Here is a 72,089-nt window from a genome sequence, read left to right as displayed (position 1 = left end):
AAGCTCTAATCTGATGCACACAAAAAGACAAATTTAGGATATTGCGTGCACATTAACGTATTCCCCATAGAAGTCAATGGAGCAAAAAAGTGAAAAAAAAAAAAAAAAACAAACAAAAACCTAACACCTTAATGCAAACCCAATTGTATATTCTCAAGTGCGCTAACCCGACATGAAAATATGAATATTTCCATTCCAATATTCTGCACATAGCAGTATATGTTCTATTTATTCATAAATACATATTTCTACATATATCATACACATTATAACACTTTATTAAATATGAATATTGCATAAATATGCAATGCACTTATATAAATGTCTATATATGCATACATATGTATGAATGTGTTTATGTGTGTGTATATATGTCTGTAAACTAAAACATATATATATGTATATATATATATATATATATATATATATATATATACAGTATCTCACAAAAGTGAGTACACACCTCACATTTTTGTAAATATTTTATTATATCTTTTTTCATGTGACAATACTGAGGAAATGACACTTTGCTACAATGAAAAGTAGTGAGTGTACAACCTGTACAACAGTGTAAATTTGCTGTCCCCTCAAAATAACTCAACACACAGCCAATAATGTCTAAACCGTTAGCAACAAAAGTGAGTACACCCCTAAGTGGAAATGTCCAAATTGGGCCCAATTAGCCATTTTCTGTCCCTGTGTCGTGTAACTCGTTAGTGTTACAAGGTCTCAGGTGTGAATGGGGAGCAGGTGTGTTAAATTTGGTGTTATGCCTCTCACACTCTCTCATACTGGTCACTGGAAGTTCAATATGGCACCTCATTGCAAATAACTCTCTGAGGATCTGACCTGTGAAGCTCTGGTGAACTCCATGCCTTAAGAGGGTTAAGGTAGTGCTGGACAGGTTTTACAGGTAAAAGAGCTGATTTCTTTGGGGCAATGCCCCGCAAAAGGCCCTTTTAAGAGCTTTTGGCAGTTTAGTTTAGGCTAGTGTTTTTTTTATTTGGGGGGGTCTTTTTATTTTGATAGGGCTATTAGATTAGGTGTAATTAGTTTAAATATTTGATAATTTATTTTTTATTTTGTGTAATTTAGTGGATTTTTTTTGTAATTTAGTTAATTGTATTTAATTAATGTAAATTATTTAATTGTAGTGTAAGGTTAGGTGTTAGTGTAACTCAGGTTAGGTTTTACTTTACAGGTAAATTTGTATTTATTTTAGCTAGTTAGCTAGTAAATAGTTAATAACTATTTACTAACTAGTCTACCTAGTTAAAATAAATACAAACTTACCTGTGAAATAAAAATAAAACCTAAGATAGCTACAGTTGTCAGGGACAGAATAAGTGCACAAAAGTCCTCTATAAGATGAGAGCATACTGTTAGCCAGTTAAGGTTTCAGGTCATAGACCATATTCCTAAACCAAGGAGAGGAGGCAATAGAGAGTTGCTACTTAAAAAGAAAGAAGTATGGTGGATAAAAAATCTTAAAACTCTGTATCCGAATGGATTAAACAAGGATTATGATCTGCATTTGTTTTTATAATTGTTTTTAAATTCCTGTGTATAATAACTGTGGACATGTGTCTATTTGAAATACAATGTAAAAAACATATATGCCAAACCATACAAGTATACATTTAAGTGTTGAGAAATAAATGTTAAAATATAAAGTTGAAAAGTTTAGTTAGAACCTTACCGGTTGGGGATACCAACATGAGCTATGCTCAGGTAAAATCTTGCAATTAATTAAGCCATACCCTATACACAGGTGTATATAAGGGAGATGTTTGTTCTTAATCTATAGCATGAGGAAGGGTCTAAGAGGCTCGAAACGTCGCTATGTTTTTATCCTAATGTTGCTTAAATAAAGAAGAAGTGTTTTAAAGAAAAGTGCTGTTGCCATTGTCTACTTTTGGAATTATATATATATATATAAAATGAATAGAAAGAATAGCTGTTGCATCATACTCTATTACAAGTCATTAATGAATTTTTCAAAATCCAGCAAAACATGATGAAATGTATGACCTATTATATATTAATATCAAATAATAGAAAAATCTTAAATGGATACTAGATAACTTGACATTAATCCAGGATAATCTTGTAAGCAGCTATAGCATGTGCAAAATATGCTTTCATCTCCTCAGTGTCAATGAAAACTCCATTAAGTGCAGTAATGACACGCTGCAATAATATACCTCTAAAGGAAAACATAGATAATTATTAAATTGCATTTCACCACCATGATAGCACACAAATTATGTTATCAGGGGATAATTACAGTATGCTGACAAGGGAAATTAAACATTATAAACAATTAGAACCTTGATTTCCTTTTTCAGTTATATGAACTCAGCTATATTTTGCTTATAGGCTGCACATCAGTGTTTCTCTGTCTTTTAAGTACTCCTAGATTTATCTATCATTTATCTATCTAAATATCTATCTGTTTTTCTGTCTGTCTGTCTGTCTTTCTACTATCTATCTATCTATCTATCTATCTATCTATCATCTATCTATCTATCTATCAGTCTGTCTGTCTGTATGTATGTCTCTCGTTCTGTCTGTCTGCCTGTCTGCAATTCTAAGCACCCCAAAATTGAAATGTTAAATTTACATTTTACTACAACTGACTGACATTGCAACAATTCTTGCAAATAACAAAGAATAATGAAGTTATAAGATAAAACACAAACACATGCACATGCACACATGGGTTTGAGAGCCCCAAAATAAGAGTGTTAAGAGGAGGTTTAGGAAGGCATGACAGGAAAGAGTGGACCTAAAAGTATATAGTAGTGCTCACAAATTTGAGCCCTCTGTCTCACTTCTGCTCCTTTATCCCAAGAGGGATGCTTTGTAATTTAATTATAATTTTGTTTTAATCAACATATTTTAACTAGGTTTAATTATATACATTTATAAAAGTTGGGTTAAAAATTATTAAAGAGAATGGTAGTAGTAATTTTGTGTTAATGAAGGCTCTTTTGTATTTTGCATATTTTAGTGTTATGGTTGGTGTAAAGTATAGTGTTTTTTTTTTTTTTTTTTTTTGTAAGACTTGACCCCTGGGTAAGTGCCTAATTATAGACAGGGATTATTAAATTTTAACTGTAAGGAAGCTATCTGTGGGAGGTCTTACTTTAGAGGGAGTGTTTTTAAATGGGTTTTCTAATATGGGTGATGGGGGTGATTGAGGAAGTCAGGAGTACATTAGCATGGTTAGGGATAGTGGGTGTTGACAATGTAGTGTACCTAAGAATTTAAAGAATTTAAAATTAAATACCATTCTGGACATCTGGGAAGTTTACTGGTAAACCTGTATGTAATTAAAGTGATTACATCTCTCTTTTTTTGTTAAAATGGGCAGAGTGAGCAACATAGTTGATATTAAAAGGCTGCTTATTACATATAGTACAAGAAAACCCCCAGACTTTGCTAATCATACTGTAGAAGCTTAAAGGGCATGTGAGTTGTGACTATTGTATTTGAGAATCTGTCTTTCATAAAGCATATTTTTTAAGAATGATTTTATATTAAATGGACATAAACCCATTTTTTTCATAATTAAGATAGAGTATCTGATTTGAAACATCTTTCCAATTTATTATCTGAAGTGGTCTCATTCTTGACATTTGCAGAATTGACATTTTATTTATGATAATGTCTTAATTTGCGATCTTAAACAGACATTTAGAAAACATAGGCAAAAATGACTCACATTGGTATTTAATGCTGGTGTAAATTGTTCAAAGTCAATTCAAATAATAGATATGAGGAAAAAGCAGAAAGTCATGCAATCAGGGCTAGTGAACATCGGGAACCATGTGAGTATAAAACAGCAAAACAACTGAGTGGAAATGGATCAGCAGCAGTTAAATGGTTTAATAAATAATATATTATTTTAGTATAATACATGCATATCCTAGTTTCACTATTGTATTGTAACAAACGGTTGAATATTGATTTCCATATATAAATTGTACTGCCATTCGATACTCTCTAAAGAGATTACACCTTTGATGTAGATAGCAAAACTATTTTAACATAAGAACCCTTGCCTCCCACAGTGAAGTGTAGCAAAACACCTCTTGGTGACACTGCCTTCTAACAGTGATTTCTGCTCTTTATAACCATTTAATTGGCAAATCTCTATCAGGATTTGGATCCTTTAAACATTGCATTTTTATGGCGATGCTTACAACATCTGGCCTTTGGACTCTAACAAAAGCTAAAATTGTCCTTTCAAAAACAAACCATTTATTTTTTTATGTAGACATTAAAGACTGTACAATTAAACAATTTTTATTTTTTAAAATTGTATTTAATCAATAATCATGACATGTTCAAGTTACAATTTCACATCATTTTAGAAAATATTTAATAAATGTACACTTTGTTAAACATTAACGGCTAGATTTAGAGTTTTGTCGGTAACGACCCGCGTAGCTAACGCTGGCTTTTTTCTTCTTTTTCTTTAAAATAACTCTGGTATTGAGAGTCCACAGAATGGCTGCGTTAGGCTCCAAAAAAGGAGCGTAGAGCATATTTAACACAACTGCAACTCTCGATACCAGAGTTGCTTACGGACGCGGCCAGCCTCAAAAACGTGCTCGTGCACGATTCCCCCATAGGAAACAATGGGGCTGTTTGAGCTGAAAAAAAAACTAACACCTGCAAAAAAGCCGCGTTCAGCTGCTAACGCAGCCCCATTGTTTGCTATGGGGAAACACTTCCTACGTCTGCACCTAACACTCTAACATGTACCCCGAGTCTAAACACCCCTAACCTTACACTTATTAACCCCTAATCTGCCGCCCCCGCTATCGCTGACCCCTGCATATTATTATTAAATATTTTTTTATTTTTTGTAACTTAGTTCTTTTTTATTTTATGTACTTTAGTTAGTTTATTTCATTGTATTTATTTGTAGATATTGTATTTAATTAATGTATTGATAGTGTAGTGTTAGGTTTAATTGTAGGTAATTGTAGGTATTTTATTTAATTAATTTATTGATAGTGTAGTGTTAGGTTTAATTGTAACTTAGGTTAGGATTTATTTTACAGGTAATTTTGTAATTATTTTAACTATTTTAGCTATTAAATAGTTCTTAACTATTTAATAGCTATTGTACCTAGTTAAAATAAATACAAAGTTACCTGTAAAATAAATATAAATCCTAAAATAGCTATAATATAATTATAATTTATATTGAAGCTATATTAGGATTTATTTTACAGGTAAGTATTTAGCTTTAAATAGGAATAATTTATTTAATAAGAGTTAATTAATTTCGTTAGATTTAAATTATATTTAATTTACGGGGGTGTTAGTGTTAGGGTTAGACTTAGCTTTAGGGGTTAATACATTTATTAGAATAGCGGTGAGCTCCAGTCGGCAGATTAGGGGTTAATGTTTGAAGTTAGGTGTCGGCGATGTTAGGGAGGGCAGATTAGGGGTTAATACTATTTATTATAGGGTTAGTGAGGCGGATTAGGGGTTAATAACTTTATTATAGTAGCGGTGCGGTCCGCTCGGCAGATTAGGGGTTAATAAGTGTAGGCAGGTGGAGGGAACGTTGAGGGGGGCAGATTAGGGGTTAATAAATATAATATAGGGGTCGGCGGTGTTAGGGGCAGCAGATTAGGGGTACATAGCTATAATGTAGGTGGCGGCGGCATGCGGACAGCAGATTAGGGGTTAATTATTGTAGGTAACTGGAGGCGACGTTGTGGGGGGCAGGTTAGGGGTTAATAAATATAATATAGGGGTCGGCGGTATTAGGGGCAGCAGATTAGGGGTACATAAGTATAACGTAGGTGGCAGTCGGCAGATTTGGGGTTAAAAAAATTTAATTGAGTGGCGGCGATGTGGGGGGACCTCGGTTTAGGGGTACATAGGTAGTTTATGGGTGTTAGTGTACTTTAGAGCACAGTAGTTAAGAGCTTTATGAACCGGCGTTAGCCCAGAAAGCTCTTAACTACTGACTTTTCTCTGCAGCTGGAGTTTTGTCATTAGATTTCTAACGCTCACTTCAGCCACGACTCTAAATACCGGAGTTAGAAAGATCCCATTGAAAAGATAGGATACGCAAATGACGTAAGGGGATCTGCGGTATGGAAAAGTTGCGGCTGAAAAGTGAGCGTTAGACCCTTTTTTGACTGACTCCAAATCCCGGCGGTAGCCTAAAACCAGCGTTAGGAGCCTCTAACGCTGGTTTTCACGGCTACCGCCAAACTCCAAATCTAGGCCTAAGACACTTCATCACTATTATAATTATTAATTTTGATTACTCTTTTTATGTTGTTTATAAATTTCAGAAATTACCTTGTTTATTAACACGATAACTGAAGATAAGTAAAATCTGAACGGCCCATGGATGGTGGATTTTTAAGAGCTTAAGCCTATTGACATTTAAAAATTATTGTTAAAAAATGTTTCTTGATGAATTATGATAGATTTTTTGAATTGTCTCACTGCATGGCAATGATGGAGAAATAAGGTTTACTGCATTTAAATGGATAGTAAATTCAAATTAATTTTTCATGATATGGCAAGGTTCATGGGCAGCAAAGCACTACTAGGAGCAAGCTGGTTATTGGTGGCTGCACATATATGACTCTTGTCATTGTTCACCAGATGTGATCAGTTAGCTCCCAGCTAAGATACCAAGAGAATTGGAAATGTGTTTAGGTTTGTATGCTCTATCTTAAATTATGAAAGAAAAATGTGGGGTTTTATGTCCTTTTTAAGGTAAGAAAATCAATGTCTTCTCCATTCACTGTAGAAGCCAGTTCACCAATAAGAGAATACCAAAACAATATGATAAAATGATCTGGAAGAGAAAATATCATCGATAAACCATAGAAAACACAAGCAGAAAAATTATATTTGCTTTAGCACAAAATTCAGGTTTTTTGTTTGTTTTTTTGCAGAGTTGATTTGTCCTGTGTTTCGTAACTTGGTACACTGTAACAATACAGAAAACAATCAATGTTGTGACCAAGCCTGAAGCAATTCCTTTTTATTAGGGTTGCTCCAATACCAATACTAATATCGGTAACGGTGCCGATACCAAGTTTTTGCATGAGTACCTGTACTCGTGAAAATGCTCCGATACTTAAACCGATACCTCCACTTTTACCCATACACAATCTTGTGGCATTTTTTCAAATTGCATGTTCCCTTGTTTCATTTTAAGCTGCAGTATTGTGGAAAGTGAAAGACTGTTCAGCTTAGAGTCAAACCTCCTTACTGATAGCAGAAACATGCAGAGATGCTTCTGTTCCTTAAAAAGAATTTGCCAGTAACTTTGAAAAATTATTCTAATTACTAGATTGCCTGTAATACTGCTAGTTCTCATCTTGCAAAATGATGTTCTAAACATACTGTACTCTGAGGAACATTCTTAGCCAGGGCTGGGCTGGGAATAAAATGCAGCCCTGGAAAAATATGAAAACCGGCCCTATTTTCCGTTGAATCGATAGAATGTACATGCCCCTTTATCTCAAAGGGGATTACTGGGACACTCCCCCAATATTCAGAATTAAATTATATTTCATTTTAAGCTGAAGTGGAGACTTAATTAAAATTGTTTACTTCTGTTCTGCCAATACAAATTGCTGTTATTTGTAATATTGTAGGAGAGATCACTGTACCTTGTTCAGACAAACCCCTGAAGTACTGGGCAGTTAATAAACTGAGATTTCCAGCTCTGGCTAAAATGGCCCAAATATCTTTCTGCTCCATGCAGTAGTGTGGAAAGTGAAAGAATGTTCATCTTAGAGTCAAACGTCCTTACTGATAGCAGAAACAGACTTATAGCTGAACATGCAGAGATGCTTCTGTTCCTTAAAAAGAGCTTGCCACTAACTTTTGAAAAATTATTCTAATTACTAGATTGCCTGTAATACTGCTAGTTCTCATTTTGCACAATGATGTTCAAAACATTCTGTACTCTGAGGAACATCTTTAGCTTATCTAATTGCAAGAAGATTATTCATAGGAAAAATTAAGTTAATTCCTATGAACACTCATCCTACAATTATAGAACTAGATTATGTTTGATTGGTAAGCTTTACCAATGCTCTGTTCACATTTCCAACTCCATGGACTTTGATAGAGTTGGACATGTAATGCGAGCATTGGTAAAGCTTACCAGTCAAATGTAATCTATCCCATAGTGTTGTTCCCCATGATTAACCCCTTAAGGACCACAGCACTTTTTCCATTTTCTGACCGTTTGGGACCAAGGCTACGGTGTTTGTGTTTAGTTGTAATTTTTGTCTTACTCATGTACTGTACCCACACATATTATATACCATTTTTCTCGCTATTAAATGGAATTTCTAAAGATACCATTATTTTCATCATATCTTATAATTTACTATAATTTTGTTTATAAAATATGAGGAAAAAATGAAAAACAAACACACTTTTTCTAAATTTGAGCCCCCAAAATCTGTTACACATCTACAACCGCCAAAAAACATCCATGCTAAATAGTTTTTAAATTTTGTCCTGAGTTTAGAAATACACAATGTAAGTTATTTGCTTTTTTTGCAAGTTATAGGGCAATAAATACAAGTAGCACTTTGCTATTTCCAAACCACTTTTATTCAAAATTAGCGATGTTTACATTGGAACACTAATATCTGTCTGGAATCCCTGAATATCCCTTGACATGTATATATATATATATATATATATATATATATATATATATATATATATATATATATATATATATATATATATATATATATATATATATATATATATATATATAAGAGAAACACAACCCAAACTATTTATCTAGTCCCATTTTGGTATATTTCATGCCACCATTTCATGGCACAAATGGTTGTAAATGCTTCTCTGGGATCCCCTTTGTTCAGAAATACAGACTTATATGGCTTTGGCATTGCTTTTTGGTAATTGGAAGGCTGCTAAATGCCGCTGCACACCACACATTTATTATGCCCAGCAGTGAAGGGGTTATTTAGGGTTAATTTGGTAGCTTGTAGGGAGCTTGCAGAGTTATTTTTAGCTTTAGTGTAGAGATCAGCCTCCAACCTGAAACATCCCACCCCCTGATCGCTCCCAAACAGCTCTATTCCCTCCTCCACCTCACAATCGTTCCCGCCATCTTAAGTACTGGCGGAAAGTCTGCCAGTACTAAAATAAAAAGCATCTTTTAATTATTATTTTTTTAACATATTTACATATTCTGCTGTGTAGGATTCCCCCTTAGCCCCCAACCTCCCTGATCCCCCCAAACAGCTCTCTAACCCTCCACATCTACCTTATTGTGCGCCATCTTGGGTACTGGCAGCTGTCTGCCAGTACCCAGTTTTCCATAAAACTTTATTTTTTATATTTTTTTTATATATTTTTCTGTAGTGTAGCTTCCCCCCTTATTAAACAACCCCCCACCCCTCCCAGATACCTTAGAACAAAATTCCCTCCCTCCTCTCTCCCACTTTGTGCAAAAAAATGTGTCATAGTGTAGCGGTGCCCACATGCTCCCGCCCCCGTGCACGCGCCCGCCCCTGCCCTCCGTGCACGCATATGCGCCTATGCGCACCCCTGGCGTCCCCTTACATGATCCCGCCCCATCTTACGCTCAACCCAATATCAATGGCCACCCACCCGCCTCCTAAATCGGCTCCTACCCACCAACGATCGTGGTCATCGATGTCCGATGCAGGGAGGGCCACAGAGTGTCTCTCTCTGCATTGGATGACTAGAAAATGAAATGTTATTGCAGGATGCCTCCTGGATGGCAATGTATTCATACTTCTCCATCACCTGATACTAGAGTGATAGATTATTATTATTATTATCAGGTATTTGTAGAGCGCCAACAGGTTCTGCAGCGCTATGAACATAGGTGGTATATAAAAACGATTACAGGGATCAAATGGGGAGAGAGGGTACTGCAGAGAGTTGCACTGTTGTAGTCGGCTCTTATGAAGGTGAAATAGAAACAGCTGGGCTCATAGGCTTACATGCTATGGGGTTTTAGGGGATAGCAGTGGATAGTAAGGTTAGTGTAGGTTGTAAGCGTCCCTGAATAGTAGAGTCTTCCGGGAGCACTTGAAGCTTTTAAAACTAGGGGAGATTCTTGTGGAGTGAGGCAGAGAGTTCCATAAGATGGGAGCCAATTTGGAGAATGTGAGGAGGTAACAAGAGCGGAGGAGAGTAGGAGATCATGAACGGAGTGAAGGGGATGGGAGGGAGAGTATCTGGAGACAAGGTCTGAGATGTAGGGGGGAGCAGTGCAATTGAGGGCTTTGGGTTTAAGAGTGAGAATTTTGTGTTTAATCCTGGAGGCAAGAGGAAGTCAGTGAAGGGATTGGCAGAGAGGTGTGGCAGATGAAGAGCGACGTGCAAGGAAGATTAGCCTGGCAGAGGCATTCATTATGGATTATAAAGGATTATAAAGGAGCTAGACAGCAGCTAATGAGACCAGCGAGGATAGAGTTGCAGTAGTCAGGGCGGGAAAGGATGAGACAGTGGATTAAAATCTTTGTTGTGTCTTGTGTAAGGAAATGTCTAATTTTAGCGATGTTTTTAAGGCGGCAGGCTTTAGCCAAGGACTGAATGTGAGGAGTGAAAGAAAGATCTGAGTCCAGTGTGACCCCAAGACATCGGGCATGTGAGGTTGGGGTAATGATGGAGTTATAAACAGTTATAGAGACATAGGGGGTGGAGATTTTGGAAGAAGGTGGGAAAATAAGGGGCTCAGTTTTGGAGACATTTAGCTTAAGGTAGTGAGAGGACATCCAAGATGAGATATGAGAGAAATAGTTAGTGACACAGGTTAGCAAGGAAGGAGGTAGTTCTGGTGCAGAGAGGTAGATTTGAGTATTGTCGGCATACAAATGATAATGAAACCCGTGGGACTTTATTAAGGAACCTAGTGAGGACATGTAGATTGAGAAGAGAAGGGGACAGAGGACAGAGCCTTGGCATACCCCAACAGAAAGAGGTAACGAGGCAGAGGATGCCCCAGAGAAGGCTACACTAAAGGTAGACAGAAAGGAAGAGAACCAAGAGAGAGCTGTGTCACAGATGCCAAAGGATTGGAGGGTATTGAGCAAAAGAGGGTGGTCGACAGTATCAAAGTCTGCAGACAGATCAAGGAGGATAAGTAAAGAGAAGTGGCCTTTTGATTTTGCTGTAAGTAGGTTGTTGGTAACCTTAACAATTGCTGTCTCTGTTGAGTGAAGGGGGCGAAATCCAGATTGCAGTGGGTCAAGGAGGGAGTTTAGTGTAAGGAAATGGGATAGATGTGCATATACTAGCTTTTCAAGAAGCTTTGAGGCAAGAGGTAGTAGGGAAATAGGGCGGTAGTTGGATGGGGAGGTTGGATCGAGAGAAGGTTTTTTGAGGATATGTGTGACTAATGCATGCTTAAAGGGACAGTCTAGTCCAAAACAAACTTTCATGATTCAGATAGGGCATGTAATATTAAACAATTTTCCTATTTACTTTTATCACCAATTTTGCTTTGTTCTCTTGGTATTCTTAGTTGAAAGCTTAACCTAGGAGGTTCATATGCTAATTTCCTAGACCTTAAAGGCCACCTCTTAAGAATGCATTTTAACAGGTTTTTCACCACTAGAGGGTGTTAGTTCATGTTTTTCATCTAGATAACACTGTGCTCATGCACATGAAGTTACCTGGGAGCTATCACTGATTGGCTAAACTGCAAGTTTGTCAAAAGAACTGAAATAAAGGGGCATTTTGCAGAGGCTTAGATACAAGATAATCACAGAGGTAAAAAATATATAAATATAACTGTGTTGGTTATGCTAAACTGGGGAATGAGTAAAAAAGGAATTATCTATCTTTTAAAACAATAACAATTCTGGTGTAGACTGTCAAGGTATTTGAAATATTATTAAATAATATATACAAGTATATTTGTCTTTATTTAATAAGTCTGTGGATGTGCACATCAAATAATTCATTTAGAGATCTCCCACACTCAATATGCTAAATTATGCAATTGTATAACCACAAGGAACTGGAAATTAACACAGGTAAAATTCTAAATACACATCTCCAGGCTGAACCAAAGACAGCATTTTGATGCATAGATCAGTATACCTACTCATATATGGACTTCCTGCCAACAAAGGAGCTGATAATTAGCACAAGTTTGTTGAATGGCTCATACTGTGTGGCTGCTAACACTGAGATATACAAATGGACCCCATGTGGTGAGTAAAAGACGAAGAGTCTGGGAACTTAAGTTAGAAGAAAGAGCAGAAGAAAGTGTTTGGAATAATTCAAATAACCCATATATGTATATATATGGGACTGAGACATTTTATATTAAATGAATGATTGCTATGTTGAGTAATGACTACATCAAATACATATGAATGCTTGGATCGTTTCTAATAATTATTTCTATTTTTATTGCAGACAACCATTGGTCATGGGCATCAATCTATGCACTTAGAAAGAGGTGCACTAAATACCTCAGCCTCTGTGTTTTTAAGAATATGAATAGATATTTGTGAACCTAAAAAGAAATAATAAATGACACTTATTACTTTATTTCAGATGGAGTGCCCGCATGGGATGAAATAAGTCATATCATATGAATGTGCAATAAATGTTTATAAAGTTTTAAATACATCTCTTGGAATGTAGTGAGATGAATGTATGTTACTTTGATGTGAAATTACTATGAAATATAAACTTTCTGTTAGGCTAAATGAAATATAAATTATTTTAATATAATGTTAGATATATTTGATGTTTCATATCAAAATGATCAGAAAATTCATAAGATATAACTTATCCAAAACAAATGTTGTGAATAGTTGTTGCAGTAAATTATGATAAAATGAATAACCATTTCATAGAAATACTGAATTAAGTGTAAAATGTTTAGAAATAGTGCTGCATGTATTGCTGTGTTGTGATGTCTGCTGCCACCTAGTGTTATGATGCGATATTGCAGCCATGAGATGATTGGTTGTTGCGAGGATGCATTTCCGTGACAACACACTTACCAAATAAACCAATTCATGTTCAGTTGCAAAGAACCAATCCGAGAAAAGGTTTCCATTTGGGCGTTTCCAATTTCACCAGTGAGGAGAACCCATATAAAGTGATTGCAACATAGAGAGAGATTTTCTGCTACGCTAAACTTGTGACTGGTTCCTGTTGGGCGTGAAATACCATTTACTCAAAGCTAAGCTGATCTATTCTACTCATTGACTGCAAATTATACTTTTTGGTATTCTGAGGTGAAATTGGATCTGTTGAGAAACATTGGAAACTGGATATCGTCTGGTTTATTTGGTAAAGTATACAAAGTTATTGGTAACATAAGTTATATGCATAGTCACTACAGTTAAATTATAATAAGCAGATTTAAGGAAATAGTTTATATTTCAAGTTAGCATTTCATAGCCTATGTATTGTTAAACTAATCCCAATCTTAAATTGTTTATCTAGGCAAATATATAATAATAATTCAGAAGTGTATATTGTATTATTGTTTAAATTTGTATCTGGTAGACTAAGTGATTTATCTATGAAAGTTCTGGTTTTTTAAATCAATATTGTATTAGGATAAATTGCAGTTAAATAGCATAATATATATATATTATCCTATTGTTTATAAGCACTATTTAGAATTGTATTGCTTGGATGTTAAAAGCGAAAGATTTTAGTCTCATTGTAATATTTTAAATGCAGCTCTGAATGAAAGGTTGGTTTTACAGATACATTTTTCTGGGTTCTATAAGAAGGATAGCATATCTTAATAGTTGGTTTTAAACGTAGGAGAGGGAGACTGGTAGTATGTTGAGAGCTGATTTCATTTCTGATGGAGTCGATTTTGTTGTTGAAGTAGCTGGCAAAATCTTGGGCTGAGAGAAAAGTTGTGGTGGGAGGTGGGGGTGGGCGGAGAAGAGTATTGAATGTGGAGAACAGATGTTTTGGGTTTGAAGAAAGAGTAGAGATGAGAGTGGAGAAGTAATGTTGCTTACATACTGTACATTAAGGGCAGAATAGTAAGAGTTCAAGATGAACTTATAGTGAAGAAAGTCAGCAGAACTCCAAGATTTCCTCCAGTGTCACTCAGCAGTACCAGAACATCTGCATAGGTACCATGTCAGAGGAGTATGCCAGGGCTGAGGATGAGTGCATGTTTTCCGAGTTATGGTAGGTGGGGTCAGGTTATCAAGGACCAATGTAAGGGTGGAGTTACAGTGGCAGATGGATTCATCAGGACAGGAAAAGGAGGGGATGGAAGAGAGAAGAGGTTTGAGAGAGCTAGCTAGCTGTTGCTGATCTAATGACTTGATTCTTCTGTGAAGTTTAGTGTGAGGGGTAGAAGGAGGGAGAGTTTTAGGGAGGGAGTTGATGGTACAAGTGAGGAGGTGGTGGTCAGAAAGAGGAAATGGTGAGTTTGTGAAGTTTGAGATAGTGCATCGATAACTGAAAATTAGATCAAGGGAGGGATCATCTTTGTGAGTGGGAGAGTCAATCCAATGTGACAGGCTAAAAGAGGAAGTAATTGCAGAAGAGGCAGTGGGATTATCAACAGGGAGGTTGAAGTCACTGAGAATGAGGGCAGGGGTATCCGAGGAAAGTAATTAAGGTAGCCAGGTGGCAAAGTGATCTAGAAATAGAGTTGTGGAGCCAGGGGGGTGGTATATGACTGCATCGAGTATAGAGAGGGGACAGGATAAGTGAATCATATGTGTTTCGAATGAAGAAAATGTGAGGGAAGAGAAGGGCTGTATTTGTTGAAAGGTGCAACTAGAGGAAAGTAAAATACCAACACCACCTCCTTGTCTATTGTCAGACCTAGGAGTGTGATTGAAGTGGAGACCCCCATGTGACAGTGCAGCAGAGGAAGCAGTGTCTGAAGGAGAGAGCCAGGTTTCTGTGAGAGCCAGAAGATTGAGAGAGTGTGAGATAAAGAGGTTGAGGATAGAAATGAGTTTGTTGCAAACAGAGCGAGAGTTCCATAGTGCACAAGTGAAGGGGGTGGTGGCTCTAGATGCAAGAGGAATAAGGTTAAGGTTACCAGAGTTTTGTTTTGTCTATTGAAGGGCACACATGGGTGTGCAGGGCAAGGAAGTAAGTTGTGGGGGACCAAGATTGGGGGAGATGTCGCCAGCAGCTAGTATGAGCAAGAGAGAGAGTGACATGAGATGAGATGTGGATTTGCAGTAGTGAGACTGTTTTTGTGATGAGTTGCAAGGGGGAGAGAGTCTTTAGGAATGTGTGAAGTTCATGTATACAAAAGTAAGGTGAGGTTAAGCGAGATGGGCTAATGAGCAGTGCAGGTGGTGAGGGGTAAGGAGTAATTGAGCAAAGTTGTTTGTTAAACAGACAAAAGGTGGTAAAAAGGAATATGAAGATATTTAGCATTTTTACAAAAGAGTCAAACAGTGTATACAACTCAGTATAAAGACAGCACTTGCCTTATCCCTTTCCACTCCTTGTATAATTCTTTGTGCCTCACTTATAAATGTTCACTTAAGAGATGTGAACAGAAGATCTTACAATACTGCTATCTAAGCCTGCATTGCTAACCCTGCATAGCTTTCCCTTAGCAGTGTTAAATTTATAGGCCACAGCATTCAGCTGAATGAAATAAATTAGGTAAAGACCTGATCAAAGACAGTCAAAGGCCAATTGGGAAAATTTGATTCAGGGGGAGATAAGTTAAAAATAACAGACAATAGAATTTGGGGGAGGCTGTGGTTAAACCATTAGTGAAATTATAAATTTAGGAATTAAAACAAGTATTTGCAAGGTTTGAACATCACATAGATAAAGGGAAGATATCAGCAGGGTAAATACATAATTAATTAATTATACAGACAAATGCTAAAAGAGAGGCTTGAAATGCAGATGACACAAAAAACAGGGACAAAGGCAGGATTTGAATGCTGGGACCCAATTCACATACCAAAAGAGAGGCTTGCAATGCAGATGACACAAAAAAAAACAGGGAAAAAGGCAGGATTTGAATGCAGGGACCCAATTCACATACCAAAAGAGAGGCTTGAAAAGCAGATGACACAAATAAAGAGAAAGGGCAGGATTTGAATGCAGGGACCCAATTCACATACCAAAAAGAGAGGCTTGAAATGCAGATGAAAAAGGCAGGATTTGAATGCAGGGACCCAATTCACATAATTAAAGAGAGGCTTGAAATGCTATATTGCTGCTTCATACATTACAAAGTGTTGCCAGGAGGTCTTTCCCAAAGACTTTATCACAGAATAAATAGTCTTTTTCAGAGCTTTCAAGAAGAAGGAAAAAGAACAAACAGAAATAAGCTGCAAAACAAATACTTCAAAATATAATTCAACATTTCTTTTTGATAGCAACATTTGTATTTTTTGCAATGTGTGGACACACTTTTTGAAAAGGCTTTTAATTAGGTTCATCTGCATTTATTTTCTGTGGCTAATAATCAATCACTATGTAGAATATTGTAGGTTTAAGGTACAGAATGCTCCAGGACCCCTCCAAGTTATATGAAAGTAGCAAAGTATAGGAAAAGCATATAAAATAAATCATGATATTGAATTGTATGTTTTGCTACACTTAATTAAACCTTTCATTCAGTTTTTAATTTACATTCCCTTTAAATTCTTAACACTCAACAAAAATGACCTTTCTTTTGAATGCAGAGTTTAAAGGGTCAGTGCATTGTCAAATTGGTCTTAAAGTAATGTGTTTCCAATAGCTTGTTATACCAGCTGTAAACTAAACAAGGTATATGAAATTGCTCTTTATATTTATTTTTGTAAATTAAATAGTTATTTTTAGTAGTTGAAACCACAACCAATTTTAATGGGCTGAGCTTACAGCTTGAACAGGCCTTCTTATCATTCTCACTATACACAAAAACCTTCTTATTGTAGCTCTGTATACACAAAGCCCAATAATTAGAGAGCACTTAAAAAATTATATTTTAGTATCTCTCTCCAACCACTGAGAGTATTATAAAAGATGCTGCTTCTTGATAACACTGCTTTTCTGTAGCTAATACTGCAATATTGACATTTTCAATATAGGTGGCAGTTAAAACAGGCACAATCAACTTTTTTCCAAATGACAAAATAAAGGAGCTATTTGTAAACAATGTAATTGTCAGGGTGCCAGGAATCAGACTGAGATGAGAAGGAAGAAAAGTTTTTAATAAACTTTCTATAGTAATTGGCGAACTCCAAAACACGTTGAATAGACCGAAGACCTTGTCAGGATCCATGGAGAACCCTGCAACGGATATAACATAACCTAGGAAGGTTACTTGAGTCTGATGGAACTCACATTTCTCGAGTTTACAAAACAGGCCGTTCTCACATAGTCTCTGAAGAACCCGTGTAACATCAGAACGATGAGCCTCAAGTGTGGGTGAGTGTATGAGGATGTCGTCTAAGTACACCACAACACACTGTTGCAACATATCTCATAGGACATCAATAATAAATTCCTGGAAAACAGCAGGAGCATTACATAAGCCAAAGGGCATTACAAGATACTCATAATGCCCGCTTCTGGTGTTAAATGCTGTTTTCCATTCGTGGCCCTTCTTAATCCTAACAAGATTGTACGCTCCTCTCAAATCAATTTAGTAAAGACTGTAGCTCCCTTGAGGTGGTCAAAGAGTTCCGTAATAAGTGGCATAGGGTAAGCATTCTTAATGATAAGACGATTAAGACCCTTATAATCGATACATGGTCTTAACTCGCCACCCTTTATCTTCACAAAGAAGAAGCCAGCCCCTGCAGGAGAGCAGGATTTGCAGATGATCCCCCATGACAGAGCATCGGCAACATACTCCTCCATAGCACAATTCTCTGCAACCAACAGAGGGTACACCCGGCCCCGAGGAGGAATGGCTCCAGGTTGCAGGTCTATGGCACAATCATAAGACCGGTGAGGAGGCAACGTACCAGCACGCACTCAAACACGTCTAAGAACTCTCGGTACTCCTCTGGCAATTGAGATACCGAAGAAGTGCACAAGACTTTAACTGGTTTCCAAAGACAAGTGGAAATACATTGCGGGGACCACGACAAAATTTCGGACCTGTGCCAGTCGAGACTGGGATTGTGCTTTTGGAGCCAGGGATAACCCAGAACAACCGGAAAATGTGGAGAGTTTATCACCTGGAACTGGAGAGTTTCAAAATAGAGAGCCCCAACAGCCATGGACAACGGAGCAGTTTCGTGAGTAATAAGTGTGGGCTGAAGGTGCCTGCCATCAATGGCCTCAATAGCAAGCAGAACGGATCAAGGCAAAACAGGAATAGAGTGCTTTGATACAAAAACACTGTCAATGAAATATCCCAGTCCACCCAGGAAAGGACAACCATGACCAAAGGTTTCTCCTTAAGTGGTTCCGGGGACGAGGATAAACCACCCAAGGTCTGCCCCAGACAGGACCTTAGGTGTGAGCGTTTCCTGGCCATGTAGGACAAGACTTCAAAAGGTGGCCCTGTAACCCACAATAGAGGCAGAGCCCCTCCCTCCTCCTAAAGGCCCTCTCCGCCACGGAGAGATGGGTGAATCCCAGCTGCATCGGCTCACCAGTACCTGGTGACTCGGGACCAGGAGGCATGGGAGGAGAGGGAGGCATGGGTGGGAACGAACACGTAGGAGACAATGGAACAGGAGGCTTCTGCAAGCGCTTCTTCAAAGAGGGCCTCTCTCTGAGTCAGATGTCAATTAGGATCAAAAAAGACACCAATGCCTCGAGATCCACTGGTAAATCTCTGGCAGCAACTTCGTCTTTGATCACATCAGAGAGCCCATGAAAGAAGGCGGCAACAAGGGCTTCATTGTTCCAACCTACCTCTGAGGCAAGCTTACGGAACTCAATAGCATACTGAGCAACAGATCTTGTACCTTGCTGAATGGACATGAGTCGTTTAGCAGCAGAGGAGGAGCAAGCCGGAACATCAAATACCCTTCAAAAGGAGGCCACAAATTCAGGGTAATTTGATATCACAGGTTTATTAGTCTCCCTCAAGGGATTAGCCCAGACAAGAGCTGTGTCAGAGAGTAACGAGATGAGAAATCTCACCTTAGCTCTGTCAGAGGGAAACGCCTGAGGTAACTATTCAAAGTTAATGCCCACCTGGTTCAAAAACCCTCTGCACTGAATAGGATCGCCTCCATATCTCTGAGGTAGAGGTGCAGAACCGGACATGCTCCTGGTAGGCATAGGTGCAGCAGCGGAAACAGGAGCAGCCATAACTTGCGGGACACTTTGGTCCAAATGTGCAGTGCGAGTCAGCAGAGTTTGCAGGGCTAGTGCAAATTGATCCAAGTGGTGATCCTGTTCATCCATACTGGAAATGATGGCAGGTAAAGGTGGATTATTAGCACCATCAGGATTCATTGCCTTTGCGTAGTGTCAGAGTGCCAGGAATCAGACTGAGATGAGAAGTCCAAAAATAATCACACCTTTATTAATAGCAAAAAATAATAAAAAGTCCACAAGTCAAATAACAAGCCAGGAGTCAAAACAGAGCTGGTAGTCAGGCGAGCCGAGTCAGGAGCCAAAGCGAATAGTCAGACGAGCCGGAATCAAGAACAAGGAAAACAGCAGAGTCAGGAACAAGCCAGGGATCAGGAACCAGGAAGGACGTCAGGCAGCCAGGTAAAACACAGGAGCTCTCACAAACAGGTCTGAGACAACGCAAAGGCAAAGCATACTGAACAGAGGCCCTTTAAATAATAAGTGTTGACATCACAATTCTGAGACTGCATCCTGTCTCACATGGATGATGCACAATAGTCTGGCCATAAATGGAAGTGCAGGCAATGAGCAGCATCCCCCACAATGCACCAAGTCAGGAAGAGAGGTGAGTAAAATGGCTGCCAGAAGCACATGGCAAACATGGAAAAAACTCTGACAGAAATACACATAAGCAGGTAAAATAGTTAACTGTCAATCCAATAAAGCATCTGTTGGAGGAGCTTTAGCTTCCAGTCACTGGCTGTACCTCCCTTTCTCTGCCTGCACACTGTGAAGTTAGTGAACTGCTGACACTTGGAACAGTTGAGTCCATGTTTGTCATCAATTGACAGGGTAAAGACCCTGGAGATGTGTAATGACCCTTTAAGACATTCCACTTCCACCTTTTCACCTGCCTATAAAACCTCACTTCCTGAGATCTACTTTGCTTGATTATTTTGTTTGTTCTGATTGGAATACTTCACAGAAATCAAGTCACTCCTGCTATCATCTCAAACTGAGTGATATTGAACTTTTGCTTATTTGAATTTAACCCTCAAAAATGAACTTTCTAACTAATTGCTGCTTTCTACTAAAGACACTTAATCTGCACAGCCATCTGAATCCATTTCATAGATTGCCTGTCAGTCTCTCTTCTAAAGTGCAGCTCCACCACAGTATTACAGAGGATTTTCTCACATCTCCAGCTGCAGCTGATTCATTCACCTGCTTTGCTAGGACTTCAACTCACCTTCCTTCCGGAAGCTACAGAACAATCTCTCAGCCTGACCAGTACTGCAACTAGCCACTCAGCTCTCAGGAAGAACTCCGGTCTCACTCCGCCATTACAGCGTTCCATGCTGCAAGGGAAAGCCAAGCACAGGCTACCGCAAGTATAACTCTGCTAATCAGATTCTCTCAAGTTGTTTCTAGTTCATATTATCAACCGTACTTACTCAGTCTTTATATTAACAATTAATCTTATGCTAAAGAACTCTATTTTTGATCTAGCTATACATATTTGCCTCTGTGAATTTATCAGACTTGCACACTTGTTTGTCTGAATAGAATCATATTTGTCTAGCAGCATTTCCTGTGAGTTCACTCTTAGCAAAATGCTTGAAGCATATTGCCAGGTTATAATTTGTATCTCTTGGCAACACACTACAATTCTAAAAGATACAATTTATCTTACATAATAATCAAGCCTTAAATATAAATATGGACTCCCAAGCCATAAAAACAGAGTTTAAAACCTTAAACCAAAAAGTTGATTATTTGGCAAGAGCGCTCACAGACTTACAAGCTGAGAACACTGCTTTAAAAAATGTTTATAAGGAAATAATAACTCCTAGAAATCTAGACCCTCCTGAACCACATATTAACCCTCCTGCAGTCTTTTCAGGAAAGAGGTCAGATTTCAGAGACTTCAAAAATTCTTGTTTGCTGCTTTTTTCTATACAGAAAAAATAAAGGTGTGTACTGTTATTTCATACTTAACAGGGGAACCCAGGACCTGGGCTAACCGGGTTTTTGAATTCAGTGATGAGATTTTGAATTCACTTGATGCATTTTTTTCCTTAATGGCATCACTTTATGAAGATGCCAACACACAAATAAATGCAGAAACCAAACTTAGATCTCTCAGACAGGGAAAACGTCCTGTTGAGGATTATGTCACAGAATACCAGATGTGGGCCACAGATACATTGTGGAACGACATCACATTAAGAAATCAATTCAGGCTTGGGCTTAATGACAACTTAAAAGATGAAATCTCCAGAGTAGAGATACCTGAGACCCTAACAGGACTTATTAAGCTGGCAATCACCTTAGACCGCAGGTTAAGGGAACGCCGCACTGAGAGACTGACTTCTGACTCCTCATTTAAAAGACCAACTGCTACCTATATCGAGAAACACACCAGTTAGTGTCCCCATGGAGATTGGCATTATCAAGGCTCCCCTCATACCAGAGGAAAAAGCAAGGAGACGCACCTCTAACCTATGTCTTTATTGCGCTAGTAAAGATCATACAGTGGGTACTTGTCCCATTCTACAACGTACTAAGAAGGGTAAGCCATCCCATATCTATACTGTATCCCTGCAGAAACAGACTCATGCACTTACCATTTTTCTATCTTTGCAGTGGGATCAACATCAGTTCAAGACTGAAGCTGTTATTGACTCTGGCGCATATGGTTGTTTTATAGATGCTTCCTTTGTCAGAAAAAATAAAATACCTATAATTTCAAAGCAAAACCCTCTTTTTATTAAGGTAATAGATGGATCTTTAATCCAGAAAGGACCGGTAACACACCACACCATCCCACTATTGTTACAGACAGAAGAGGGTCATGTTGAATTTCAAAGCTTTGACATCATACCCACAGCCATTCACACAGTCATCTTAGGTTTACCCTGGTTGGTAAAACACAATCCTAGTATCAACTGGGGAAAATGTAACATACATTTCACTTCTGAGTTCTGTAAAAACACATGCTTCCCACAACAGACTATAGCTACACTACAGACTACCATACCTCCTGAGTACCAGGACTTATCTGATGTGTTCAATATCAAAGAGGCTGAGACCTTACCACCCCATAGGACTTTCGACTGTCCGATTGATTTAGTTCCAGGTTCAGCTGCCCCCTTTGGTAAAATATACCCACTATCACAACAAGAGCTACAATATCTCAGAGACTAAATAGATGAAAACCTTAGAAAAGGCTTTATAGTACCATCTGTATCTCCCGCAGCAGCAGGTATATTTTTTGTAATGAACAAAGATCAAACATTAAGGCCAATTATAGATTATAGAGCTCTGAATGCAGTAACCATTAAAAACCGGTATCCACTTCCACTCCTCCCTGAACTCCTTAAACACCTTAACGGTGCATCTATATTTACTAAATTAGACCTCAAGGGGGCGTATAATTTGATCAGGATTAAAGATGGGGATGAGTGGAAGACTGCGTTCAGAACCCGCTACGGGATATTTGAATACAGAGTCATGCCCTTTGGCCTGTGCAATGCCCCAGGTACTTTCCAATATTTCATAAATGAAATATTTAAAGATCTCATTGATATCTGCGTAATAATATACTTAGACGATATACTGATTTACTCCAGAACAACATCTGAACACATAAAACATGTTAGGTGGGTGTTGACACGTTTACGCGAACATAGATTGTTCGCTAAATTAGAGAAGTGTTTATTCCACGTGCATGAGATAAAGTTTCTTGGGTATATCATCACACCAGATAGGATTCAAATGGATCCAGAAAAATTATCTGCAATAAAAGATTGGCCACAACCTAAAACAGTGAGAGCTGTGCAACGTTTTTTGGGTTTTGCCAACTTTTATCGCAAATTTATATTCAACTTCTCAGCTATTGTGAAACCTCTGACCAATCTAACAAAAACTAATACAAAGTTCTTTTGGTCAACAGAAGCCAATGCATCTTTTAAACTCTTGAAAGAGAAATTTTCATCAGCACCCATCTTGTCAATCCCTGATCATACTTGTGAATTTATAGTAGAAACAGATGCATCAGACATTGGCATAGGAGCAATCCTTTCCCAAAGAACTAGTACAGATACTACGCTTCAACCAGTTTCCTACTATTCAAGAGTTTTGCAACCTGCAGAACTAAATTATACGATTGGCGACAAGGAACTGCTGGCCATTAAGACTGCTTTAGAAGTCTGGAGACATATCTTAGAAGGTACTAACAGACCATTCACAATATACACTGATCATAAAAATCTTCAATATTTACGTCAGAGTAGAACCCTCTCGTCACGACAGGTCCATTGGGCATTATTCCTTGACAGGTCTAACTTTGTAATAACATACAGACCAGGACCTTTAAATTCTAGAGCTGATGCTCTTTCACGTGTATATGAACAAAATCAAAAGACAGAACATAACATGTGTCTCATACCTCCAGACAAAATTATAGGTAACCTCACACCATTTGAAAACGATATCCTCAAAGCTCTTCAAACTGATGACATACCAGACATCCCACAACTACAAAAAGACAAAACAGGACTTTATACTTACCATGACAAGATCTATATACCTACACTACTTAGGACTTATATCTTTCAACAATTCCATGATAACCCCCTTTCTGGACACCAAGGTATATATAAGACTAAGGAAGCAATTCAGAGATATTTTTGGTGGCCTAAGATGGCAGATGCCATTCAACAGTACATAGTATCATGTACAGTCTGTGCTAGAAATAAAACTCAGAAACTAAAGCCCATTGGACTACTCACGCCTTTACCAATTCTGGAGATTCCTTGGACAATAATTTCAATGGATTTTATAGTGGAATTGCCAGTATCTCAAAACCATAACACCATTATGGTGGTGGTCGACCATCTCACGAAATTAGCACATTTTGTTCCCCTACCGTCTTTGCCATCTGCAGCTGACACCGCAGACGCATTCATAAAACATATAGTACGTCTCCATAGAATCCCTCAATCCATCATAACAGACCGAGGGACTCAGTTCACTTCACATTTTTGGAAAGCTTTATGTTCAGTTCTACAAATACGACCTAGATTAACAACTTCTTACCATCCTCAGGCTAATGGTTTAACCGAACGAATTAACGGGATTTTAGAACAGTATCTTCATTGCTATATAACACATTTGTAAGACAATTGGTACTCTCTTCTCCCTCTAGCTGAATATTCATACAACAACTCAATATCAGCCTCGACTAAAGTCAGTCCATTCTATGCTACCTATGGTTACCACCCACAAAGCATTCCACTTTCGCGTATAGGTTCTACTTCACCAGCAGCCACTTCATATCTCATCAATCTCCAGGACTCTCTTATCTTCCTAAAGGAACATCTACAGGTTGCCAAAGCCTCGCAGAAACATTACTACGATTTAAGACACAGAGATAGTCCGAATTACAAATTAGGTGATTTGGTATGGCTATCCACAAAATATCTGAAATTATCTGTTCCTTCAAGGTAGTTGGCTAACCAATACATTGGTCCCTTTCCTATAAAGAAGATACTCAATCCAACCTCTGTGACCCTACAACCTAGATACAAGGTGCATCCCACGTTTCATGTGTCTTTGCTGAAACCATATACATCCAGCACCTTTAGGGGCAGGCTGAAAGAACCACCTCCGCCCATTCACTTGGATGACCATGACGAATTTGAGTTGGATTCTATACTCGACTCCCGTATGTACCGTGGTCATTTGGAGTACCTCATCCGTTGGAAGGGCTACGGTCCTGAGGAGGATTCCTGGGTACCCAGGTCTCATGTTCATGCTACCCGTCTCTTGGATGCTTTCCATAGGCGTTATCCTGCTAAGCCTGCATCCTCGGAGCGGATGCTTTGAGGGGGGGGGATCTGTAATGTCCCTTTAAGACATTCCACTTCCACCTTTTCACCTGCCTATAAAACCTCACTTCCTGAGATCTACTTTGCTTGATTATTTTGTTTGTTCTGATTGGAATACTTCACAGAATTCAAGTCACTCCTGCTATCATCTCAAACTGAGTGATATTGAACTTTTGCTTATTTGAATTTAACCCTCAAAAAGGAACTTTCTAACTAATTGCTGCTTTCTACTAAAGACACTTAATCTGCACAGCCATCTGAATCCATTTCATAGATTGCCTGTCAGTCTCTCTCCTAAAGTGCCGCTCCACTTACCACCACAGTATTACAGAGGATTTTCTCACATCTCCAGCTGCAGCTGATTCATTCACCTGCTTCGCTAGGACTTCAACTCACCTTCCTTCCGGAAGCTACGGAACAATCTCTCAGCCTGACCAGTACTGCAACTAGCCACTCAGCTCTCAGGAAGAACTCCGGTCTCACTCCGCCATTACAGCATTCCATGCTGCAAGGGAAAGCCAAGCACAGGCTACCGCAAGTATAACTCTGCTAATCAGATTCTCTCAAGTTGTTTCTAGTTCATATTATCAACCGTACCTACTCAGTCTTTATATTAACAATTAATCTTATGCTAAAGAACTCTATTTTTGATCTAGCTATACATATTTGCTTCTGTGAATTTATCAGACTTGCACACTTGTTTGTCTGAATAGAATCATATTTGTCTAGCAGCATTTCCTGTGAGTTCACTCTTAGCAAAACGCTTGAAGCATATTGCCAGGTTATAATTTGTATCTCTTGGCGTTTGCAACTAGCAACACACTACAATTCTAAAAGATACAATTTATCTTACAAGATGGGAGGTTGGAGTGATTGAATGTGACCAGAGAAATAGGAACAGCATACAGCTAAGACTTCCATTGAGATACAGAGCCGCCAGATTTGCTACTACTATTCTATTAAACGGTTAAGGGGGATGGGTGCAGGCAGTGATCACTTTGAAGGGAAGTTACTTACACAGATACTTACTTTTATTGAATTACCGTCAAACTTTTAGGATTACCAGCCAATTTTTTTTCACCCATTTGGTCCCAGATTACAAGTGGTGCGCTAACAGTTAAGAGCAAACAAAAAAGGTATTTATCGTGGAAAGGGCTTTAACATTGAAATGCATACATATGTCTAAATATGTATATGTATGTATAAATATATATATATATATATATATATATATATATTTACACTGTATATATATATATATATATATATATATATATACATATTACTCAATGGGCTCCATGTACTAAGTTATCTGCAAGGTCTTCGTGACTATTTCCGTCTAAATTTCTGCATGTGGATCAATAGCCGTATGTACTATGCCCCGAATTCATTGAAAAAAATTACATTTACAAGTGTCGAGTGAACTTGTCCGCAACTCTTATATTCTAGTCTTTTTGTAGCTAGAAAATACTCGCTCAACCTAAATCTCGCACAAAATAGTAATTACTAAACTATCTATTTATACGCTTGTGACTTTGTCCGCACCTACCTCGTGAAAAATCCCTCGCCAGCTTATAGGTGATGAGCACCATAATAATCAATAGGGTCTATAAGATATACACCTACAACTGATATAAAAGAGGTAGAATACACTGGAATCTCTACTCACTGTTGATCCTGCTAGCCATGGAGACACTTCTTCAACTGTATATTTTTCGTCTAATGCAAATCAGGGGTAGAAGGCAAATTTGTGAACCTGATGCCTTAGAAAATGTGGTTAGAAGAAGGAGATTGCTGGAACAGCACATATTCCTTCCTCGGGTTCCTTTAGATGTCTTTTCCGATAGAGAGGTTATTCAAAGGTTCCGTCTGGATCGACATTCAATATTGACTTTATATGCTCAAATCGCACATTTTCTAGAGCCAGTGACGGCTCGTTCAATGGCCATTCCCGGACTCCTCAAGTTTATTGGTGCCTTGCACTTTTTTGCCACCGGATCATTTCAGGCAGTGTCCAGCATCATCATTGGTTTCAGTCAGTCTGCCTTTTCACATCATCTATCCAAAATTATTGATGCACTCATGCATGTTTGTCTACCATCTACCACAGAAGAGTAGTTTGTCTACCATCTACCACAGAAGAGTGGCAATCGATAAAGTCTCAATTCTATAGTGTGGCCGGAATGCCAAATGTCCTTGGGGCAATAGACTGTACCCATATTGCAGTTAGAACGCCCCGTTAACGGGAGGAGATTTATCGGAACCAAAAGTTATATAGTGAGGCAATAAGTTCCCGCAACAAATGTGATGTTTCTGACAACTACAGTCACGTGGGACAAACATGGCTGACAAGTTGTAAGAAAATAATAGTACATTCGCAACTAGTGAGGCGTCAGATCTATGAATCATTCGCCTGCGCTCAATGCGGATTAGACACAAGATTTTTTTATGCTGTTTTTTTAGTACATATGGCGAGCGGGCAGCATCTCGCTAGCTGCGAGTTCGAGCGAGTCGACCAGAAAATTGACGCTTTAGTACATGGAGCCCTATAAGCAAAATAGTTTCAATAATCACATATCTAAGAACAGGTATAATACCAATACATTTGATAAATCTATAAATATACTCTATAAGCAAACTAAAAAAAAATAGAAAAAAATAGAAATTGAAAGAGTTTTCCCATCTTACTGTGAATATGTGGGTGTTACAGAAAACTTATTTTTTATTAAATAATGAGAAGGTAATAGTTTTTCATTTAAAAACTCAATATAGATGGGGACCAATCATGGGTTGCTAGCAAGTGAATTGATGAAAACTCATTTTTTTATTTATTCATGTCATCATAAATTAGTCACTAATATGCTCTGCGGAATTCTTAAATCAATAATCAATCATATTGACATTCCTAATATTTTAGCTGGAAAAGTAATTTGTCATCCATTTTATTGTTTGAATTTAATTTCCAAGTTATATATACAGAGAAAGCCTTCATGTGTGAAGAGCATGACAAATCTACAAAGAAAATAAAGATTTATTGATGACCTCAAAGAAACCGACCTCTAAGTTATAACATATGCAAAATTGTACTTATATTTATATACATCAAACATGCCTGCAACACATAAATTAATTGCAACACAATGCAAGAATATATATATATATATATATATATATATATATATATATATTCTATAACATTTTGGTTCCAACAGGAATCTTTATCAAATGGAACAAAAAATGCATAAAGGACAAACCAACACCTTTTCATATACTGTATACTTACATTGATAAGAAATAACAACACACAGCTGTAAGTCCCATTCCGTGTGCATCGACCATGTGATCATCAGATCGGAAATTATATCATCAACCAGAGGATGTAACCATAGTGATTGACGTAAACAAAAGAAGCCAATCGCCGCCAAAGAGGTCAGTACAATGTGTAAGCAAACATGCAGTACACAACATAACCACCATAAAATAAAAATAAAATTCTTCAGGCAATACATCAATTTGGAATATCAATACTTCCAATAACCCCAATTCTCTAGAACACACAGTATGCCCAAAGAAAAAACTGGGCTAGATTACAAGTAGAGCTCTTTTTAACTCTTTCACCCGAACAAACACCACCAGAAGTTAGCGTGTTTATTACAAGTTGAAAGTAAATGGTTTGCAAGCAAGTAAAAATCCACCATGAGCTAACTTCAGGACTATGGATATTTAGATTGCGGTAACTGATATTTAGATTGCGGTAACTTCTTCACCTCTTAGACTTCAATGGAGTTCGTTGTTAAAAAAACCCCAAAAAACCCCACTTATTTTTCACAAACTAACCCGACACCACGTTTGACCAAGTGCACTCAACCCGACATTGAGTTATTCATATTTTACATTCCAATTTTCTTCAAATAGAAAAAAAAGTTTATTTCTTTATATATATACAGGGAGTGCAGAATTATTAGGCAAGTTGTATTTTTGAGGATTAATTTTATTATTGAACAACAACCATGTTCTCAATGAACCCAAAAAACTCATTAATATCAAAGCTGAATATTTTTGGAAGTATTTTTTAGTTTGTTTTTAGTTTTAGCTATTTTAGGGGGATATCTGTGTGTGCAGGTGACTATTACTGTGCATAATTATTAGGCAACTTAACAAAAAACAAATATATACCCATTTCAATTATTTATTTTTACCAGTGAAACCAATATAACATCTCAACATTCACAAATATACATTTCTGACATTCAAAAACAAAACAAAAACAAATCAGTGACCAATATAGCCACCTTTCTTTGCAAGGACACTCAAAAGCCTGCCATCCATGGATTCTGTCAGTGTTTTGATCTGTTCACCATCAACATTGCGTGCAGCAGCAACCACAGCCTCCCAGACACTGTTCAGAGAGGTGTACTGTTTTCCCTCCTTGTAAATCTCACATTTGATGATGGACCACAGGTTCTCAATGGGGTTCAGATCAGGTGAACAAGGAGGCCATGTCATTAGATATTCTTCTTTTATACCCTTTCTTGCCAGCCACGCTGTGGAGTACTTGGACGCATGTGATGGAGCATTGTCCTGCATGAAAATCATGTTTTTCTTGAAGGATGCAGACTTCTTCCTGTACCACCGCTTGAAGAAGGTGTCTTCCAGAAACTGGCAGTAGGACTGGGAGTTGAGCTTGACTCCATCCTCAACCCGAAAAGGCCCCACAAGCTCATCTTTGCTGATACAAGCCCAAACCAGTACTCCACCTCCACCTTGCTGGCATCTGAGTCGGACTGGAGCTCTCTGCCCTTTATCATTCCAGCCACGGGCCCCTCCATATGGCCCATCAAGACTCACTCTCATTTCATCAGTCCATAAAACCTTAGAAAAATCAGTCTTGAGATATTTCTTGGCCCAGTCTTGACGTTTCAGCTTGTGTGTCTTGTTCAGTGGTGGTCGTCTTTCAGCCTTTCTTACCTTGGCCATGTCTCTGAGTATTGCACATCCTTGTGCTTTTGGGCACTCCAGTGATGTTGCAGCTCTGAAATATGGCCAAACTGGTGGCAAGTGGCATCTTGGCAGCTGCACGCTTGACTTTTCTCAGTTCATGGGCAGTTATTTTGCGCCTTGGTTTTTCCACGCGCTTCTTGCGACCCTGTTAACTATTTTGAATGAAACGCTTGATTGTTCGATGATCACGCTTCAGAAGCTTTGCAATTTTAAGAGTGCTGCATCCCTCTGCAAGATATCTCACTATTTTTGACTTTTCTGAGCCTGTCAAGTCCTTCTTTTGACCCATTTTGCCAAAGGAAAGGAAGTTGCCTAATAATTATGCACACCTGATATAGGGTGTTGATGTCATTAGACCACACCCCTTCTCATTACAGAGATGCACATCACCTAATATGCTTAATTGGTAGTAGGCTTTCGAGCCTATACAGCTTGGAGTAAGACAACATGCATAAAGAGGATGATGTGGTCAAAATACTCATTTGCCTAATAATTCTGCACTCCCTGTATATATATATATATATATATATATATATATATATCAGACTGACTGAATTGAACTGTGTTCTTTTTTTATCATTAAAATTTACCACATTTTTTCCTAAGTGGCTCGCTGGATTTTGTTCTTTTTCTTCCTGGGTGTGATCTACAATCTGATATATATATATATATATATATATATATATATATATATATATATATATATATATATATATATATATCATTTAACAGTTACAGGTGAATCACAACTACAAATTCATGATCAATAATATACAATTCCAATTCCAAATCAAACATATGATATTCTCTTCTAACAAAAATACAATAGTTACCTAGATAAATGACAAACTAAACAAATGGAACCCGCATTAAAAGGGACTTCATTTTCTTTGTCTCATGGACATCTCCTAGCATTAATATATATAAAAGATAGTAAGGATGTTCTTTAATTGCAAAATAGTATCCACTCGTGGGAAACCTAGTAGGCTAGTTTCAAGTGAAGGGGTGAAAAATAGGGGTGAAAAAAAAAATAAGAAGGTTATTCAAGAAGTCATATTGCAATTTTAAATGTTATATATAGGTCCTTTTGGTCAAGTTACTAAATAGAATAGATTATGGTTTAAACTTTAAAGATAGCTATGGTTATGTGAAACTGACTCCTTAACTCTATACCTCCATACTGGATATGAGTGAGAAGAGGGATACAACACACAAATCCTAGTGCAGATGAGTGAGATATCAAATGATATCAAATAAATCACGCTTGATGGTATACTCACAAACACTGCAGCACTCAGATGTGCTGATTGGGGCAGACTGGAGTCTCACAGTGCTCCAGCTCGCTGATGTGGTTAATGACTCAATCCACTCGATACAGATGGTAAAGAATGATACAAAGTAATATGTAAAACAAATTGATACTTTAATTAAAAAACATTCGGCTAGATTACGAGTCTTGCGTTAGGGTTAAAAAGCAGCGTTGAGAGGTCCCAACGCTGCTTTTTAACGGCCGCTGGTATTTCGAGTCTTGCAGGTACAGGTGTACTGCTCACTTTTTTGGCGCAACTCTAAAATACCGCAAATCCACTTATGTAAATTGCGTATCCTATATTTTCAATGGGATTTTCCTAACGCCGGTATTATGAGTCTTCCTAAAAGTGAGCGGTAGACCCTCTCCTGTCAAGACTGATACCGCATTTAAAAGTCAGTAGTTAAGAGTTTTATGGGCTAACGCCGTAACATAAAACTCTTAACTAAAGTGCTAAAAAGTACACTAACACCCATAAACTACCTATTAACCTCTGAACCGAGGAGGCCCCCCCAACTTGCAAACACTATAATAAAATGTTTAACCCCTAATCTGCTGAACCGGAGAACACCACCACTATAATAAATGTATTAACCCCTAAACCGCCGTACTCCCGCCTCGCAAACACTAGTTAAATGTTATTAACCCATAATCTGCCATCCCTAACATCGCTGCACCTACCTACATTTATTAACCCCTAATCTGCCACCCTCAACGTCTCCGCCACTATATTAAATGTATTAACGCCTAAATCTAACTCTAACCCTAACACCCCCTAACTTAAAAATAATTTTAATAAATCTAAATAAAATTACTATAATTAACTAAATTATTCCTATTTAAAACTAAACACTTACCTATAAAATAAACCCTAAACTAGCTACAATATAACTTATAGTTACATTGTAGCTAGTTTAGGATTTAATTTTATTTTACAGACAACTTTGTATTTATTTTAACTAGGTACAATAGTTATTAAATAGTTATTAACTATTTAATAACTACCTAGCTAAAATAAATACAAATTTACCTGTAAAATAAATCCTAACCTAAGTTACAATTACCTCTAACACTACACTAAAATTAAATTAATTACCTAAACTAACTAGAATGAAATACAATTAAATACAATAATCTAAAGTACGAAAAAAACAAACACTAAATTACAGAAAATAATAAAATAATTACAAGATTTTTAGGATTTTTTCTACCTTAATTCTGATTGGCTGATAGAATTCTATCAGCCAATCGGAATTGAAGGCACGCCATCTTGGATGACGTCACTTAAAGGTACTGTCATTTAGTCGTCGGATGAAGACAGAAGAGGATGCTCTGCATCGGATGTCTTGAAGATGAACCCGCTCTGGATGGATGATAATAGAAGATGCCGTCTGGATGAAGACTTAGGCCCATCTGGAGGACCTCTTCTTCCCGGCTTGGATGAAGACTTCTGCCCATCTGGAGGATCACTTCTGCCTGGTTGGGTGAAGACATCTCAAGGTAGGGTGATCTTCAAGGGGTTAGTGTTAGGTTTTATTAAGGGGGATTGGGTGGGTTTTAGAGTAGGGTTGGGTGTGTGGGTGGTGGGTTTTAATGTTGGGGGGGTATTGTATTTTTTTTACTTGTAAAAGAGCTTACTTTGGGGCAATGCCCTGCAAAAAGCCCTTTTAAGGGCTATTTGTACTTTAGTATAGGGTAGGGATTTTTATTATCTTGGGGGGCTTTTTTATTTTATTGGGGGGATTAGATTAGGTGTAATTAGTTTTAAAAACTTGTAATTATTTTATTATTTTCTGTAATTTAGTGATTGTTTTTTTTGTACTTTAGTTTATTTTATTTTATTGTAATTAATTTAATTTAATGTAGGGAATCAATTTAATTATAGTGTAGTGTTAGGTGTAATTGTAACTTAGGTTAGGTTTTATTTTACAGGTACTTTTGTATTTATTTTAGCTAGGTAGTTAGTAAATAGTTAATAACTATTTAGTAACTATTGTACCTAGTTAAAATAAATACAAAGTTGCCTGTAAAATAAAAATAAATCCTAAGATAGCTACAATGTAACTATTAGTTATATTGTAGCTAGCTTAGGGTTTATTTTATAGGTAAGTATTTAGTTTTAAATAGGAACTATTTAGTTAATTGTAGTAATTTTATTTAGATTTATTTAAATTATATTTAAGTTAGGGGGTGTTAGGGTTAGGGTTAGTCAGGTTTAAAGGTTAATAACTTTATTATAGTGGCAGCGACGCTGGGGCGGCAGATTAGGGGTTAATAAGTGTAGTTAGGTTGCAGTGACATTGGGGGTGGCAGATTAGGGGTTAATAAATATAATGTAGGTTGCGGAAATGTTGGGGGCAGCAGATTAGGGGTTCATAAGTGTAATGTAGTGGCGGCGGTGTCCGGAGCGGCAGATTAGGGGTTAATAATATAATGTAGGTGTCAGCGATAGCAGGGGCAGCAGATTAGGGGTTAATAAGTGTAAGCTTAGGGGTGTTTAGACTCGGGGTTCATGTTAGGATGTTAGGTGTAAACGTAAATTTTCTTTCCCCATAGTAATCAATGGGGCTGCGTTAGGAGCTAAACACTGCTTTTTTGCAGGTGTTAGGTTTTTTTTTCAGCCGGCTCTGCCCCATTGATTCCTATGGGGAAATGGTGCACAAGCACGTTTTGCCAGCTCACCGCTAATGTAAGCAGCGCTGGTATTGAGGTGAGATGTGGAGCTAAATTTTGCTCTTCACTAACTTTTCTGTGGCTAACGCCGGGTTTATAAAAACCCGTATTACCAGCGTTGTCTATAGGTGAGCGGTGAGGGAAAACTGCTCATTACCGCATTACCGACAAAACTCGTAATCTAGGTGATTAAAAAGATTACATGTTTTTTAATATTTTTTAATTAAAATGTTTTTTAATTAAAGTGTCAATTTGTTTTACATATTACTTTGTATCGTTTTTTACCATCTGTATCGAGTAGATTGAGTCATTAGCCACATCAGGGAGCTGGAGCGCTGTGAGACTCCTGTCTGCCCCAATCAGCACATCTGAGTGCTGCAGTGTTTGTGAGTATACCATCAAGCGTGATTTATTTGATATCATTTGATATCTCACTGATCTGCACTAGGATTTGTGTGTTGTATCCCTCTTCTCACTTATATCCAGTATGGAGGTAAAGAGTTAAGGAAGGAGGAACCAGGATATCAACACGCTGTGTCTAAAACTCTGCTGGATCTGACAAGGTTAACATCAGTGAGCTGGAGCGCTGCCAAAACTTCAGCCTGCACCCAACAGCATGACGAGTGCTGCCGTGTATGTGAGTACAATAGGAGCAAGTGTTTGTTTCTACTTTTGTACTATAATTGATCTGCACAAGGAAGCGCCCCTTCATATAATCTGTTGGCCACAAGAGTATAGTAGACCATTGGATTACTGGATTTTCTGTTAGTGCCCCTGTATATTGGACTTTGTTCCTAATAATTGAGTATCTGTAAAGTTATGTGAAACTGAGTAGCTGATAAGATAGGTCTCTAACCTAAAAGTTAGGTAATAGTATTGAGCTACTGACATCAAAAGCTATAACTTGTGCCCACTGAACATGCTGGAAATGAAAGTTTGTCACACTAGCGGGCTTTATAACTAAGGATATTAAATTTAGGACAGTTGTGGTATAATCAAGATCAACCACATAAGCAGACCCCTCGATAAGAGAGGTACTTTAATTTTTGGGAGGGAGTAATTGGAAAACAAAAGGGCTTTAAATAATTTAAGCAGTTGGATATGCTATGAACAGTGAAAAAGGTAGCTGTGGGGGTAGTTGACAATTAATAAATTACAGTGGTTTATGGTAGAAGTAGAGGATACAGGTAACAATACATACAATGTATAAGTATTAAAACAGAAATTTGATGGCTCTCCCACCTGTCTTATAACATATGGAAACAAACATATATATTCTTTGTGCTTATCAATCAGCTTTTCCAAAAACATTGGTACAAGTAGTAAGAAGGGGTACTCACATTTGGCTGAAGCACCCTTATGTGCTTGTTGACACAAGCTGATCGATTTAGGTGCATCAGCTATCCTTTCCCCAGTAAACTGGAACACTTCACAGGTTATCCAAAGAACCAAAGCAAGCAATGCTGTACAGTATAAAGAACATATGCTTAAAGTAGAAAATGTGTTTTAATAAAAGCAAGTTAAAAACAAGCATAAGAGTGAAGGGGCATAACAGTGCTACCTTATTAATACAACTCTGCTTTTGTCAAATGGCCAATTCATCAGGCATGGCCTTGCATTAAGGGAGCACTGTTATGCCCCTTCACTCTTTATGCTTGTTTTTAACTTGTTTTTATTTTTGTAATTTTAGCTTAATTAAACTTAGTTTTCTTTCTTTTTAAAGTAATGTTTGTTTTTTTATTTTAATTGCAATTTAGGATTATTTTAATTTATGTAATGGGGTTAATTTAGGGGGTGTTAGGTTAGGGGGCAATCAGCTGGATTACGAGTTTGGCGTTATGAGTGAAAAAGCTGCGTTATGCTTCATAACGCTGCTTTTTCCCTAACGCCGCTAATACAAGTCTTGTAGGTATAGGTGTACCGCACACCTTTTGGCTGTCACGCAACGTCAGTACCACACTTTAAAAAAAGTCCTTTTTTCAATGGGACTTCCATAGCGCCGGTATTACGAGTTTGCCTGGGAGGCCAAAAAGTGAGCGGTACGCTCTATAACCACAAGATTCGTACCGCCATCTAAAGTTAGTAGTTATGAGTTTTACGTTACAAAGCTGTAGCATAAAATGCATAACTAAAGTGTTAAAAAGTACACTAACACCCATAAACTACCTATTAACCCCTAAACCGAGACCCTCCCACATCACAAATAATACAATTATTAACCTTTAATCTGCTGCTCCGGACATCGCCACCACTATTAAAATGTATTAACCCCTCTTTCGTCGCTCCCCAACAACGTTGCCACTATAATAAACCTATTAACCCCTAAACCGCTGCCCTCCCACATATCAAACAATACTTAAATATTATTAACCCTTAATCAGCCGTCTGCCCACACCGCCGCTATAATAAACCTATTAACCACTAAACCGCAAGCCCCCACAACGAAATATACTTAATTAAACTATAACCCCTAAACCTTTGGCCTCCCACATCACTACATAAATATATTAACCCCTAAACCTATCCCTAACCCTAACGTAGCCTTAAGCATAAGTCTAACCCTAACACCCCCTAACTTAAATATAATTAAAATAAATCTAAATAAACCTTACAATTATTACCTAAATAATTCCTATTTAAAAATAAATACATACTTACCTGTAAAAAAAAACTAAGGCCTAGATTTAGAGTTTGGCGGTAGCCGTGAAAACCAGCGTTAGAGGCTCCTAACGCTGGTTTTAGGCTACCGCCGTTATTTGAAGTCAGTCAGGAAAGGGTCTAACGCTCACTTTTCAGCCGCGACTTTTCCATACCGCAGATCCCCTTACGTCAATTGCGTATCCTATCTTTTCAATGGGATCTTTCTAACTCCGGTATTTAGAGTTGTGTCTGAAGTGAGCGTTAGAAATCTAACGACAAAACTCCATCCGCAGAAAAAAGTCAGTAGTTAAGAGCTTTCTGGGCTAACGCCGGTTCATAAAGCTCTTAACTACTGTGCTCTAAAGTACACTAACAGCTATAAACTACCTATGTACCCCTAAACCGAGGTCCCCCCACATCGCCGCCACTCGATTAAATATTTTTAACCCATAATCTGCCGACCGCCACCTACGTTATACTTATGTACCCCTAATCTGCTGCCCCTAACACCGCCGACCCCTATATTATATTTATTAACCCCTAACCTGCCCCCCACAACGTCGCCGCCAGCTACCTACAATAATTAACCCCTAATCTGCCGACCGCCACCTACGTTATGCTTATGTACCCCTAATCTGCTGCCCCTAACAACGCCGACCCCTATATTATATTTATTAACCCCTAATCTGCCCCCCTCAACGTCGCCTCCACCTGCCTACACTTATTAACCCCTAATCTGCCGAGCGGACCGCACCGCTACTATAATAAAGTTATTAACCCCTAATCCGCCTTACTCCCGCCTCAATAACCCTATAATAAATAGTATTAACCCCTAATCTGCCCTCCCTAACATCGCCGACACCTAACTTCAATTATTAACCCCTAATCTGCCGACCGAATCTCGCCGCTACTGTAATAAATGGATTAACCCCTAAAGCTAAGTCTAACCCTAACCCTAACACCCCCCTAAATTACATATAATTTAAATCTAACGAAATAAATTAACTCTTATTAAATAAATTATTCCTATTTAAAGCTAAATACTTACCTGTAAAATAAACCCTAAGATAGCTACAATATAAATTATAATTATATTATAGCTATTTTACGATTTATATTTATTTTACAGGTAACTTTGTATTTATTTTAACCAGGTACAATAGCTATTAAATAGTTAAGAACTATTTAATAGCTAAAATAGTTAAAATAATTTCAAATTTACCTGTAAAATAAATCCTAACCTAAGTTACAATTAAACCTAACACTACACTATCAATAAATAAATTAAATAAAATACCTACAATTACCTACAATTAAACCTAACACTACACTATCAATAAATGAATTAAATACAATATCTACAAATAAATACAATTAAATAAACTAACTAAAGTACAAAAAATAAAAAAGAACTAAGTTACAAAAAATAAAAAAATATTTACAAACATTAGAAAAATATTTCAACAATTTTAAACTAATTACACCTATTCTAAGCCCCCTAATAAAATAACAAAGCCCCCCAAAATAAAAAAATGCCCTACCCTATTCTAAATTACAAAAGTTCAAAGCTCTTTTACCTTACCAGCCCTGAACAGGGCCCTTTGCGGGGCATGCCCCAAAAAATTCAGCTCTTTTGCCTGTAAAAAAACACATACAATACCCCCCCCCCCCAACATTACAACCCACCACCCACATACCCCTAATCTAACCCAAACCCCCCTTAAATAAACCTAACACTAAGCCCCTGAAGATCTTCCTACCTTGTCTTCACCTCACCGTGTATCACACCGATCCGTCCTGGCTCCGATATCTTCATCCAACCCAAGCGGGGGCTAGACATTCATCATCCGACGGCTGAAGAAGTCCAGAAGAGGGTCCAAAGTCTTCATCCTATTCGGGAAGAATAGTAGATCCGGACCGGCAACCATCTTCTTCCAAGCGGCATCTTCTATCTTCATCCGATGAGGACCGGCTCCATCGTGAAGACCTCCAGCGCGGACCCATCTTCTTCCGGCGACGTCCAACTGAAGAATGACGGTTCCTTTAAAGGACGTCATCCAAGATGGTGTCCCTCGAATTCCGATTTGGCTGATAGGATTCTATCAGCCAATCGGAATTAAGGTAGGAAAATTCTGATTGGCTGATGGAATCAGCCAATCAGAATCAAGTTCAATCCGATTGGCTGATCCAATCAGCCAATCAGATTGAGCTCGCATTCTATTGGCTGTTCCGATCAGCCAATAGAATGCGAGCTCAATCTGATTGGCTGATTGGATCAGCCAATCGGATTGAACTTGATTCTGATTGGCTGATTCCATCAGCCAATCAGAATTTTCCTACCTTAATTCCGATTGGCTGATAGAATCCTATCAGCCAATCGGAATTCGAGGGACGCCATCTTGGATGACGTCCCTTAAAGGAACCGTCATTCTTCAGTTGGACGTCGCCGGAAGAAGATGGGTCCGCGCTGGAGGTCTTCACGATGGAGCCGGTCCTCATCGGATGAAGATAGAAGATGCCGCTTGGAAGAAGATGGTTGCCGGTCCGGATCTACTCTTCTTCCCGGATAGGATGAAGACTTTGGACCCTCTTCTGGACTTCTTCAGCCGTCGGATGATGGATGTTTAGCCCCCGCTTGGGCTTGGATGAAGATTTTGGAGCCAGGACGGATCGGTGTACCCGGTGAGGTGAAGATAAGGTAGGAACATCTTCAGGGGCTTAGTGTTAGGTTTATTTAAGGTGGGTTTGGGTTAGATTAGGGGTATGTGGGTGGTGGGTTGTAATGTTGGGGGGGGGTATTGTATGTGTTTTTTTTACAGGCAAAAGAGCTGAATTCTTTGGGGCATGCCCCGCAAAGGGCCCTGTTCAGGGCTGGTAAGGTAAAAGAGCTTTGAACTTTTGTAATTTAGAATAGGGTAGGGCATTTTTTTATTTTGGGGGGCTTTGTTATTTTATTAGGGGGCTTAGAGTAGGTGTAATTAGTTTAAAATTGTTGTAATATTTTTCTAATGTTTGTAAATATTTTTTTTATTTTTTGTAACTTAGTTCTTTTTTATTTTTTGTACTTTAGTTAGTTTATTTAATTGTATTTATTTGTAGATATTGTGTTTAATTCATTTATTGATAGTGTAGTGTTAGGTTTAATTGTAGGTAATTGTAGGTATTTTATTTAATTTATTTATTGATAGTGTAGTGTTAGGTTTAATTGTAACTTAGGTTAGGATTTATTTTACAGGTAAATTTGAAATTATTTTAACTATTTTAGCTATTAAATAGTTCTTAACTATGTAATAGCTATTGTACCTGGTTAAAATAAATACAAAGTTACCTGTAAAATAAATATAAATCCTAAAATAGCTATAATATAATTATAATTTATATTGTAGCTATATTAGGATTTATTTTACAGGTAAGTATTTAGCTTTAATTAGGAATAATTTATTTAATAAGAGTTAATTAATTTCGTTAGATTTAAATTATATTTAACTTAGGGGGGTGTTAGTGTTAGGGTTAGATTTAGCTTTAAGGGTTAATACATTTATTAGAATAGCGGTGAGCTCCAGTCGGCAGATTAGGGGTTAATGTTTGAAGTTAGGTGTCGGCGATGTTAGGGAGGGCAGATTAGGGGTTAATACTATTTATTATAGGGTTAGTGAGGCGGATTAGGGGTTAATAACTTTATTATAATAGCGGTGCGGTCTGCTCAGCAGATTAGGGGTTAATAAGTGTAGGCAGGTGGAGGTGACGTTGTGGGGGGCAGATTAGGGGTTAATAAATATAATATAGGGGTCGGCAGTGTTAGGGGCAGCAGATTAGGGGTACATAGGGATAATGTAAGTAGCGGCGGTTTACGGAGCGGTAGATTAGGGGTTAAAAATAATATGCAGGGGTAAGTGATAGCGGGGGCGGCAGAATAGGGGTTAATAAGTGTAAGGTTAGGGGTGTTTAGACTCGGGGTACATGTTAGAGTGTTAGGTAGGAAGTGTTTCCCCATAGCAAACAATGGGGCTGCGTTAGGAGTTGAACACGGCTTTTTTGCAGGTGTTAGTTTTTTTTTTAGCTCAAACAGCCACATTGTTTTCTATGGGGGAATCGTGCACGAGCACGTTTTTGAAGCTGGCCGCTTCCGTAAGCAACTCTGGTATCGAGAGTTGAAGTTGCGTTAAATATGCTCTACGCTCCTTTTTTGGAGCCTAACGCAGCCATTCTGTGAACTCTCAATACCAGAGTTATTTAAAAGGTGCGGCCAGAAAAAAGGCAGCGTTAGCTACGCGGGTCGTTACCGACAAAACTCTAAATCTAGCAGTAAACGAGCTACAAAATAACTAATAGTTATATTGTAGCTATCTTAGGTTTTATTTTTATTTCACAGGTAAGTTTGTATTTATTTTAACTAGGTAGACTAGTTAGTAAATAGTTATGAACTATTTACTAACTACCTAGTTAAAATAAATCCAAATTTACCTGTACCTTGACAAAGTAAGCCACTACATTATTAACACTTAAACCACCACATGCCTTAAATTGCGAAGGGGTGTGTGGCAGTTTAGGGGTTAATATACTAATTTAGTTGCGTTTAAGCAATCGCATTTACTTTCAACTTTTAATACGAGCAGACATTAAAGCTCAGCACTGGCCATAGAAAATATGGGGAGAGTAAATTACTGCGATTTTGTGCAAACTAATTTGTGGTATTTTAAACAGCATGCAACTTGTAATATGGTTTTCAGCATAAAAAAAACACCAGAATCTCGTGATCACTTTTACGCTCCTCTCGCTAACGATAGCACTCCACTCGTAATCCGGCTCTGCATTTTTAATTTTTAATGTTAACTACTCAGTTTAGTAAAGGTTTAGCTTTACTAACAAATGGCTAGATTACGAGTTTTGCGTTATGGGGGAAAAAGCCTCATAACGCTGCTTTTTCACTACCGCTGGTATTACGAGTCTTACAGGTATATCTGTACTGCACACTTTTTTGGCTGTAACACAACGTAACTACCGCAGCTTTCAAAAAGTCCTTTTTCAATGGGACCTCCAAAGCTCCGATATTACGAGTTTGCCTGTCCGGACAAAAAGTGAGCGGTACAGCCTATAACTACAAGATCCATAACATAAACTGGAAGTCAGTAGTTATGGCTTTTATGTTACAAAGCCGTAACATAAAATTCATAACTAAATTGCTTAAAAGTACACTAACACCCTTAAACTACCTATTAACCCCTAAACCGAGGCCTTCCCGCATCGCAAAAACTAAAATAAAATTATAAACCCCTAATCTGCTGCTCCCGACATCGCCGCCACTAGAATAAACACATTAACCCCTAAACCGCCGTACTCCCGCATCACAAACACTAGTTAAATATTATTAACCCCTAATCTGCTGTCCCTAATATTGCAACAACCTACATTACTGTTATTAACCCCTAATCTGCTGCCCCCAAAATCGCCGCCTTTATACTAAAGTTATTAACCCCTAAACCTAACCCTAAGTCTAACCCTAACACCCACTAACAGATGGCTAGATTTAGAGTTCTGCGGCCAAAGGGGTGCGTTAGCTACGCTGGCTTTTTTTCTCCCGCACCTTTTAAATACCGCTGGTATTTAGAGTTCACAGAAGGGCTGCGTTAGGCTCCAAAAAGGGAGCGTAGAGCATATTTACCGCCACTGCAACTCTCAATACCAGCGTTGCTTACGGACGCGGCCAGCTTCAAAAACGTGCTCGTGCACGTTTCCCCCATAGGAAACAATGGGGCTGTTTGAGCTGAAAAAAAACCTAACACCTGCAAAAAAGCAGCGTTCAGCTCCTAACGCAGCTACATTATTTCCTATGGGGAAACACTTCCTAAGTCTGCACCTAACACTCTAACATGTACCCGAGTCTAAACACCCCTAACCTTACACTTATTAACCCATAATCTGCCGCCCCCGCTATCGCTGACCCCTGCATATTATTATTAACCCCTAATCTGCCGCTCCGTACACTGCCGCAAACTAAATTATACCTATGTACCCCTAATCTGCTGCGCCTAACATCGCCGACCACTATGTTATATTTATTAACCCCTAATCTGCCACCCCCGCTATCGCTGACACCTGCATATTATTATTAACCCCTAATCTGCCGCTCCGTACACCGACGCAACCTACATTATCCCTATGTACCCCTAATCTGCTGCCCCTAACACCGCCGACCCCTATATTATATTTATTAACCCCTAATCTGCCGCCCCCAACGTCGCCTCCACCTACCTACAAATATTAACCCCTAATCTGCCGACCGTATCTCACCGCTACTATAATAAATGTATTAACCCCAAAAGCTAAGTCTAACCCTAACACTAACACCCCCCTAAGTTAAATATAATTATTAAATAAATTATTCCTATTTAAAGCTAAATACTTACCTGTAAAATAAACCCTAATATAGCTACAATATAAATTATAATTATATTGTAGCTATTTTAGGATTAATATTTATTTTACAGGAAACTTTGTAATTATATTAACCAGGTACAATAGCTATTAAATAGTTAATAACTATTTAATAGTTACCTAGTTAAAATAATTACAAAATTACCTGTAAAATAAATCCTAACCTAAGTTACAATTAAACCTAACACTACACTCTCAATAAATTAATTAAATACAATACCTACAATTATCTACAATTAAACCTAACACTACACTATCAATAAATTAATTAAATAAAATACCTACAATTATCTACAATTAAACCTAACACTACACCATCAATAAATTAATTAAATACAATACCTACAAGTAAATACAATAAAATAAACTAACTAAAGTACAAAAAATAAAAAAGAACTAAGTTACAAAAAATAAAAAAATATTTACAAACATTAGAAAAATATTACAACAATTTTAAACTAACTACACCTACTCTAAGCCCCCTAATAAAATAACAAAGCCCCCCAAAATAAAAAAAATGCCCTACCCTATTCTAAATTAAAAAAGTTCAAAGCTCTTTTACCTTACCAGCCCTGAAAAGGGCCCTTTGCGGGGCATACCCCAAAGAATTCAGCTCTTTTGCCTGTAAAAAAACACATACAATACCACCCCCAACATTACAACCCACCACCCACATACCCCTAATCTAACCCAAACCCTCCTTAAATAAACCAAACACTAAGCCCCTGAAGATCTTCCTAACTTATCTTCACCTCGCCGGGTATCACACCGATCCATCCTGGCTCCGATGTCTTGATCCAAGCCCAAGCGGAGGGCTGAAGATGTCCATAATCCGGCTGAAGTCTTCATCCAAGCGGGAGCTGAAGAGGTCCATGATCCGACTGAAGTCTTCTATCAACGGCATCTTCAATCTTCTTTCTTCCGGATCTATGTTCATCCCGCCGACGCGGAACATCCATCTTCACCGACGACTTCCCGACGAATAACGGTTCCTTTAAGGGACGTCATCCAAGATGGCGTCCCTCGAATTCTGATTGGCTGATAGGATTCTATCAGCCAATCGGAATTAAGGTAGGAAAATTCTGATTGGCTGATGGAATCATCCAATCAGAATCAAGTTCAATCCGATTGTCTGATCCGATCAGCCAATCAGGCTGATTGGAACAGCCAATAGAATGCAAGCTCAATCTGATTGGCTGATCGGATCAGACAATCGGATTGAACTTGATTCTGATTGGCTGATTCCATCAGCCAATCAGAATTTTCCTACCTTAATTCCGATTGGCTGATAGAATCCTATCAGCCAATCGGAATTCGAGGGACGCCATCTTGGATGACGTCCCTTAAAGGAACCGTCATTCGTCGGGAAGTCGTCGGTGAAGATGGATATTCCGCGTCGGCGGGATGAACATGGATCCGAAAGAAAGAAGATTGAAGATGCCGTTGATAGAAGACTTCAGTCAGATCATGGACCTCTTCAGCTCCCGCTTGGATAAAGACTTCAGCCGGATCATGGGCATCTTCATCCCCCCGCTTGGGCTTGGATCAAGACATCGGAGCCAGGACGGATCGGTGTGATACCCGGCGAGGTGAAGATAAGGTAGGAAGATCTTCAGGGGCTTAGTGTTAGGTTTATAGGGGGGTTTGGGTTAGATTAGGGGTATGTGGGTGGTGCGTTGTAATGTTGGGGGGGTATTGTATGTGTTTTTTTTACAGGCAAAAGAGCTGAATTCTTTGGGGCATGTCCCGCAAAGGGCCCTTTTCAGGGCTGGTAAGGTAAAAGAGCTTTGAACTTTTTTAATTTAGAATAGGGTAGGGCATTTTTTTATTTTGGGGGTCTTTGTTATTTTATTAGGGAGCTTAGAGTAGGTGTAATTAGTTTAAAATTGTTGTAATATTTTTCTAATGTTTTTAAATAATTTTTTATTTTTTGTAACTTAGTTCTTTTTTATTTTTTGTACTTTAGTTAGTTTATTTCATTGTATTTATTTGTAGGTATTGTATTTAATTAATTTATTGATAGTGTAGTGTTAGGTTTAATTGTAGATAATTGTAGGTATTGTATTTAATTAATTTATTGATAGTGTAGTGTTAGGTTTAATTGTAACTTAGGTTAGGATTTATTTTACAGGTAATTTTGTAATTATTTTAACTAGGTAACTATTAAATAGTTATTAACTATTTAATAGCTATTGTACCTGGTTAAAATAATTACAAAGTTGCCTGTAAAATAAATATTAATCCTAAAATAGCGACAATATAATTATAATTTATATTGTAGCTATATTAGGGTTTATTTTACAGGTAAGTATTTAGCTTTAAATTGGATTAATTTATTTAATAAGAGTTCATTTATTTCGTTAGATTAAAATTATATTTAACTTAGGGGGGTGTTAGTGTTAGGGTTAGACTTAGCTTTAGGGGTTAATACATTTATTATAGTAGCGGTGAGATCCGTTCGGCAGATTAGGGGTTAATTATTGTAGGTAGGTGGAGGCGACGTTGGGGGCGGCAGATTAGGGGTTAATAAATATAATATAGGGGTCGGCGATGTTAGGGGCAGCAGATTAGGGGTACATAGGGATAACGTAGCTGGCGGCGGTGTACGGAGCGGCAGATTAGGGGTTAAAAAATTTTAATAGAGTGGCGGCGATGTGGGGGGACCTCGGTTTAGGGGTGTATAGGTAGTTTATGGGTGTTAGTGTACTTTAGAGCATAGTAGTTAAGAGCTTTATAAACCGGCGTTAGCCCAGAAAGCTCTTAACTACTGACTTTTTCTGCGGCTGGAGTTTTGTCGCTAGATTTCTAACGCTCACTTCAGCCACGACTCTAAATACCGGTATTAGAAAGATCCCATTGAAAAGATAGGATACGCAAATGGCGTAGGGGGATCTGCGGTATGGAAAAGTCGCGGCTGCAAAGTGAGCGTTAGACCTTTCCTGACTGACTCCAAATACCAGCGGGCGGTAAAAACCAGTGTTAGGAGCCTCTAAAGCTGGTTTTGACGGCTACCGCCCAACTCTAAATCTAGGCCTAATATAATTAAAATAAATCTAATTAAAAATTACTATTATTAACTAAATAATTCCTATATAAAACTAAATACTTACCTATAAAATAAACCCTAAGCTAGCTACCATATCGCTAATAGTTACATTGTATCTATCTTTGGTTTTATTTTTATTTCACAGGTAAGTTTGTATTTATTTTAACTAGGTAGACTAGTAACTAAATAGTTTTTTAACTATTTCCTAGCTACCTAGCTAAAATAAATACACATTTACCTGTAAAATGAAACCTAACCTGAGTTAAACTAACACCTTACCTTACACTACAATTAAATAAATTACATTAATTAAATACAATTAACTACATTAAAAAAACACTAAATTACACAAAATAAAAAACAAATTATCAAATGTTTAACCTAATTACACCTAATCTAATAGCCCTATCAAAATAAAAAAGCTCCCAAAATTAAAAAACCCTAGCCTAAACTAAACTGCCAATACCCCTTAAAAGGGACTTTTGCAGGGCTGTGCCCCAAAGAAATCAGCTCTTTTACCTGTAAACAAATACAAACAACCCCCAACAGTAAAACCCACCACCCACACAACCAAACCCCCCAAATAAAATCCTATCTAAAAAACCTAAGCTCCCCATTGCCCTGAAAAGGGCATTTGGATGGGCATTGCCATTAAAAGGGCATTTAGCTCTTTTTCAGCCCAAACCCTAAGCTAAAAATAAAACTCATCCAATAAACCCTTATAAACACCTAACACTAACCCCCAAAGATCCACGTACAGTTTTTGAAGACGGACATCCATCCTCAACGAAGCCGGGAGAAGTTTTCATCCAAGATGGAATTCCTTGAATTCCGATTGGCTGATAGAATTCTATCAGCCAATCGGAATTAAAAGTGATTGGATCAGCCAATAGGATTGAGCTCGCATTCTAGTGGCTGATTGGAACAGCCAATAGAATGCAAGCTCAATCCTATTGGCTGATTGGATCAGCCAATAGGATTGAAGCTCAATCCTATTTCTGATTGCATCAGCTAATATGATTTTTTCACCTTTAATTACGATTGGCTGATAGAATTCTACCAGCCAATCGGAATTCAAGGGACGCCATCTTGGATGACATCCCTTAAAGGAATCTTTATTCTTCAGTAGCCCATCGAAAGAAGAGGATGCTGCACGCCGGATGTCTTGAAGATGGAGCCGCTCCACGTTGAAAGGATGAAGATAGAAGATGCCATCTGGATGAAGACTACTGCCCGCCTAGAAGACCACTTCTTGCCACTTGGATGAAGACTTCTCCCAACTTCGTTGAGGACTTCTTGCCGCTTGGATGAAGACTTCTCCGAGCTTCGTTGAAGATGGATGTACGGTCTTTAAAAACTGTAAGTGGATCTTTGGGGGTTAGTGTTAGGTTTTTTTAAGGGTTTATTGGGTGGGTTTTATTTTTAGCTTAGGGTTTGCGCTGAAAAGAGCTAAATGCTTTTTGAAGGGCAATGCCCATCCAAATACCCTTTTCAGAGCAATGGGGAGCTTAGGTTTTTTAGATAGGATTATAAATGGGGGGTTTGGTTGTGTGGGTGGTGGGTTTTACTGTTGGGGGTTATTTGTATGTTTTTTTACAGGTAAAAAAGCTGATTTCTTTGGGGCATTGACAGTTTAGTTTAAGCTAGGGTTTTTTTTATTTTGGGGGAGCTTTTTTATTTTGATAGGGCTATTAGATTAGGTGTATTTTTTTACAGGTAAAAAAAAGCTGATTTCTTTGGGGCAATGCCCCGCAAAAGGCCCTTTTAAGGGCCATTGACAGTTTAGTTTAGGCTAGGGTTTTTTTATTTTGGGGGGCTTTTTTTATTTTGATAGGGCTATTAGATTAGGTGTAATTAGTTTAAATATTTGATTTATTTTTTATTTTGTGTAATTTAGTGTTTGTTTGTTTTTGTAATTTAGTTAATTATATTTAATTAATGTAATTTATTTAATTGTAGTGTAATGTTAGGTGTTAGTGTAACTCAGGTAAGGTTTTATTTTACATGTAAATTTGTATTCATTTTAGCTAGGTAGTTAGTAAATAGTTAATAAATATTTAGTAGTAACTAGTCTACCTAGTTAAAATAAATACAAACTTGCCTGTGAAAATAAAACCTAAGATAGATACAATGTAACTATTAGTTATATTGTAGCTATCTTAGGGTTTATTTTATAGGTAAGTATTTAGTTTTAAATAGGAATTATTTAGTTAATAATAGTAATTTTTATTTAGATTTATTTTAATTATATTAAAGTTAGGGGTGTTAGGGTTAGACTTCGGGTTAGGGGTTAAAAACTTTAGTATTGTGATGGTGACATTGGGGGCGGCAGATTAGGGGTTAATAAATGTAGGTAAGTGGCGGCGATGTTAGAGGCAGCATATTAGGGGTTAATAAGTGTACTGTAGGTGGCGGCGATATCAGGGGCAGCAGATTAGGGGTTCATAAGTGGAATGTAGGTGTCAGGGATGTTGGGGCTGGCAGATTAGGGGTGTTTAGACTCGGGTTTATGTTAGGGTGTTAGGTGTAAACATAAATTTAGTTTCCCCATAGGAATCAATGGGGCTGTGTTACAGAGCTTTTCGCTCCTTTATTGCAGGTGTTAGGCTTTTTTTTAGCCAGCTCTCCCCATTGATGTCTATGGGGAAATTGTGCACGAGCACGTGAAACCAGCTCAAAGCAGCGCTGGTATTTGAGTGCGGTATGGACCTCAATGGAGCTCAACGCTGCAATATTGTCTGCTAACGCCGGGTTTATGAAAACCTGTAATAGCAGCGCTATAGGGAGGTGAGCGGTGGAAATAACTTGCAAGTTAGTACCAAGCCGCTCATAACGCAAAGCTTGTAATCTAGCCAAAAGGTAATTCAAAATATTTATAATTATGTTCAAGATGCTTTCTTTTTTGCCTTATTCGTTGGCTGAGTGATATTAATCTGAGTAATTGTACTGCATATTGCAAAGCTCTGGGGACACCTATAAAAATTGTTAAGTCAAGGTTACCCAAATAGATCATACATTTAATGTTGTTATTTACCAGACCCCTTTTTTTCTGATTTACCAGTTCCTGCTTGCTTAGATATAATGTTTTTAAACCTAACTTGGCCTTGGCCATATGACATAGATAACAAATCATTATTCATGACTTTCCTGCACTACCAAAAACAAAATTATTTTGCCATTTTTAGATTTTTAGATTCATTGGCATCTATTTATCAAGCCATCAACCGCAAATACGCTGGAATTCCGCAACGTATTTGTGGCGAGCCTGATTCTCCTTAGATATCAAACCCTACAGACCGGCAAAAGTAGAATTTTGTGACGTAACATACGATCCGCCAGACTCTGTCCGACACAGATCGATGCTTACATCATTACAGATGTTCCGAATGCAAATTCGGCACAATCTGACTACTTTTGCTATTTATCAAATTTCTATCAGGTACGCTCGCCACTATTCCGGCCCAGCATACCTGGTTTTCAATTTCAATCAGCGTACCTGATTTTCAATTGGTGATCCAATCAGCCAATAGAATGCGAGCTCAATCCTATTGGCTGATTGGATCAGCCAATAGGATTGAACTTAAATCCTATTGGCTGATTGCATCAGCCAATAGAATTTTTTCTACCTTAATTCCGATTAGCTAATAGAATTCTATCAGCCAATTGGAATTGAAGGGACGCCATCTTGGATGACGTCACTTAACGGTACCTTCATTCAACAAGAAGACGTTGTCAGAAGAGGATACTCCGCGTCGGATGTCATGAAGATGGACCCGCTCCACGCCAGATGGATGAAGATAGAAGATGCCGTCTGGATGAAGACTTCTGCCCATCTGGAGGACCACTTCTGCCCGTCTGGAGGACCACTTGTGCCGGATTCATTGAGGACTTCAGCCCGGTTGGGTGAAGACTTCTCACAGTAAGGTGATCTTTAAGGGGTTAGTGTTAGGTTTTTTTAAGGGGGGATTGGGTGGGTTTTAGAGTAGGGTTGGTTGTGTGGGTGGTGGGTTTTAATATTGGAGGGGGATTTGTAATTTTTTTTACAGGTAAAAGAGCTGATTATTTTGGGGCAATGCCCCGCAAAAGGCCCTTTTAAGGGCTATTTGTAATTTAGTGTAGGGTAGGGCTTTTTTATTTTGGGGGGCTTTTTATTTTGTTAGGGGGATTAGATTAAGTGTAATTAGTTTACAAATCTTGTAATTGGTTTATTATTTTCTGTAATTTAGTGTTTGTTTGTTTTTGTACTTTAGATAATTTTATTTAATTGTATTTAATTGTATTTAGTTTAGGAAATTTATTTAATGACAGTGTAGTATAGTGTGTAGTATATTTGTATTTATTTTAACTAGGAAGTTATTAAATAGTTAATAACTATTTAATAACTATTGTACCTAGTTAAAATAAATACAAACTTGCCTGTAAAAATAATAAAAAAAATAATAAAAATAAACCCTAAGCTAGCTACAATGTAACTATAAGTTATATTGTAGCTAGCTTAGGGTTTATTTTATAGGTAAGTATTTAGTTTTAAATAGGAATAATTTATTTAATGATAGAAATATTTATTTAGATTTATTTAAATTATATTTAAGTTAGTGGGTGTTAGGGTTAGACTTAGGTTTAGGGGTTAATAAATTTAATATAGTGGCGGCGGTGTAGGGGGGCAGATTAGGGGTTAATAAATATAATGTAAGTGGCGGCAGTGTAGGGGGCGGCAGATTAGGGGTTAATAAGTATAATGTAGGTGGCGGTGGTGTAGGGGGTGGCAGATTAGGGGTTAATAAGTATAATGTAGGTGACGGTGGGCTCCGTGAGCGGCGGTTTAGGGGTTAAACACTTTATTTAGTTGCGGTGGGGTCCGTGAGCTGCGGTTTAGGGGTTAATACATTTATTAGAGTTGCGGGGGCTTGGGGAGCGGCGGTATAGGGGTAAAAGAGTTTAGTATAGTGTGGGTGTTTAGTGACAGTATACCAATAAAGCTGTGAAAACAGTCCGCTGCTCATCGCCCCGTACTTGGTGCGTGGCTTTTTGACAGCTTTTTTGATAACTTTGGAGAACGTATTTAGGTCCGCGGCTGCGATGTTAGGCGATCTTAGGCGATCTTAGGCGAGCGTATTGGTGCCGTCGAATGCAAATAAGTTGATGGGTTGATAAATAGATGCCATTGCCTTTTAAAAGATTGTAAATCTGAGTGTGATATTAAATAAACTGTAAACTCTTACAAACACATGCATAACTGATTATTTTATTTATTAGAATAGATCATTCTACGAAAAGCACCCTTTGGATGCCAGCTTATAATGTGAGCATTATTTCACAAATCCAGAATTGCCAGGCCTTTCTGTGTTTCTGAGAGGAGTTAAACTAATTAATTTTCTTTCTTTCTTTCTTTCTTTCTTTCTTTCTTTCTTTCTTTCTTTCTTTCTTTCTTTCTTTCTTTCTTTCTTTCTTTCTTTCTTTTTTCTTTCATGAGAGAGAATGAGAGCTTTCAGTTGTTTATATTATTGCATTCAAAGTATGATAAAGTCTGAAGTACAATTAGAAGAGGAAGATGTTGACTAGTAAACTGTCTAATGCTGAGGATTACAGGGTCCTGCAAAGAGTCATAAAATTCTGACATGTGATACTTGTTCCATACAACACCCTGGGAACTCAGACAAAATATTAATCTAACGCAACATCTGCTACTTGCATATGAAGACAATTATTGGCTGGCAACCTGCTTTAGTGACAACTGTGGGTCCTGAATCATATAGATTTCACACAATACAGTAGAAGTTGTCATCATCTCTGTAAAGCAACATCTCTTGAATTCAACACTGAGAAAGACACAGGGGCATATTTATCAAGCTCGTATGAAGCGGTCTAAAGGCTGCTGCTCCATAACTTTTCCGCCTGCTTTGAGGTGGTGGACAGAAATCAACCCGATCGAATATGATCAGGTTGATTGACACCCCCTGCTAGCGGCCTATTGGCCGCAAATCTGCAGGGGGCAGCATTGCACCAGCAGTTCACAATAACTGCTGGTGCAATGATAAATGCCAACAGCTTATGTTGTCGGCATTTATCGATGTGCCGCTATGTGCAGCAGACATGATACACTACTTCGTATCATGTCCGCTCGCACATTGGTGAATATACCCCACAGACTTGATTTTCATAATAAAAAAAACTGACACAGACTCAGCATAGATATTGTTTAATGTTCTGATTAAAATTGCTATACAATATATTAAAATAGCAATAATAAACATTTTATACATAGCCCAATAGGTAATATTCTATTTTGGGCTATGCTGACAAAGTGACTTGCACCTACATTAAACTGAGAAAAAAACAAACGGCTAGATTACGAGTCTTGTGTTAGCCTTAAAAAGCAGCGTAGAGAGGTCCCAACGCTGCTTTTTAATGTCTCGCAAACACTATTTCAATTTCATTAACCCCTAATCTGCCGTCCCTAACATCGCCGGCACCTACCCACATTTATTAACCCCTAATCTGCCACCCCCAACGTCGCTGCTACTATATTAAAGGTATTAACCACTAAACCTAAGTCTAACCCCCCCTAACTTAAATATAATTTAAAATAATCTAAATAAAATTACTACAATTAAGTAAATTAATCCTATTTAAAACTATATACTGACCTGTAAAATAAACCATAAGATAGCTACAATATAACTAATAGTTACATTGTAGCTAGCTTAAGGTTTATATTTATTTTACAGGCAACTTTGTATTTATTTTAAATAGGTACAATAGTTATTAAATAGTTATTAACTATTTAATAGCTACCTAGTTAAAATAAGTACAAATTTACCTGTAAAATAAATGTAAACCTTAAACTAGCTACAATGTAACTATTAAAATTACTACAATTAAGTAAATTAATCCTATTTAAAACTATATACTGACCTGTAAAATAAACCATAAGATAGCTACAATATAACTAATAGTTATATTGTAGCTATCTTATGGTTTATTTTACAGGTAAGTATTTAGTTTTAAATAGGATTAATTTATTTAATTGTAGTAATTTTATTTAAATAATTTTTTCTGTAATTTAGTGTTTGTTGTTTTTCGTACTTTAGTTTATTTAATTTAATTGTAATTAATTGTAGGTAGTTTAGGTAATTTATTTAATGATAGTGTAGTGTTAGGTGTAATTGTAATTTAGGTTAGGATTTATTTTGCAGGTAAATTTGTATTTATTTTCACTAGGTAGTTATTAAATAGTTAATAACTATTTAATAACTATTCTACCTAGTTAAAGGGACAGTATACACTCATTTTCATATAACTGCATGTAATAGACACTACTATAAAGAATAAGATGCACAGATACTGATATAAAAATCCAGTATAAAATGGTTTAAAAACGTACTTAGAAGCTTTAAGTTTAGCTCGGTTGAAAAGGCAGCTGGAAAGCCCACTGCAAGTGGGAAATAAGACACTCCCCCCCCTCCCCCTTCTTTTGCATATGAAAAGACCTTTTACACAAACAGGAGCAAGCTGGAGAAGGTAGCTGACGGTATTCAAATAAAACTTTGGGGCTTGGTTAGGAGTCTGAAAATCAGAGCAATGTTATTTAAAAATAAGCAAAATTATACATTTTTTTAAAAAACAAACTTTATGTGCTTTATAAATAGATCATCTACAAAACATTTATGCAAAGAAAAAAATGAGTGTATAATGGCCCTTTAAAATAAATACAAATTTGCCTGTAAAATAAAAATAAACCCTAAGCTATATACAATGTAACTATTAATTACTAGCTTAGGGTTTATTTTATAGGTAAGTATTTAGTTTTAAATAGGAGTAATTTATTTAATTGTAGTTATTTTATTTAGATTTATTTAAATTATATTTAAATTAGGGGGGTGTTAGGGTTAGACTTAGGTTTAGGGGTTAATAACATTATTATAATGGTGGCGGCAGATTAGGGGTTAATAAGTGTAGGTAGGTTGCGGCGATGTTGGGGGCAGCAGATTAGGGTTTCATAGGGATAATGTAGGTGGCGGCGGTGTCCGGAGTGTCAGAGTAGGGGTTAAAAATTATAATGTAGGTGGCGACGATGTTGGGGACAGCAGATTAGGGGTTAATAAGTGTAAGATTAGGGCTGTTTAGACTCAGGGTTCATGTTAGGGTGTTAGGTGTAGACATAAAATTAATTTCCCCATAGGAATCAATGGGGCTGCGTTAGAAGCTGAACACTGCTTTTTGCAGGTGTTAGGTTTTTTTCAGCTGGCTCAGCCCCATTGTTTCCTATGGGGAAATTGTGCACGAGCACGTTTAGCCAGCTTACCGCTACCGTAAGCAACGCTGGTATTGAGGTGGGATGTGGAGCTAAAATTTTCTCTATGCTTACCTTTTTGCGGCTAACGCCAGGTTTAAAAGAATCCGTAATACCAGCGTTGTCTTAAGGGAGTGTTTAAAAAAAAAGCTTGTTAACAACGCACCCCTGTTACCACAAAACTTGTAATCTAGCCGATTGTATTTCAAGTTTTAACATAAATATATATGAATGCTCCTTGAGAAACAAAGAACGAATATTTATGTGAGAATAATGTTTTCTATGTGTTTCTGCTGAATATTTAGAATAGCACATAGTGTTCTACATCCTACTGTGTATTTCCTTTATTGCAACATCATTATATGCTGATAAATGGGAGTGGAATTTTAAGTGGCGATAATTAAAAAATGTAAAACATGCAGTTCTTGAAATGATTCCCTGACATTCTCAAACCTTAGGGTTCCTAAGCAGGACATGACTGGTCAGCTATACAAGATTGGCAGTTGCACAACCCCACCAATCACTAGCTATGTCATGCTCGGAAGTTAGAAAGCTTGACCTATGTGCTCACCTATGTGTTTAACTTTTTTGCAAAGGTTAAATTCAAAGCTAGGGCCAGTATTATAAAAGCAAATTAGAACATGTAATTTGTGCATTAAAATGTCCCTTTAAGTATAAATCATGGGGAACTCACGTTCTTATTTTTCCTGTTTTCTACTTACATTTTTTTAGTTTTATGATAAATAACATCTGGCCATGATTTCATCCATAAAAAAGTAAAAAAAAGGAGTTCTCGAGTTCAATAATATATTATGGAACAAATGATGGAAATGGTTAAATGGAATTGATTTTGTTATAGCATTCAGACTCTTACCATATCCAGCTGGTTTATTGATGTCAGGCAAATATTACCTCTTGACAAATCTTGACTCATGGCCCAAAGCAAACTGCTGTTAGAGTACACGCTATAGGGCTATTCATGCACCACTACTGCTTGCAGTCTGACTTATTTGAGCAGTGTCGCCATCCTGTTATTTTGGATCAAGTCCAGAAACTAAACAGTATAACAGCTGGTCTCAATTATCATAACTACAGTGTGGCTAAATGCACAAATGACCAGTCTTCCTTGGGTTCCATAGCTAATGAATTAGTTATTTAATAATTCAATAAGGGTGCTAGTGTTAAAATTATCCTTTGTTCCAGACCTTTTCTTTGCATTTAAAAATACCACACATAAAGACAGTTTTTGACAGTTGTAGAAAATTGAAATTCTGCCATTATACTTGACATTCCATTATTTGCTGGCTGTAAAATGTAGGAATGATTCAGTGCCATCCTAAATTATGCCAATTATACCCTTTTTATTTTTACAGCATTTTAGCAAATGCAAATGCATTCCCCCAAGATAGCATGCATTGTATCATGGACTCCATCAGACAGTACTAGCTATAACATTTTAGTGGTTTTCATTACATACACATTTGCATTCTGTAACTTTCCAGATATAAAAGAGAAAAAATCCACTATTTGTATACCAAAAATAGAACTGAATATGCTTCAGCACAACTATCCACTAATGTGCTTCATAGACTGCTTAAGCAAAAAACAAATTAATTATAATTTTTGGGGATCTATTCCAATCCATCAGAAGTACTGTCAAGTATTTTAAAAGGCTTTTTGCAAGGTTCTCAAATGTAAAGCCTTTCCAAACTGTTAGAACATATGCTTATTACATTTTTAAGTGGGGATAATTGGACAGCTGTATTGTAAACCATCAGAAAACACTTTTTTAGTACATTTTTTTCCAAATATTTTCTTCTTTCTATTTCTACAGCCTATGGGGCATATTTAACAATGTGCAAGCGTTCATGATATGAAGTAGCGTATCATGTCCGCTGCACATCAATCTTGTGAACTGCTGGTGCAAGGCCGCCCCCTGCAGATTAGCGGCCAATCGACCACTAGCAGGGGGTGTCAATCAACCCAATCAAATTTGATTGGGTTGATTTCTGTCCGCCGCCTCAGAGCAGGTGGACAAGTTAGGGAGGCATCGGTCTTCATAACTTCTTAATAACTTGAAACAAGGGTCCTCAAGCTCTATACGGAGCTTGATAAATATCCCCCTTTATCTCTTGAAAACACAGCTCCACTTTTTTTAAATGTATTTCAGTCTAATGTTCTTGTGCACACTTGATTCAATATACAAGATTAACTTTCCTTTTTTCTAAATAAACTGTCCTTTTTTCAATAATGTTTTCACTGTTGGAATTTTGTGGGAAAGAAACACAACACTTTTCATTTCATGATTTTCTTTCTTTACTACTTTTCTTTGAAAAATGTTCTTCTGTTTTCTGGATGATACATTTGAACATTCAAAATAAACATTTAAATATACACATGAACAACCTGATGACAATTCCTTGTCACCACTCGAGGGGGCGCAAAAGAGGACTGTAATTGTTAGAATAATACTGAACAATACAATGGTGTGAATAATACAATACAATACAATAATCTGAATGATAAGATAATTAATGCATATGATGTGCTATAACTTATTAGTCCATTGAATAATCAGTCTCTGTTGATGAGAATTCCACTTTGGTTAGTTGGTATCTTTATCCTTGGATCACGGCAGCTCCTTCCCAGAAAAAAGGTCAACAAGAATCCGTGATGGTAAAACAAAACACAGAAGGGCGCCTCCTAGTGTGATATAGTATAGGCAATATACATATATGCAAATGGAAATGTAAAGGTACTCACAAGTGTGGCAGCACTCACTCGTGCTTAGTAAAACCTGCTGGGGTCTCTCAGTGTCCCAGCTCACTGTAATTAGGCTCCCACACACCTCCGTCAGGGGCGTAGTCTCCAAACAGGAAAAAACTGGCTCTCAGTCAAGTGAAATGTAAAACTCACTTTTAATTAAAACAAAGTAATAACACAGTGTACAAGAAAGTTTACACTGTGTAATTAAAAATGTGCAACTAGTTTCTCAGCTGACGCGCTGTTTCCTCAGGCCTGAGGAAACAGCGTGTCAGCTGAGAAACTAGTTGCACATTTTTGTGTTTTTACTTAGTTTTAATTTAAAGTGAGTTTTACATTTCACTTGACTGAGAGCCATTTTTTTTCTGTTTGTAGACTACGCCCCTGACGGAGGTGTGTGGGAGCCTAATTACAGTGAGCTGGAACACTGAGAGACCCCAGCAGGTTTTACTAAGCACAAGTGAGTGCTGCCACACTTGTGAGTACCTTTACATTGCCATTTGCATATATGTATATTGCCTATACCCTGGTTTCTCAACAGCCGGGCCGTGGCCCAGTACTGGGCCGTGATAGCCCTGCTGGTGGGCCCTGACCTGTCATGCCCCCACTGCACACTCTTACCCCACTGCACACAAGGGGAAAACTGAGACCAATCAAGGCCCCAGGAAAACTGTCTCACACTGACCCAAATGTATTCAAATGTATGCAAATGAACATGGTAGCCTCCCTGCCCTAACCCCAACAGGCCCATCAACCTCCAGAGCCAGGACCCCCAACATTAAGGGCCAAAGAAAGGGCCCCCAACCTCCAGGGCCAGACCTCACACTCCATGGCCCTCACAGCGACACACCCTAGGCAGGACCCCCACACTCCAGGGCCCCCACTAAACCCACACTGAACTGCTTAGTTACTGATAGGGCAAATCCCTGATGCTTAATATATATATATATATATATATATATATATATATATATAGATATATATATAGATATATATACATATATATATATATATATATATATAGAGATATATATATATTTATATATATATAGATATATAATATATATATATATATATATATATATATATATATATATATATATATATATATATATATATATAAAAAACTACCGGGCCCTGGACATGTCCAGCTAAAATTTACCGGGCCTTGAGGTCACTTTGGTTGAGAACCACTGGCCTATACTATATCACACTAGGAGGTGCCCTTCTGTGTTTTGTTTTACAATCACAGATTTTCAATATACACATGTCCTGATTGCTAATACATCACAATTACATATAAAATACTTCTCACATGTCTGTACTTCATTAGGAAAAAAAATAATGTGCTAGATTACAAGTTTCACGCTAATGTTAGTGTGCACGCGATAAAAGAATAATGCAGGCGCGTTAATTTGAACTCATTACAAGTTGAAAGTAAATTAGCTTACTTGAGCACAATCAAATTTAAAGGGCATCTGGTGGCCATGACTGAAGACCTGGCATAAAGGATTAGGACTAAAATAAATAGTTGCACCAAACACAACATAAATACTTTAAGCTATACTTTTATACTTATTTAAATACTATCTGATAAAAATCAGTCAAATAAATATTCATAAAAAATATTTATAAGGGTTTAAAGGTATATGGTATATGGCCATGTATCTGATTGCAAAGGGCTATATATGATATATATACAGTACCGAGCAAAAGTCTTAGGCCACTATTAGATTTGTTATTTTAGCAAAGATTTAATGACCATTTGACATTTATTTTTCCGCCTCTTTATTATGATACAAACAGAAAATACAGGAAATATGTACACAATATATAAAAAAAAGCAATTCCCTGAACAAAATTTCTTCTTCAGGCAAAAGTCAGTATTTAGTATGACCTCCCTTGGCACTAAGTATACTTTGGGGAGATTGTCCTGAAGTTTTCTGAAGTAATCTTCTAGTATATTATGAAAGCTTCATTCAGCACTTCCCAGAGTTCTTCTTTAGATTTAGATTGTCTTATTTTTTTCTCTATCCAGGTGATCCCATACTGCCTCTTTAATATACAGGTTTGGACTCTGTGGAGGCCATTCCATGACTGTCATTGTTTTTTCAGCTGTTTTTCTCTCCAAATATGATTTTACTGCATTAGCAGTGTGCTTGGGATTGTTATCATGCTGAAAAATAAAACCATTCCCAATAAGGCACTTTCCAGAAGAAATGGCATGATGAATTAAAACCTGTCTATACTTTTCAGCATTCATGATCCCATCAATTTGGACAATATCACCAACACCACTGGCAGAAGTGAAGCCCAAAACCAGGACAGACCCTCCACCATGTTTCACTGAAGGCCACAGGCACTCATTCTTCCATCTCTCTCCAACTCTTGTTCTCACATATTGTCGACAATCGGACCCAAAATATTCAAACTTGGATTTGTCACTACATAACACATACCAATCAATTGCCTAGATTACGCATTTTGCGCTATAGAGAGTGCGAAACTAACGCAACAAAAGTTGCGTTATTTCACCCTCCATAGCGCTGCCATTATTAGCTTCTGAAAAGCCTCCTGGTGCATGCAATATGGTGGTGTTAAGTTCAATACCGCACAAAATCCAAGGGCTGCTTTGACGTGCTTGTGCACGCTTTCCCCCATAGACATCAATGGGGAGAGATTGTTAGAAAAAGACTAACACCTGAAGTGCGGAATGAAAAGCTCCGTAATGCAACCCCATTGATGTCTATAGGGAAAAAAACACCCTAACATAAACTCCAAGTCTAAACACCCCTAATCTGCTGCCCCCGACATCGCCAACACCAAATTAAAGTTATTTACCCCTAATCTGTCGCCCCCGACATCACCACCATTAATAAAAGTTATTTACCCATATTCCACCGCTCCCGACAACGCCGCCACTATAATAAATGTATTAACCTTTGGCCTCCCACATCACCGACACTAAATAAACCTATTAACCCCTAAACCGCTAGTCCCCCATATCGCAAAAAAACTAAATTAAACTATTAACCCCTAAACCTAACAACCCCCCTAACTTTATATTAAAATTACAATATCCCTATCTTAAAATAAATAAAAACTTACCTGTGAAATAAAAAAAACCTAAGTTTAAACTAACAATTAACCTAACATAACTATTATACTAAACTATTATACTAAAATTAAAATAACTACCAATTAAAAAAACTAAATTACACATTAAAAAAAAACACTACTAAAAAAATGTAAGTCTAAAATTACAAAAAATAAAAAGTACTAAATTATGAAAAATAACAACCACTAAATTATGAAAAATAACAAACAATATTATCAAAAATAAAAACAATTACACCTAATCTAATAGCCCTATAAAAATAAAAAAGCCCCCCCGCCAAATAAAAAAAGCTCTAGCCTACAATAAACTACCAAAAGCCCTAAATGCATTGCCCTAAGGAAATGAGCTCTTTTACCTGGAAAAAAATACAAAGACCCCCCAACAGTAAAACTCACCACCCAAACAACCCCCCAAAATTAAAAGCCTAACTCTAACAAAAACCTAAGATACCCATTGCCCTGAAAAGGGCATTTGTATAGGCATTGCCCTTAACCCCTTAATGACAACTGACGTACCAGGTACGTCATGCATTAACAAGCAGTTAATGACAATAGACGTACCTGGTACGTCAGTTGTCTAACAGAGTGCTGGAAGTGATCACAACCACTTCCAGCAGCTCTGAGGGTATTGCAGTGATGCCTCGATATGGAGGCATCCTGCAATACCCCTTTACAAGCTTCCGATGCAGAGAGAGCCACTCTGTGGCCCTCTCTGCACTGGTAGCGATGGTGCCGATGGTGCCCTTTGACCGGGTGGGAGGAGGGAGCGTGTGCGCGCATGCACGATGCGCGCACGCGTGCACGATGCACGCGCGTGCACGAGGGCGTGCACGTGGACACGTGTGCACGTGGACGCGCGTGCACGTGCATGTGCACGCATTAGCCACACTGACACCAATGAAGTTAGGAAGGGGGAAAAAAAGTTAAAAATTTTTTTTTTACATATAAAAGGATCTGGGAGGGGGAGGGGGTGGGGGTATTGTGGGGGGGGCTGCTACACTACAGAAATAATTAAAAATAAAAATAAAAGTTAAAAATAAAATTAAAATACTTTGGTTTGTGGGGCCAAACTGGGTACTGGCAGACAGCTGCCAGTACCCAAGATGGCGGTAATTAGGTAGGGGAGAGGGTTAGAGAGCTGGAGGGGGGGATCAGGGAGGTTGGTGCTAAGGAAGGGGTTCATCACAACTAAAATATTTTATTATTTTTATTTAAAAAAAAAAAAAAACTCTTTTATTTAGTACTGGCAGACTTTCTGCCAGTACTTAAGATGGTGGGAACAATTGTGGGGTGGGGGAGGGAAGAGAGCTGTTTGGGAGGGATCAGGGGGTGGGATGTGTCAGGTGGGAGGCTGATCTCTAAAATTAACCCTGCAAGCTCCTTACAAGCTACCTAATTTAACCCCTTCACTGCTGGGCATAATTCACGTGTGGTGCGCAGCAGCATTTAGCGGCCTTCTAATTACCAAAAAGCAACGCCAAAGCCATATAAGTCTGCTATTTCTGAACAAAGGGGATCCCAGAGAAGCTTTTACAACAATTTCTGCCATAATAACACAAGCTGTTTGTAAATAATTTCAGTGAGAAACCTAAAATTGTGAAAAATGTAAAGTTTTTTTTTTATTTGCTCGCATTTGGCGGTGAAATGGTGGCATAAAATATACCAAAATGGGCCTAGATCAATACTTGGGGTTGTCTACTACACTACACTAAAGCTAAAATTAACACTACAAGCTCCCTACAAGCTCCCTAATTAACCCCTTCACTCCTGGACATAAAACATGTGTGGTGCGCAGCGGCATTTAGCGGCCTTCTAATTACCAAAACGCAACCACAATGACATATAAGTCTGTTATTTCTGAAAAAGGGGATCCCAGAGAAGAATTTACAACCATTTGTGCCATAATTGCAGAAGCTGTTTATAAATAATTTCAGTGGGAAACCTAAAGTTTGTTACAAAATTTGTGAAAAAGTGAACTTTTTTTTTTTTTTATCGCATTTGGCGGTGAAATGGTGGTATGAAATATACCAAAATGGGCCAAGATCAATACTTTGGGATGTCTTCTAAAACAAAATATATACATGTCAAGGGATATTCAGGTATTCCTGACAGATATCAGGGTTCCAAAGTAACTAGCGCTAATTTTGAAAAAAAGTGGTTTGGAAATAGTAAAGTGCTACTTGTATTTATTGCCCCATAAATTGCAAAAAAAGCAAAGAACGTGCAAACATTGGGTATTTCTAAACTCAGGACAAAATTTATAAACTATTTAGCATCAGTGTTTTTTGGTGATTGTAGATGTGTAACAGATTTTGGGGGTCAAAGTTAGAAAAAGTGTGTTTTTTCAATTTTTTCCTCATATTTTATCATTTTTTTTTAGTAAATTATAAGATATGATGAAAATAATGGTATCTTTACAAAGTCCATTTAATGGCGAGAAAAACGGTATATAATATGTGTGGGTACAGTAAACGAGTAAGAGGAAAATTACAGCTAAACGCAAACACTGCAGAAATGTAAAAATAGCCATTGTCATTAAGGGTAAGAAAATTGAAAAATGGTCCGGTCATTAAGGGGTTAAAAAGGCATTCAGTTTTTTTACATTGCCCTGAAAAGGGCATTCAGCTCTTTTACCTAAAGCCCAAAACCCTAATCTAAAAAAAAAACACCCCCAAAAATTAAAAAAAAAACCTAACACTAACCCCCAAAGATACACTCACAGTTTCTAAAGTCCGGACATCCATCGTCATCCAGGCGGCTAGAAGTCCTCATCCAGGCAGAGAAGTCTTCATCCAGGCGGTGAGAAGTCTTCATCCAGGTGGCGTCTTTTATCTTCATCCCGGCGGTGCGGAGCAGATCCATCCTTGAAGACATCCGGCGTGGAGCGTCCTCTTCATACGGTCACCGCCGTAGAATGGAACTTCAATGCAAGGGAACCTTTTCAAAATGGCATCCCTTGCATTCCTATTGGCTGTTTTGATACTTGAAATTCAAATCAGCCAATAGGATGAGAGCTACTGAAATCCTAATGGCTGTTCAGATCAGCCCATAGGATGAGAGCTAATTAAATTCTATTGGCTGATTTGAATATTTTATTTTGGGGAGTTGGTTGGGTGGTGGGTTTTACTGTTGGGGGGGTCTTTGTATTTTTTTCCAGGTAAAAGAGCTGATTTCTTCAGGGCAATGCCCTAAAAATGGCCCTTTTAAGGGCTATTGGTAGTTTATTGTAGGCTAGGGTTTTTTTTATTTTGGGGGGCTTTTTATTTTTTATAGCGCTATTAAATTAGGTGTAATTGTTTTTATATTTGATAATTTAGTTTATTTTTCGTAATTTAGTGTTTGTTATATTTTGTAATTTAGTATTGTTTAAAAAATTTTAGACATTTTTTAGTAGAGTTAGGTTTTTTTTAATGTGTAATTTAGTTGTTTTAATTGGTAGTTATTTTAATTTTAGTATAATAGTTTAGCATAATAGTAATGTTAGGTTAATTCTTAGTTTAAACTTCGTTTTTTTTATTTCACAGGTAAGTTTTTATTTATTTTAAGATAGGGATATTGTAATTTTAATTTAAAGTTAGGGGGTGATAGGTTTAGAAGTTAATAGTTGAATTTAATAGTGGAGATGTGGGGGGAGGCTGGTGGTTTAGGGATTAATAGGTTTAGTTAGTGGCGGCGGTGGCGGGGAGCAGCAGAATAGGGGTTAATAACTTTATTATAGTGTTGGGGATGTGGGCGGGCGGCAGATTGGGGGTTAATATGTTTTAAATAGTGTTTGTGATGCAGGAGGGCTGTGGTTTAAGGATTAATATGTAGTTTATGGGTGTTAGTGTACTTTGTAAAAGTTTAGTTATGAGTTTTGTGAAACATTTTTGTTACACAAAATCCATAACTACTGCTCTTAGATTTGCGGTATGGATCGTGTCGGTATAGGCTGTAAGGCAAGCATTTTAGCCTCACTGCACAACCTATAATACCGGTGCTATGGAAATCCCACACAAAAACGTAATTTTTTTGAGTGCGGTAGTGACATTGCATTAGAGGCTAAAATGCTTGCGGTATAGCTATACCGACACAACTCGTAATGGCTGCATTACTGTTTTTACGCTGAAATTGCAATTTTTTTCAGCGTTAAAACCGTAATGCACAACTCATAATCTAGGCATTTGTTAGCTTTAGCATATCTTAGCATTTTCAACCTGTTCCCCTTCTGAAAAAGTGGTGCCCTTCCACAAAGTTCAGTCCTGAACAAGCTTCTTCAGACTGTAGAAGGGTTAACTTGGCATCCCGATGAAGCGGCCAGATGCTGAGCTAGGTCCTTGTTGGACTTTTTCTGGTCTCTCAAAGAAGAAATTCTTCTCATTAGAGTTTGAAGGTTCTCTTGGCCTTCCAATCCTTTTTTATGTCCTTGACCTCTTCTAATTCTTCAGATTTCTTTATAACAGCTTGAATACCACATCATGAGTATCCAGTTTGTTTGCTGATTTCCCTTTTAGAGGGGCCTTGCTGATGCAAAGTATAATTTTATGCCTGTCTAATTCTGTGATCTTTGGCATTTTGAGTGGAATTATGTGATTGAACGTTGGTCTTATTAGCAAGCATTCAATTAATTAAACACATACTACATGTGTATGTAATGCTCAATCATTTCTTGCAAGAACCTGGTGTAATAGACCTTTTACACAGCAGTCATTTTGACATGAAATTGTTGGACAAATTCAAGTGTTAGCAATGACATTAATTAGGGTTCCATTTTGTTTAGTTTACAAGAGTCAGGTTCCTGCTATTGCTCAAGTGTAAGGGGAGGTCACACTAAATACTTACCACTTTAGCCTATATAAGCAGTTTTTTCAGATTTTTTTCTGTTTTTTAATACTGCATACAGATATCCTGTATTTTCTGGTTGTATTCTAATAAAGAGACCGAGAAATAGTTATATAAGGTCATTATGCCATTGCTAAAACAAAAAATCTAATGGTAGCCCAAGACGCTTGCACAGTACTGTATTTATATACAGTATATATATATATATATATATATATATACAATATATATATATATATATATATACAATATATATATATATATATATATATATATATATATATATATAGTATATATATATATATATATATATATATATATATATATATATATATATATATATATATGGAGGTTGGTACAGCACTCCTAGAAACAATACTTCTCAACTGCTCCTTAAGTGTTAATACAGTTCCAAAGTAGTAGAAGGTACTCACCGGGTCTTTTAATCACATCAATTTTATTTCTATGTGACTTTTCGGGGTCTCTCCCGGTTTCAAACAAACATTTTACAGCAACATTCATTACTCACCCTTTCATGTGATTCCCAAATCCCTCTTGCAACATCGGCGCCGGAGTCCCAGAAGTTTCTGCAGTCACATGACTTCCCCACTTTCTCATTGGTTGCTAATCGCAACTGGACGCAGTGCGGCGTGTGTCTGTGCATATTAAAAACAATAATAACAAAGTGGCAATACGGATCAAATGCAATATATAGCGGTTACATCCTAAGCATCTACACATATATCAATCCTCATCAGCATGCTCTTATTGCATATTATTCTATCCGTCAGTGCATACTTCTCTAAGAAAAAGTTAAGCCCTATGTGCAATCACCTCTGTACTTCATTAGCATTATCTCCTCTATTCATGATCCAATTCCCATGTTATATATTCTGTCATAGGTTAACAATTTCAATGCTAACAATCTGTTACAATCATACCTTATACAGCTGTGTCTATTGTACTATCTACTGATGTCCCTGACTATTATCACAATCCCTCTTTGTTACATATTGACTAAACTAGTATACTTTACAGATAACAATGCCAGTCCAGATGTACATTTAACCCCCCTAGTGCCATGGTGCCCAGAGTATATATCCACCTGGCCTCACATTGTAATAACGTATTGGCCCTATCTAATGTCTTGGCCCTCTGGGTAGTGGGGGTATGTGATCAATTATAATGTACTTTAGATCCGAAACATTATGTTTGGCAAGGGCAAAGTGCCTAGCAAAACAGTGGCAAAATGGTGGACCACTTGAGAACAAGAATGGCGAACCATTGTGCTGCTATCCAAACTGCCATCAATAAAGGGGGCGTCTGATCAACCAGTGGCTAGGCACTTTGCCCTGGCCAAGCATACTGTTTTGGATCTAAAGTACATTATAATTGATCACATACCCCCACTACCCAGAGGTGGTGATAGGGCCAAGATGTTATTACAACATGAGGTCAGGTGGATATATTCTCTGGGCACCATAGCACCATGGGGGTTAAATGTACATCTAGATTGGCATTGTTATCTGTAAAGTATACTAGTTTAGTCAATATGTAACAAAGAGTGATCATGATAAGAGTCAGGAATATTAGTGGATAGTAAAATAGACATAACTGTATAGGGTTTGGTAGTAACAGATTGTTAGTATTAAAACTGTTAACCTATGATAGAATATATAACATGGGAATTGGATCATGTATAGATGAGCAAGTACAGAGGTGAATGCTCCTAGGGCTTAACCTTTTCTTAGAGCAGGATGCACTGATGGATATAATAATGCAATAAGAGCATACTAAACATGTTCTGATGAAGATTGATATATGTGTAGATGTTTAGGATGTAAACCCTATATATTGCATTTGAAATGCATTGTCACTTTGTTATTATTGTTTTTAATATGCACAGACGCCGCACATCGTCCGGTTGCCGTTAGCAACCACTGAGAAAGTGGGGAAGTCATGTGACCGCGGTAACATCCGGAACACTGGCGGCGATGTTTCAAGAGGGATTTGAGAATCACATAAATGGGTGAGTCATGAATGTTGCTGTAAAATGTTTGTTTGAAACCGGGGGAGACTCCAAAACGTCACATAGAAATAAAATTAATGTGATTAAAAGACCCGATGAGTGCATTCTACTACTTTGGAAATATATATTTATTTTGTGTGTATGTATATATATATATATATATATATACCAATTAAATGAGAAAGGCACTCTCCGTATTTGATAAATCAAGCTTTACTTTAAGTGAACGTTTTCGGGGTTGCCCCCGTCCTCAGAATTTACAAAACAAACAGAAATAGAACAATTTATGTGTTTACCTGGTTATGATCCTGCTAGAGCGTGTAGCGTCCCTTATGCTCAACTGCGCATGCGCAAGAGACTATACGGAGGCCCTAGAGGTTCAAAAGAGTCACCAAGTCAAAAAATTAAAAAGTTAAAAACACAACGCAACAACAAAATAGCAGATAAAGTTTTATGGAAAGTGTATGGGGAATAAAATCGAGTATGTATAACGTGAGTGTACTATATGACAAAGGGTGGTACAGTAGATATACATTGCTTAATCGGGTATATCATTCCTCTCGCAAACCTGAAAATATTATCTACCCTGTTCATATGTTTTTATTCATCATAAAGCGGGCTTTATACTAATACATCAGTTGATGAAACATTGTACATCACTCATGCTATGATTTATAATATAACATGTCTCTAACATAAGGATTGCACGTATTGTTACCTAGCAACAGCAAACATAGCGTAATCACCAATCAGATGCCACAAATGCTAGTGAACCAATCATAAGGTATCATATGTTATTGTAACCTTACAACATCCTGGCTAAACAAAATCATGTAGTGCTTATTGTATCATAACAGGACACCAGCTATCTCAATGTGTCTATTTCCAATGTTGCCATTCAGACCACAAATTGTATTATTGTACTTTCAGCTACCCTGATCGTATGTTCATTCATCATAAAACGGCCTTCATCCTAACACAAAAGCTGATAGAACACTGTATATCACACTTGCTTTGATTTATAATATATAGTATGACTAGCCTCTAACATGAGGATTGCAGGCATTATAACTTAGTGACAGTAAACATAGCGTAATTAAGAATCAGATACCTCAAATGCTAGTAAACCAATCGTAAGTCGTCCCATGTTGTTGCAGCCTAGCAACATCTTAGCATCACAAACTCATGTAATGCTTATTGCATCATATTAGGATACCAACTATATCCAACAATCTAATTAGAATGTTGCCATTGAAACCACAAATGTGTTATCATATGATATAATGTTAACAATAAGACCCCAACCACATATTAATGTTTATGCTTACCACGTAACTCAAAAGTAGTCGGTATACCATGTATACTAATTCAATATCAAATCATAAACAGAATTGATAATGCCACCGATAAGGTAAATAATTTCAGTTATGCCAAGTCAAAAAATGGCCCACAACAAAAATAAAACATATGTAGCTGGTGTCCTGTTATGATACAATAAGCACTACATGATTTTGAATAGCCAGGATGTTGTAAGGTTACAATAACATATGATACCTTATGATTGGTTCACTAGCATTTGTGGCATCTGATTGGTGATTACGCTATGTTTGCTGTTGCTAGGTAACAATACGTGAAATCCTTATGTTAGAGACATGTTATATTATAAATCATAGCATGAGTGATGTACAATGTTTCATCAACTGATGTATTAGTATAAAGCCCGCTTTATGATGAATAAAAACATATGAACAGGGTAGATAATATTTTCAGGTTTGCGAGAGGAATGATATACCCGATTAAGCAATGTATATCTACTGTACCACCCTTTGTCATAGCAGCATAGTACACTCACGTTATACATACTCGATTTTATTCCCCATACACTTTCAATATAACTTTATCTGCTATTTTGTTGTGTTGTGTTTTTAACTTTTTAATTTTTTGACTTGGTGACTCTTTTGAACCTCTGGGGCCTCCGTATAGTCTCTTGCGCATGCGCAGTTGTGCATAGGGGACGCTACATGCTCTAGCAGGATCATAACCAGGTAAACACATAAATTGTTCTATTTCTGTTTGTTTTGTAAAGTCTGAGGACGGGGGCAACCCCGAAAACATTCACTTAAAGTAAAACTTGATTTATCAAATACGGAGAGTGCCTTTCTCATTTAATTGGCATACTACAGTTTGAAGTGCACCCCAGAGGCTGTGTTGCAGTAGCGGGTGTGGGATCCATTTGGGACTTTATATATATAGAAGAATATGAAGATGAAGATGGAGCCGCTCCGCGCTGGATAAATGAAGATAGAAGATGCCGTCTGGATAAAGACTTCTGCCGCCTTGGATGAAGACTTTGGCCCACTTGGATGAAGACATCTGCCGGCTTTGCTGAGGATGGATGTCCGGTCTTCGAAAACTGTAAGTGGATCTTTGGGGGTTAGTGTTTTTTTAAGGGTTTATTGGGTGGGTTTTATTTTTAGCTTAGGGTTTGGGCAGAAAAAGAGCTAAATGCCCTTTTAAGGGCAATGCCCATCCAAATGCCCTTTTCAGGGCAATAGGGAGCTTAGGTTTTTTAATTAGGATTTTATTTGTGGGGTTTGGTTGTGTGGGTGGTGGGTTTTACTGTTAGGGGGTTGTTTGGGGCAATGCCCTGCAAAAGGCCCAGTTTAGTTTAGGCTAGGGGTTATTTTTTATTTGGGGGGGGGGGGGCTTTTCTTATTTTGATAGGGCTATTAGATTAGGTGTAATTAGTTAAAATATTTGATTTTTTTTTTTATTTTGTGCAATTTAGTGTTTGTTTGTTTTTGTAATTAAGTTAATTGTATTTAATTAATGTAATTTATTTAATTGTAGTGTAAGGTTAGGTGTTAGTGTAACTCAGGTTAGGTTTTATTTTACAGGTAAATTTGTATTTATTTTAACTAGGTAGCTAGTAAATAGTTAATAACTATTTACTAACTAGTCTAGTTAAAATAAATACAAACTTGCCTGTGAAATAAAAATAAAACCTAAGATAGCTACAATGTAACTCTTAGTTATATTGTATCTAGCTTAGGGTTTATTTTACAGGTAAGTATTTAGTTTTAAATAGGAATTATTTAGGTATTAATTGTAATTTTTATTTAGATTTATTTTAATTATGTACAATTTAGTGGGTGTTAGGGTTAGACTTAGGGTTAGGTTTAGGGGTTAATAACTTAAGTATAGTGGCGGCGACATTGGGGGCGGAAGATTAGGGGTTAATAAGTATAATGTAGGTGGTGGCAATGTTAGGGGCGGCAGATTATGGGGTTAATAAGTGAAGGTAGGTGGCTGTGACATTGTGGGCGGCAGATTAGGGGTTAATTGTAATGTAGGTGGTGGCTATGTTGGGCCGGCAGATTAGGGGTTAATAAGTGTAATGTAGGTGTTGGTGATGTCGGGGGCAGCAGATTAGGGGTGTTTAGACTTGGGGTTTATGTTAGGGTGTTAGGTGTAAACATAAATTTTGTTTCCCCATAGGAATCAATGGGGCTGCGTTACGGAGCTTTACGCTCCTTTATTGCAGGTGTTAGGCTTTTTTTAACCGGCTCTCCCATCGATGTCTATGGGGAAATCATGCACGAGCATGAAAAACCAGCTCAAAGCAGCGCTGGTATTTGAGTGCAGTATGGAGCTCAATTTTGCTCAACGCTGTAATATTGCCTGCTAATGCCGGGGTTGTGAAAACCTGTAATAACAGCGCTATAGGGAGGTGAGCATTGACAATAACTTGCAAGTTAGTACCGAGCCACCCATAACGCAAAACTCGTAATCTAGCCGTAAATGTATTAACCCCTATCCCGCCGCTCCTGGACCCCGCCGCAACTCTAATAAAATTATTAACCCCTATTCCGCTGCTCCCGGACCCCAGCGCAAACTAAATAAATATATTAACCCCTAATCCCCTGACCTCCCACATAACTACCACTTACTAAACCTATGAACCCCTAAACTGTCAGCCCCCCACATCGCCATAAACTAAATTAAGCTATTAACCCCTAAACTTAACAACCCGCTAACTTTACATTAAATATTAACTCATCCCTGTCGTATAATAAATTTAAACTTACCTGTAGAATTAAAATAAACTATATTAAACTACTAATTAACCTACCCTAACTATTATACTACAATTACATTAAACTATATTAAACTATTAATTAATCTACCCTAACTATTATACTAAAATTACATTAAACTACAAATTAAATTAACTATATTACATATTTAAAAACCTAACCTTATTCAAGTTATTTAAATCTACTATAAAGAATTACTAAGTTACAAAAAAAATAACAACTAAGTTACAAAAAAATAACAACCAAGTTACACAAAATAAAAAAACACTAAGTTACACAAATAAAAAAATAAATGATCAAATATTTAAACTAATTACACCTAATCTAATAGCTCTATCAAAATAACCCCCAAAATAAAAAAAAAACCGTAGCCTACAATAAACAACCAATGGCCCTTAAAAGGGCCTTTTGCAGGGCATTGCCCCAAAGAAATCAGCTCTTTTACCCGTAAAATAAAATACAAATACCCCCAACAGTAAAACCCACCTCCCATACAACCAAACCCCCAAATAAAAACCTATCTAAAAAACCTAAGCTCCCCATTGCCCTGAAAAGGGCATTTAGCTCTTTTTCAGCCCAAACCCTAAGCTAAAAATAAAACCCACCCAATAAACCCTTAAAAAAACCTAACACTAACCCCCGAAGATCCACTTACAGTTTTCGAAGACCGGACATCCATCCTCATCCAAGCGGCAGAAGTCCTCAGCGAAGCTGGCAGAA

The sequence above is a fragment of the Bombina bombina genome, chromosome 2 (genome assembly GCF_027579735.1).
Source record: "Bombina bombina isolate aBomBom1 chromosome 2, aBomBom1.pri, whole genome shotgun sequence".
NCBI lineage: Eukaryota > Metazoa > Chordata > Amphibia > Anura > Bombinatoridae > Bombina > Bombina bombina.
This window is presented reverse-complemented; position numbering follows the sequence as displayed.